The sequence below is a fragment of the Corapipo altera genome, unplaced genomic scaffold (genome assembly GCF_003945725.1).
Source record: "Corapipo altera isolate COAL_440 unplaced genomic scaffold, ASM394572v1 62, whole genome shotgun sequence".
In the NCBI taxonomy this organism is placed as follows: Eukaryota; Metazoa; Chordata; class Aves; order Passeriformes; family Pipridae; genus Corapipo; species Corapipo altera.
In genome coordinates, this window is record NW_020884894.1 from 6,353,417 (window position 1) to 6,411,859 (window position 58,443).

Consider the following 58,443-nt stretch of genomic DNA (forward strand, 5'->3'; position numbering starts at 1 on the left):
TTAAGATTAGAGAGATGAAATAAGTTTTTTACGCGGAGGGTGGTAAAACACTGGCACTGGTTGCCCAGACAGAGGTGGTGATGCCCCATCCCTGCAAACATTCAAGGCTGGGTTGGATGCGGCTCTGAGCAACCTGCTCTAGTCGAAGATGCCTGTGGCAGGGGGGAGTTGGACTAGGTGACCTTTAAAAGGACCCTTCCAGCTCAAACTACTCTGATTCTGTGATTTCTGATCTTGTTTTATTGGGCTCTCAGTGTAAGTGGATGCTTCACTCCCTCCCACTGATGGCTCCTGCCAACAGGCAGGGAAAAGACTCAGCAGCCCATTTCATCTAAGGCACCAAAAAAAACGCCCCTACCCACAGCAGGCATCCCTTCAGTGACTCTTGTAGGTATCATTTCTAGAAGCTATATTTTGGCTGACTGCACAAGAGTTGTTCGTATTCCTTTTGCATCTACCAAGCATTTAGTCTCATTTCCCTATACTAAAACAAACCCACCCTCTCAGGAGAATTTGAAGTGCAGCTGATCTCACTGTAGAGAAAGCTGGCGCTCTCAGAACCCACACTTTCTTTGTCTCCTGAGTGTTTTGACTCCCTGTTAGCTCCACAGACTTCTCAGCAGACTCCCTGTTGCTTGAAAAAGCATTTGTTGTACATTTTTATGCCTTGTTTCAATTGTCCCTCAGTTTGGTTTTATAACAACCTCTGCTGTGGTTTGTGTTTAACGGATCAGTGCTTATGGTTCTTTCAATTTTCTTCTCTGAATGTAACTTGTTTTTAACAACTACCTGAGCTCTGCTGCTCCTTTTTGCCCTTTTTCTAGTCTTTCTTGATACTGATGTGAACTTGGGCTGCCTTGGTGATCATGTTTACATTGTTTCTTCAAAAGCTTTTAGCATCTTAGGAATTCCTTTTACCTTCTTAAAAGGTTTCCTCAGTTTTACACAGTTCCCCTTTTCTGAGACCAAGCACAGCTGTTCTATATTTCTTTATTGCTGCCCATGGACCACAGCAATTCAAAAGGAGAAGGGTAGAAGGAACAAGAGATTCAGACAATGAGATTCAGAAATTAATTTTTGTAAATCACCATTGCTTCAGTTAATATCAAAGGGGTACATCTTAAGTTTAACCACATAGGGTAGGCAGAGAGCCAGAGAGATAATAAGGTTATTTTCTTACTTCAGACTGTGTTGTGGAGGGATTGAAAATGGTCTAAAAATAGGAGATGTGTCACAATGTTATCACCCTGCACCTGCAGCCCTGCAGATGTGGTTCAGTCCAGAGAAAGGCTGCAAAGGGAATGGATTATGAAAAACAGCTTTTCTTTTTAGCTAGAATTAGTTAGAATTTAAACACAAAGCAGGATTCAATGGGGAAATATCTACACAAATGACAAACCTTTGGGACTTTACAAACATGCACATAATTAAACCCTCAGCATCTACAGTCTGCCTGAGATGGAAAGGGCTACAACAAATGACAGATTCCTTTAAACTCATCCTTTTTTTTCCCAGTGCAGCCCCTGAGCAGCTTTGCTGCCTTTTGCCAAACTGTTGGGAGTCCTCACACAAATCATTTGAATTTCAGTATTTGCATTTCTGAGGGGAGGATAAATGGGGCGTGAATATTTCATATGTTCCTCTGATATGTGAAGCATTCCAAAACTCCCAGAGTCTGTCCAACTCACGTGAAGGCATTGTGTGTGTCTCTATGGAATCTGGAACAGAGATAAGCTCCGTTCCTTCCTAAGAGGACAGGAAGCATGAAAACAATTTGTTTTGTGCAGCAGTTATGTTTCACCATTTCTTAGGTAATTTGTTTGAGGACCTGAAGTTATCTCTGGCAAACAATTTATCTTGGCAATACTGTTTGTGGTGGGAATGGGTTCCAAACCACCAGGACTTGCAGAAGAACCAAAGTCCTGAATGTTTGGGAATGTTTTTAGCATGGCAATACCGATGCTGTGTGTCTTAGAACAAGTCTAAGAGCTGCTGCACAGCTTAGTAAAAGCATGAGGAGGAAAATACTCAACTGGTTTGTTTGGTTTTGAGATCAGGAGGAAATGAGGAACCTGTGACTGATGCACAGTACTAAAACACAAAGAAAAAGCAAACTGAATGTAACAATTTCTGGTTAGCATAAATTTGCTGCCTTGCTCCTGAGCATCTGCAATATCGACCATCAAACTTCTCATTGCACAGTGAACACTTTAAACAGCACTGCTTCTTTTAAATCCAGCAGCCTGGCACAGGAAATGGTTATGTTAGAACTATATTCCAGGAGAAAAAAACCACCTTGTCACCCTCAGAAATCAAGGGCCTCCAAAATCAGATTAGCTCCGAGGTCCAAACTGCTTCTCAAGGTCTTTGCAGTGTGGTGAGCACTGACTGTATTTGCTGTGCAAAGCTGTCACAGCTCTCAAGAGGTGTTTGAGCAGAAATTAGAGCCAAGAGAAAAAAAAAATGCATCTGGCCTGGATTTTCATCCAGGACATCCAGAAATAACAGCTGGACTCACATCTGTAGCATGAGCCCCAGTTGTGCCTGTACTTCAGGAAAGCTCAGGTCTGGGAGAGAATTTCCTTGTTTCAGTTTGTATCTAAGTTATATGTCATTATACTGATGTTTCTTTAAAAAAATGCCAAATAACCACCTTGTCTATACACCATATCTCCCTGCATGGGCATCTGGAGGTCCTGTTTGCCAGTGTCACACGGTGAGCATGACAAACACTCTTTAGGCTGCCCCGGGGCTGCAGAAACAAGCGATGCACCACACAGTGGCCGAAGGCAGAACTTAAACTGAGGAGAGGAGTTCTTAAACATCAGTTCCACCGAAATCGATTGCAAAACTTCCGCTGAATTAGCAGCTCTCACTGATGGAGCAGGCGTGGGAACTGCTGACAACAGGCACAGTCCTGCCATGGAGTCATAGAATTTTTGGGGTTGGAAAAGCCCTCTGAGAGCATCAAGTCCAGCCGTTCTCCCAGCACTGCCACGTCCCCCAGTGCCACATCCACACGGTTTTTAAATCCCTCCACCAGTGCCCCAGGCAGCCTGTGCCAGGGCTTGGCAACCCCTCAGTGAAGAAATTTTCCCAATGTCCAACCTAAACCTTCCCGGGTGCAACTGGAGGCTGTTTCTTCTTGTCCTATCACTTGTTACTGAGGAGAAAAGACCAATCCCCACCCGGCTCCACCCTCCTGTCAGAGAATTGCAGAGAGTGAGAAGGTCCCCCCGGAGCCTCCTTTTCTCCAGGCTGAGCCCCCCCAGCTCCCTCAGCTGCTCCTGGTGCTCCAGACCCTTCCCCAGCTCCGTTCCCTTCCCTGGACACACTCCAGAACCTCAACAGTTTTGCTGATACTGCAAAAAAAAAAAAAAAAGACAGCACAGTACCTAACTTTTTTGGTAACTCCTAGGTAATTGTAGTATTTCGGCCACTATAATATAATATAATGTAATATAATGCAATATAATGCAATGTAATGTAATATAATATTCACTTTTATTCCTTGATAAATGACATATTAGTTACATTAAGGAAAACACAGAGGGAAAAGGAAGTTTTAGAAAAAAAAAAGCTTTTATGATTTTGTGTCTGTAGATGTTGACATGTGTTTGAATAGCAGAGACATTGGCATTGAGTGATTTCTGTTAGCATGTGAAACCCAGTTGCTGGGAAACAGAAGGCTACACATAAACCCAAGTTTTTCTGAAGTCCTCAGTATATCAGCACAGAAGCAGAGACAAACACAGGCACGTGAGCAGCTGGATTTTGTTCCACTTACCAGCACACACAAGCCCTTATGCACTGGCTGCCCGTGTCCCACTAGATGGTGGTCATGCTACAAGCAAAAAACCTTGTAGAAATGTGCCTGAGTTGTCATCATTTCTGTTTGTCATCCTTCAGCTTTTTTATGTGTATAAAAATACCCTCAACTCACACACTGCAGGATTTGCTATTTTGCACCTAATTTTTAAAGCTACTGGGTATATATTTTTCCTAATATGCAGTGGAAGATTCTGAATCAGTGTCATGTAGTATTATTTCTGTATACAACTATTTAACTACTGATGGTGAAGCCTGGATTGACCAAAATTAGTGAACAACCGCTGAACATGTTCTTCAATTAGGTGCCAAATCACCTTCCTAAGACTCCTTAAAGTAGAATTGTAGAACCACAGAATGGTTTTGCTTGGAAGGGACCTTAAAGCTCGTCTTATTCCAAACCCCTGCCATGGGCAGGGACACCTTCCACTAGACCAGGTTGCTCCAAGCCCTGCCCAACCTGTCCAGGGATGAGGTTTCCATCTCTGTAACGAGGTAAGGAGGGACTGTAATGAAATATGACCACGAAAACATGTGTAGACATAAAGCAAAACCCCTTCAAAGAGGAACTGAAGTAAAACCCACTGCATCCATGTTCAGTTATGGCAGGGGCACATAGAGGCATTGCTGCTGGGGATGGAGACTCCAAAGGGATGCAGGCAGGGCTGTGACCAGCACCTGCTCCCACAGGGAAGCAGTAAAACCATGAGGAGTCACTCAGCAGCCTACAAATCCAATTTTACTCTCAAACTGTGAGTGTGCCCGTGGGAATCTCATGTGGTTTAACGAGACCAAGTGCTGGTGCTGCACCAGGGTCAGGGCATCCCCGGGATCAATCCAGGCTGGGGATGAACAGATGGAGAGCAGCCCTTGGGGGGGAAGGACCTGGAGGATGGGTGAGAGGCTGGACATGACCTAGCCCAGAAACCCCAAATCCTGGGCTGATCCCACAGTGTGGGCAGCAGGGGAGGGGGGATTCTGCCCTGCTCGGGTGAGATCCCCCTGCAGAGCTGCCTCCAGCCCTGGGGAACATCAGGAGGACATGGAGCTGTTGGAGCGAGTCCAGAGGAGGCACCAAGATGATCAGAAGCATGGAGCAGCTCTGCTATGAGGAAAGGCTGAGTGAATTGGGATTGTTCAACTTGGAAAAGAGAAGCTGTGGGGGGACCGACCTATTTGTGGCCTTCCAGCACCTAAAGGGAGATGGAGACAAGAGAGGGACTTTGGACAAGGGCATGGAGAGACAGGAGAATAGCTTCAAAGTGGCAGAGAGTAAGTTTAGATAAGATATGCAGGAGGAAGTTCTCCCCTGTGAGGGTGTTGATGCCCTGGCACAGGTGGCCCAGAGAAGCTGTGGCCGCCCCATCCCTGGGAAGTGTCCAAGGCCAGGTTGGACGGGGCTTGGGAGCAACCTGCTCTGATGGAAGGCGTCCCTTCCCATGGCAGGGGGTGAAACTGGATGAGCGCTAAGGTCCCCTCCGACCCAACGCATTCTGTGACTCTGCGATTTCACACACGGAGCTGTAAGGCTCCCATCGCTCCCGCCGCTGCCCTCAGGGCGGACGCCACAAGGGCGCGCCCGCCCCTCCCCTCCTCCCCCCTCCTTCCTCTCTCCCCTCCCCTCCGCGCCTGCGCGGGGGCCGCGCGCTCCCCTTCCGCCTCCCGCGGAAGCGCCGCCTCTCCCCTCCCGCTTCCGGGCTCCGAGGGCTCCGCGGGCGCGGTGGCGGCGGGCGCGGGGCTCCAGCGGCGGGGGCGCGGCCCCAGCGCCCCTCCGCGCCCAGGGAGCGGGGCCAGCGCCGCGGCTCCTCATGCTGCTGTTGCTGCCGCTGCTGAGGTAAATCCGCTCCCCTCCGTTCCCCGCGGGAGGCAGCGCGGTGGCCCCGCGAAGGGCGAGCGCGGAAGGTTACTGGGGATGAGCCGCCTTGCGCCGGGCTGAGGGCTGGGCACCCCCCCCTTCCTCCCCGCCCTGCTGCTGTTTTGCTGTTTGGGGTCAGTTAATGGGGTGGTTTGGGGTGTCCTGCTGCTTTTTATTTATTTATTTATTAAAATAATCTATAACCAGCCCAGCGCCCGGACGTGTCCCTGAGCCCCAGCGCGGAGTCTCGGGGAAGCGGGAAGGGGAGGGAGCAGCTCCTCATTCCCCTCCCCACCTTCCCGGCCGTGCCCCGGCTCTCGCTCCGGGGAGTTTCGCTGATTTACGCGGTGCTGGTTTTCCTGATTTCCAGGAGGGAAGGACGGCGCTTGCAGGAAGTGGGGATGCAAATAGCTCCTAAATGAGAGGGTAGGTTGGTGCAGCGCGGCGTGTGTGTGATCTGTGCCGTGAAAAAGAGAACATTGGCTGCTTTCTATACGGAATTTCTGTACTGAATATACACTTATGTGGTGGTATCAGGATGCAGAATTGCAGTGATGTAACTGTTTGCTTTGCTGGAGACATAATTAGGTTGAAGTCGCCGTGACTGTTCACATTAACAGACTTAAATTAGACCTTTTGAAGTGGATGCTCTCCAACTTTGAACATTTACAGATAAAAAGGAGCTGCGCTGATTCATTAGGAGATGAAACTGATGTGAAATTTTAGCGGTTTGAGATTAGAGTTAAATAGCTGAAAGCTCTTTGTGGCTAAAAAGAATTGACAATACTTTTCATCTGTCCGAAACTTCCTTGGTTTCTCTTTAACAGTATATTTTGTATCGTAAGGATCTGATGGATTTCTTTGTTATGCCTTTTATGAGGACAGAGAATTCATAAGGAAAGTGAATTGATAGAATTCTGCAGCAGGTGAAAGGCTGAAGATGAGGAACATCGAGGAAATGTGAGACTTTATATGTGTTTGATATGAGAAACGACTGGAACAAAGGCTTTAACATTCCTTTAATCAATATGGAAAGTTGCTAGTGAAAAGAATTCAGCTTTGACCTCTAACAGTATTTTTTGGAACCTGGAAGGAAGAATCATGTGTGGATATAATAGCTGACATAAAAATGTGTTTGCCAGCTTGATATCCCAGTGCAGTCAGTATATGTGATACCTGAGCTGCCTTCAGTTGAGTGTGAGGGTAGAGCAGATACTGGTGAAGGCAGAAATTGGAATTAAAAAATTATACTCTGAAGTAGAATGTGATTCATCCCATTGCTGTTGGCAAAGGAGTCAAACTTCCAGCTTTCACATAACAATGCTGATATTGCTACAAGCATGTAGCTTTGTGGAGTCTAATCTGAATTTGAGCCTGTGGCCCTGTTCCAAAGGAGGTCGGATTCAAAGCCCAGCTGTAGATTGTGTTCGTGTCCTTCTCAGGTGAAGGTTGTTCAGTCCAGAAGTGTTCTGTCCTTGCTGTTGTACCTCAGTGAGCTCTTGATGTATCAGATAGTGCCTTTCTCTGCCTGGCACCAAAGTCTTGTGAAAGATGTTTTCTTTGACTTTCACGTGGGGGAAAAATGTGTTACTGAAAAAACGTCCTGCTGAACATTGTGCTTATGGAAAAGTGACTTGATATCAAGAATCTGTTGTTTTATTTCTTATAGCAAAGCTGTCTAATACTTTGTATAAATATATATTCTGAAGACATGCATAGGTTTTTTTCTTTAATTTTTCATAACTTGTTTTACCTTGACTTCTCATTGCTGTTTTTTGAGGGTGATGCTACTGGCATAAATCATAGATTGGTTTGGGTTAAAGATCATCTCATTCCAACCCCCTTGTGGGAACATCTTCAACTAGATCAGGCTGCTCAGAGCTCCATCCAACCTGGCCTTGGACACTTCCAGGGATGGGGCATCCACAACTTCTTTGGGCAACCTGTGAAACTAAATTTCCTCTCTTTCAGTTTGAAAAAAGACATGAGTAATTAGATGACCAGCTTCCCAGTAAGACATTCATATTTATGTCTCAGTACTTCTATATACCCTTTTTCTGAGGTTATTTAGAAGCAGCACATCCCTTTCAAAGCTGAAAAGAAACAATTCCATTGTTTCCCCATGGGCTGGCACTGACTGTGTAATAAGAGACTGGCATAAGGAGAAACTCGACTATGTTAAACATGTACTTGCTAAAGATTCTGTTGAATGTGTTGCATGTAAACAGCATCACATTAATTCCATGTTCCCACTGTCAAGTGTCCCTGTGTAGAGCAGATATGGACCAGTACAAGGAAAGAACTACAAGGCATAAATGGGAAATTGAAGAGATAAATTCAGTACAAAATATATTAAATTAGGGCAAAAGCAACAAGAATTTAGAGAGATGATAAGCCGTGCCACTGAGGGTATGGGATAGATTTCATAGAATCAACCAGGTTGGAAAAAACGTCCGAGATCATCAAGTCCAACCCTTCATCCAACACTACCTTGTTTACCAGACCATGGCACTGATGCCACATCCAGTCTCTCCTTAAACACCTCCAGGGATGATGAATGCAACACTTCCCTGGGCAGCTCATTCCTGCTCAATGTCTGATTACACTCTCTGTAAAAAATGTCTTCCTAATATCTGGCCTAAACCTCCCCTGGCAGAGCTTTGGGAATAAACTGATAATAACACTCTGGAGGTTGTATCATGGTTCTCCATCCCAAGCTGTTTCAGCTTTTCCAAAGTCCCAGATCCCTGAAACTGGACCCATACCTTAGTAACTACAGCTAGCAGGAGTTCAGTCTGTCAGGGCTGAACTGGGATTGTTGGTGGTGGGCTGGTTCCTCTGAATACCCGCTATTCCAGCTGTTCCTCCACAGCGTGGGTGCTGGGGAAGGTGGCCCTGGCCACCAAAGCAGGGGGTCCTGGTCCAGGGGAGGCTGTTGCTGGGCTGAGCTAAAGGGCTTCCAGTGCATTTACTGGGTGATGGAGCTATTGGAGTAGTTGATTTGTTTGCTGGGAGGTGTCTGCTGGACCAGTCACTGGGAAAGAATTGAAACAAGCCGCAGTTTACTTGTTAAATGGCTTTGCAGCTTGGCTTGCCTGGATCTGTAGTAAAAAGGAGGTTATTCATCTAAATTAGGAGTGATTGTGTACAGTCATTATCTGATGGATATTTATCTGTCAGCACTGAATGGTCCAAATTGCCCATGGAATTGGATGCAGGAGAAGATTTGCCTGTTTGGTTTACTTAGAATTTCTGCAGTTACTGAAGTTAATGTTTATGCTGTAACCTTATAGTGAGTTCTGTAATTTTGATTTTTGATTTTTACCTGTGGTTTTTAGGTAGGATTTATGTATGTAAGCAGGATTATTTGTCTACTGTGCAATCAATATGTGTTAGTGTCCCTACAACTATTGACTTACTGACATAAAATCAGAAATGTTGAAATAAAGGCATTGGCACTGAAATATGAGGAATCTTAGGAACTGCCTGTTGTGTAGCTTGAAGGAAAAGGCAACCAAAAAAGATTCAGGCTTTGGCAGCTGATGGATTTTAGCCTGTATATGAATTCTTATCTTTGTATCTGTTGAAAAAAATACAGATAAATTAGGATTTTTTTTCATGCAACAGTGCTTTTCCTTTCTTCCTTAGAAAATAGCAGGGGAAAGGACTGTGCTTAACCCTGAAGTGACTTTTTAAAAATTTAATTGTCAGCACAGGGGCCTCATGATACAATTAGTTATGTTGTGCCATTTGTCTCCCTAATGCCCTTGGTTAGCTTTGAGCAAACACATTCTAGGCACAGTCATTTTACAAGACCATGTTCCCAGTGATCATGAGTTTATAATGCCACTTCTTCAAAAGTGGGTTTTTTTTCCAATAATGTGTCTGCATTTCAGGCTTATGTTTCATTTACAGTGAGGTGTGGGTCAGATGAGACATTCTCAACCTGAGAATTTTGGGAAACCCTTGAGAGTGGAACTGGATGGGATCAGGTTTAATATAACCATCTGTGCAAACAGATGACATTGTGCATGAGGCACTGAATAATTTAGTGTTATCTTCAAGTGCTAGATAAAGATTTTTAAAAGGTCCAATTAAAAACTATTGCTTGGAGTATTAGGTTGAAGAGTAATGCTTTGTCCTTTTGTACTGTAAGTACACAACAAAGGCTCGGTGTAAATTTGGTTAGGACAGGCATTGAAGCAAATAAATAACAAAATAGCAAATAAATTAACAGTGGAGCAGAGCTGGGAGCATCTCAGTGGGGATGCTGAGCTCTTGGTCGAGTCTGAGTGCTTTCAAACATTGATCCTCCACCCTTGGAGGGACCAGGGTGGGGGGTTCTAGGCAGCTGGGGAGGAGAAGGAGAGGGGAAAATCACATGAGAATGACTAAATCTATTATTCTTGCGAAAGCTGAACTGGGGTGGCACTTCCACATAAGCAGTGAGTGGCGAGGCTGTGATAAACCCAGCTCTTGCACAGGATTGCAGTTGGGATTAGGGAACTGACTGCACAAATCACGTCCCGTTCTTGTCAATAAATTCTCTGTTTGCAATTCCAGCTGATCACTGTGACTGGAATATTTCACCTGCAGAGGCTGAGCAGTGGCATCTTCTATTCCCTGCCTGTCGTCTCCAGCTCAGAAGGGGTGGGTGACACTGCAAATTAAGGTGATCCTCTCACCCTGGCTGCTGCCGTGCTTCTACTCAGCTGCCACAAAATGCCATGTCACTGACAACTTAATGGTGGGGGATTTCACAATATTGTGAAGTTTAACAAAGATATAAAAGCTTCTTTGTAAAGCAAACCGGAAAGCAATCAGTAGCTTCACGCAGTCCTAGATAATATAGGTATTTTTAAACTAAAAGAAGGTCAGTTTAGATTAGATATAAGGAAGAAGGTTTTTTTTTAATGAGGGTGGTGAGGCCCTGGCACAGGTTGCCCAGAGAGGCTGTGGATGCCCCATCCCTGGAAATGGTCAAGACCAGCTTTCCTTGGGGCTTGGAGCAACCTGGTCTAGTGGAACAGGATGTCCCTGCTCATTGCAGGGGGTTGGACTAGATGGCATTTAAAGGTCCCTTTCAACCCAAACTATTCTGTAATTCTGATATGTGCATATGTGCACTTGCATTACCTTTTAGTTTTGCAATGGAATATATGAGTTTGTTTAAATAAGGCAAGAGGCTTCTCCTTTTCAGGGGAAATTTGCATTTGTATAATTCCCCTTGAATTGGGAAAATTTGAAAATGAATAGTGAGGAACTCCATCAGGAATGCTGTATTTGGAGTATCTTTTTCAAACAAGCTGGTTTCAGAAGCTTTACTTTGCAAAAAGGGACTTTGTATTTTCCATAGTTCTTAAATGTCAGAATCCTTATGTTACCCTCCAAATATATTAATTTAAATTAACTTCCAACTGAGAGCGATTTCCATGTCACAAAAATTTACTTTAAATACTGGAAAATAAAACAACTGAGGAAACAAACCTGAGTGCTTCTTTAGCCAGCTTTAGTCAGACAGAAATTCAGGCCCACACCTCTTCTGTTCTCTTCCCCAAATAGAAATGTAACACAAGGTTTTGTGCTGCACTCCTGCTCCAAATGCCATGTGGTGATTTCCAAAAGTTAACAGCTAAAAATTTCAAGCTTTCAAGTGCCTGGTCTTTTAAATAAAATACAAACTTTTTCATTGGAGGTACATGCAGAGTATTTTAAAGTCCTGCTATTGATGTCTCTTATTTGTATTTAACGCTGTTTTCCCGAGGAAGCTTTACTGATCAGTTTGGTGTGATGTCTTTTCAGATTACATCAGATATGACTGCATGTATGAATAGCCTGGGATAGCCCAAAGGAGGGACAGGATGTCACAATAACATACAAAACATTTGGGAGGTATGTGGGGTCTGCTTTCTGTTGTGCTAAAAAATTTCTTGGTTAAACAAAATGAATACAGTTTATTTTGTACTGTTCCATTCTTAAAACATTTCTCAAAAGTTGTATAAACCCATTTTTGATGAAATAATAACTGATTTGCCTCATTGTCTTCATATCCAGGTGCCAATTATGTATGATTGTGAAACTTGGATTTTTTTTTGACCACAAAGGGTGGTGGATATCCCAAAGTGCCATTGAATTTAATTGGCATAGATTGTAATTTTGAACTACAAACACTTAAAAAGATTGGGATAATTTGAAGTGGCTGACAAGAGGACCTTATCTAGGTTAAGTCAACTTGACTTGCTTTCAAGTGAGGTGTAGTTTGTTAGTTTTTAAGGTATTTTTCTAGTATGTGACTACCTTCATCCATGGCTTAGTAGCTACACTGTGGCAAGAAGGGGGATTTTTGTCCATGAAAAACCCAATGTGTGGACAGAAAACACAGTTTAACTATAGAAATTGTACTAGATCCAAGCACCAGAGCTGTGCTTCAGTTATGCTGTTTCACAACCAGGGAATGTGTCCCAGGAATTTCCCAACTACTTTAGCAGTTGCTCTCAGATCTGTGCTGCAACCTGCAGATCCTTATTTTCATTTCTAGTTTCTTGGATTGTTCCTGCCTAGTTCTAGCATTAAGGTGCAAGGATCAGAAGGATTTACTGGGCAGAATATGTTTCTCTGATTCCTGTTTTTTAAAGGTTGTAGATGGACACATCTTCATCAAAAACAACCTCAGTGTGAGTCTCTTTACCTGGTAATGGTCACTCAGACCATTCTGGAGGAACAAAGTGATCCCATATTCAAGGTCTTGGGATGGAAATTGAAGTGCCATAATTCCTACCAGTCATATAATAGGCTGCCATTAATAAGGGAGAAGAACAGAGAGCTCTGCATGGCTGTCATAAATCAATATAAATGCTCTCAGGTTTCTCTCAGACGTGGCCTTTAATAGCATGAATCAATATGATTTTTAGAACACAGTATACTTTTAAAGCAGCAGGGTGTTCTTGAGGCATAATGTTTAAGCTTTAATTTGTCTCCTGTTTGTTGGTAGCACTTCAGTTCTGCCATTCTGTATCTTTGCTTCTCTGGAACATAATTCTGTTTTCATGAGAACTCTTAAGGTTTCAAGTCTTGTTTTTGTTCCACGTTGGAACGACAACAAAGCCCTAAAAGAGTTTTCACAGAATTAAATTAATTAATGTGTTCTTTGAAAATCTGATTCATGTAATCCACTGCCATGCTAATTTAACCACTACCATTTGTTTCCCTTAAGTTTGGTCTGATCTGAGACCATTTTGTAAGTTATCCAGTATATCTTTGTAACAGGCTTGTGGTTTTTCCAAAACAATAGCACTTTTGTCAACAAATTTAGCTGCTTTCTAACTTGCTGTGTTGTTTGTTGTGAGCAGTGTATTAGAACAGCTTTATTTCCATTCTGTTTTTCCTTTCTGCTCTTCTCTCAGTTGCTGGAGCTGAATGAAAAGTGAACAGTCTGGTGCCATAATTTGCTGTTTTCAGGGAGATATGAGCTGTAATTTAATGAAGACTTTGCCATTTCAGTTCGAGATAGAAGGGAGTGGCTGTGCTTTTTAACAGAAGAGGAAGAAGGGTTTATGGGCACAGCAAGGTGGAAATGAAACCATTCTAAAATCCTTTTTTCAGGCACTAAAGTTGTGTTTGTGGTGGGGTGACCCTGTCTGGACTCCCCCCAAAGCTGGTCTGTGACTCCTCTCCTCTGCTGGACAGGGGAGAGAAAATATAACAGAAGGCTTGTGGGTCAAGATAAGGGCAGGGGGAGAGAAAATTCAACAAAAGGCTCATGGATCAAGATAAAAGCAGGGAGAGCTCACTCAGCAATGACCATCCCAGGCAAAACAGGCTTGACCTGGGAAATCAGCTTAATTTATTGCCAATGAAATCAGAGTAGAGTAATGAGAAATAAAAACTAAATCTTAAAAACTAAAACCTAAAAAGCTGAAAACTAAATCCCTTCTTTCATATTTCATCCTTGTGTAGCCATAGGATTGTTCAGGTTTGGATCCAAAAACCATCTCAGTAATCTGTTTCGAACTTGGATACGTTTTACCTTCCAGAAACAACGGACAAGAGCCTCTTGGATTTCAAAAATGATGATGATGAGGATGATGATGATAATAACAATGATAGTCTGTTTGGTTCCTGCAGGGCAAGGCCAGCAAACCATGCAGTCATCAGGGCACAGGTTCCGGGATGTCGAGCACCACCCTCTCCTCGCCGACAATGAGAGCTACGACTCCTCGTCCTCGGAGGCCGACATGGCAGAGAGGGTCTGGTTCATCAGGGATGGCTGTGGGATGGTCTGTGCCATCATGACCTGGCTCCTGGTTGTCTATGCAGACTTTGTAGTGACTTTTGTCATGTTGCTGCCTTCCAAAGACTTTTGGTACTCAGTGATCAACGGGGTTCTCTTTAACTGCTTGGCAGTGCTCGCGTTGTCGTCACATCTGAGGACTATGCTGACGGATCCAGTAAGTATCCAAGAGCTCCTTGGCATTGGATTGTTCCACTTCTTTGTGAGGGGAACAGGGGGGCAGACACTAATCTCTTCTCTGTGGGGACCAGTGACAGGACCCAGAGGAATGGCCTGAAGTTGTCAGGGGAGGTTTAGGTTGGATATTAGAAAAAGTTCTTCCCCCAGAGGGTGGTTGGGCACTGAAGAGGCTCCCCAGGGCAGTGGGCACAGCACCAAAGCTGAGAGAGCTCAAGGAGCATTTGGATGATACTGTCACTCATGGTGTGACTCTTGGGGATGGTCCTGTGCAGGGCCAGGAGTTGGACTCCATGGTCCTTGTGGATCCCTTCCAACTCGGCACATTCTGTGATTCTGTGATTTGTAGAAAAGTTTGGAGAAGCCAGATCAGTCTTCTCCTACTGGGAAAAGGAGTGTCAGACTCAAAACCTTCAAGGTTGAAGTCATGATATCTGTACCTGTCCTATTGTTCTATTAATGAAACCATAAAGGATGAGTCAATTGAAAATTAATTTATGAGTAATTAGACTCATGGAAAATACAGTTGCTTTGTAAAATATTAACCCAGGCCCTGAAAAAGCTAATAAAGCTTTAGTCTTCCCTGTCCTATTCTTTTCTAGTATTTTTTCATCAGATATATTTTCAAAACTTGTATACCTTCATCCTGTTGTGCCATTTGAAATGTTTCTTCCATTTAAGGCACATGAAAGAGCTTTTAGAGGTAGACAAGCTGCAAAACCCCAGTCACACACTGGTATAAAGTAAGGACCACTGTCCTACACGATTCCTGCATTCTTGTCTGTAGGTGTTTGGAGTCAGAGAGAAGGGAGATTTAAGTTGAACACACATTGAAACAGTGTAGGTGTAAGAGCTCTTGGAAGTGCTTAATAAGACTTTTACTCTCCAAGACATTAACTAGTTCATTTTGTACTAAAATCTATTTTTTTTTTTTTTAGGGAATAAATCCAGGAAAAGTGAGCTGAGGGGAAACCCATCTATTTTCTCCAGATTTTTAAGACAGTAACAGTGTAGAGAGAAGTTATGGGAGTGTTCAAAAAGCCAGCAGGGCATTGTAGTTAATGATTTTCTAGGTCTCTGATTTACTCTGAGCCCACACCCAGTGATGAAACTTCTACAAACTGTCACAGTAAGAAAGTTAATGGTTTAAGGATGGATTGCTTAAAAATATGTCCTGGTAAGACTGGGTGTCTTTCTAGACCTGTGGATAAAACATGATAAAAATTGAGATGAGTCACTGCTTTTTACCTCTGTTCTTTTGCTGCTGACTCCCAGAATGGAAAACACAATTGTGTGATAGAAACTAAGATTGAAGGAAGAAAGGAATAAACTGCCTCAAAACATATGTGAATTAAATTTATTCTTATAAGCACAAAAATGGAGTTTTCATGGAAAGGAATTGGCGACTGACTGAGGCTGTGAAAGATGCTTTTGAAGTAGAGCATATTTTTGTCAGCAAAATGCTAAGTTATCACCCTTAGTGACAGGTGAATAGGGCAATGTGAGACATTTTATAAGCCTAAATTTACCTGGAGCAAGATAAATCTGTGCTTTTGGAGTTCTCTCTGAGATAATTCACCATGTTTACACCAAAGTATTCACCTCCATGGGAACATTCATATTGCAAAATACACTTCAGGAGTTCACCAGGAGTGTTTAAGGAACTCTCTCAGTTTGTACCCCTTCAAGGGCCGACTGGCTCAAGCTGGAAGCAGCACTTGGCCAAAGAGTTCATCTGGGGAAGGGCTTGGGCTGTGTCTCAGATCATACAAACACAGGTTTGTTATTCCAGGCCATAGGCAACAAAAAATTCCTGCCTAAGCAGAGAGGTGTTTTGGAATGGGATCTGAATGCCTGCTGGCTTCTTAATTCTGTCCCAGAACTTCCTTCAGGTGTGTGTATGGAGTGAGGATGTTCCCAGTGGGCTTTTTTTGAACAAAATGAACTGCAGAACGTTGTGGGGGATTTGAACCGACCCAGAGAAGGCTCTCCCTGGGGGAAGGAAGTGCTGACCTGGAGGGGTTGGTACAGAGAGGCCCCTGCACTTTGTCACATCCCAGTTTATTTCACAATCATTTCCTCTCCCAGATAAACCTTTAGCTCCATAAATGAGCAAGGGGACAATGGTGCTGTCCTTTCTCTTCTTACTGATCCAAAGTTAGATTTTGAACTCAGGAGGCTTTGGGTTAATATTGTTCCCAGAAGAAGCAATTCCTGACCATCCTCTTCCTGGTTGTGTTCAAACAGCAGCTCTGTGATGAACAACTCAGCTAAAAATCAATTTCTTTTCCTGATGGGTTATTTTTCTTCTGAATCAGTTCCTTCCCCTCTTTACCATGAAGCTACAAAAACTTTACCAACAGCAGAAGGTAGCAGAGGATACAAGATGTAGAATAAAGAAGCCAGTGGTGGTTCTTGCCAACAGCGTCCAAGCTAAAAGTTTAAGGAAAAAGGGATGACAGTTGGTTCTAAAAAACTTGTGTGCATGGGGGAGGTGGCTAAACCCTGGTTCAGAGACTTGAAATAACATCTTTCAAGTAGTTACTGATTTAACTTTTGTGGATGGCTTGGCCCAATAATCAAATGTCACAACAAACATTCAGAGTAACTTCTCAACAAATAATGTACCTGGAGGTCAGGATGTGTCTCCTTCATTTCTGTAAGCTGGTGACAGTATATTCTATGAGAATTATGCTAATACTTGGCCACAGATGAGTCTTGCTGAAATGAAGCTGAATTTGAGGTCAAACAGAGGTAATTTATTCATTTGGAATTGATTGGGGCTTATAGCAGACTAGCTTTGAATAAATGAACTTATTTCAGCAATTATCCTGAGGTTGCTGGGGTGAAGTCTATGGAAGGTATTTTTAAATGCTCTCATACCATTTAAGAAGCTTTCTCTCCTCTAATTGAAATGATTTCAGGGGGCTGTGCCCAAAGGAAATGCCACTAAAGAATACATGGATAATTTGCAGCTGAAACCAGGAGAAGTGATCTACAAATGTCCCAAGTGCTGTAGTATCAAACCTGAGCGTGCACACCATTGCAGGTAGGCCAGGGGGGGCTTTCAACAGGTCTGCATATTGAATTGTGGAATAAAAACTGATATTTATGTTAGTTTTTCCCCCTCACAAATTCCTTTTGGTATCCAATAAACTTCCAAGTTCATACATTGCAGAGTATTTTATAAATATAATATACTATGGCTAAAAATGAATGTGAATGAGGGGAAAGGAGCAAGAGACTCAAAGAGTTTTAACAATAATTGTGCTCTGGTGTTTTACATACTTTTTGATCTGTGAATATTTTTTCCTGTGCATCTTTTCAGTTACTGTGCTGTACTGTGGGTAATGCAGGGCAGAGAGAAGAATCTCAATTTTCTGAGAGAAGCTGATTAAAGAAATGACTCCTGCAATCCTAAATTAACAAAATACAGAGTAATTTTAAACTATCACTTTAATTTGTGTCATTTCTTCATATGCATTTGAGGTTATATGTGAATTGGCAGATTATTTTCCCAAGGTTGTATAAATAATTGGTTAAATTGAAAATTCATTTTAGTAAGGACAGAAGTGATGATAATTTGAACTAAACATGTTATGGAAGAGATAGTTAAATGCATCCATTTTTAATTAATCCTCAAATCTTTTGAGTTTTCAGGCACTGTGGATTTGCTTTTGTAGTGTTTATTGTGTGAGAGCTGAAAATAGAAGTGGCTGCATAATCAGGACTTACATAAATATGTAAATGTTTCTGGTGGCTCTCTCTAGGTGTGGGGAGTGCTGTGGACTGAATTATGAGGAGCTTTAAATTTTAGTGCCTGTCAAAAGGACAGAGTGAAGTCTTGTCAGGGCTCTCAGATTGTTCTGCAGGTTTGTGGTTTGTGAGTGCAGAGTCTGGGTGGGTGTCACTAATCCGTGTGAACGTCACACCCGAGGAGCTCTTCCCATTAGAAACACTCAGCCTTGGCACTGGGAGCTTGTTCTTCTCTCAGCTGTGAGTGGGTTTTTGTATCTGGAGTGTGAAGAGAGAAGTTTCACGGATAAATAGTCAAGTGTGGAATTACCTTCGGTAGGTTTCTCAGGGATGCAGTGACACTCCCCTGCAGTGAGTCTGGTTCTTTGGCTTTTTTAGCTCTGAAGTGTTCCCTGAGCACAGCTGTGCTCAGGGCTGGGGGGTGGAAGCAGCACAGCTGCTTTCTTGGGGCAGAATAGAAGCTGTAAATCCCTGGGGATCTAAAATAGCTGCATGCAGTCTGCTCAGATGGCCTGGCATCGTGTCCAGGGGATGTGCCAAAGGGACACCTGAGAGCTCAGCTGAGCGTGGGTTGGATCTGGGATCTTGCTAATTTTCTCATCTCCTGTTTAGGTAAGTTCCCACAGAGACTTTGCAGGTAGCTGTGTGAAGTGTTTCTCACATCTCCAGTCCTGGTAGGATTTACTAATTTGGAAGGAGCCCTAAATGAAGACATCATATGTTGAACTCTCAATATGGGAGAAAAAAAAGCTGGTGCATCAGAGAGCCTGGGGCTCAAATCCCTCATTTATAGCGACAATTTGAGCAACATTTATTGTTAGAACAAGAACCGAGAGTGTCTACAATGAAGGAAATGTCTGATACTTTCAAAGGGTTTATTTTCCCTAAGCACCTGTTTAGGGACCCAGCTTTGTGTGTCTTATGAGTTGTTCTGTTTTAATCCTTGGTAAAATATTCTGTAAGATGTTCCATGGGCAAAGGATGCATTTTGGTGCTTGCTCAGGGCAAAGCACAGAACATGTGAAAGGGAAAGCCAGAGGCTCACAGTGTATGTGGTATCCTTTTGAAAGGCTGCTCTCATGTTTTTCTCAGCAGTTGGATTTCTGGTTTAGTTGTCTTTGTTTCTCTTAATGTGATTCTTTGCCCTAGATTTATCACTGCAGAAGTTATCAAATAGAAAAAAGGTTTCTTTGATTATACTGCCAATTTTTTATTGGTTTACAAACCCATTCCAAGGACATTAAAAGGATGGTCTAGTCCCAAGTATTTCAAGTGGCAATTTGCTGATAGAAGAGACTTGAAAATGGAAATTGAAGTTGGTTCCTGTTGGGAAATACTTACACTCAAAGCCACAGTGCATGTTTTGAGTAGTAAATTATTAACAGAAGAGACTCTTATGATGTAGTTATGAAAATTGTTGTGCAACACTGCAACAGTTCTTTTAAGGAAGAAAAATAGTTTCATAATACACTTTAGTGATGGGAAAAAGGACAAGAAACTTCTATTTACAGCTAAGTATCTATGAAATGCATTAAACTGAGATTTTACTGAGCAGTTAACATTCTCACCATAAGGAAGAGTCTTGTCCTGAGTTAATGAGGTTTGGATTTCACTGAAGGAGCACAGCTGTTAATATTCCTGCCTGTTCTGAGCACCTGCATTTGTGTGGGGGGAATTGTCACTGAGAGCCAAGTCACTGAGATGTTTCCATCAGTCTTCCTGTGGATATCTGTTATCCAGACCAATTTTTAGCTGTGTCTTCCTGAATGTTATCTTTGGCATTCAGAAGTGCAGTTGCACCTGCCTGAGTTCCTGCAGCAGCAGTGCCCAGCTGGAGAAAACCTTCCTTCACCCACAGCTCCTTGTTCTCACCACCAATTCTGCTCCTGCCTCTTGTGGAGGGTGGGAGTGAAATGACCCAGACTTCCCCAAACTCCTGCTGCATAAACATCTGTCCTTGCACTATGGAAGGAATAAAATACAAGTGATGGGGTAGGAAGAAGGCAGAACCACTGTTTTAAGCCTTGCTGTGAGTTTGTTGGTGTGAGATTGGGAATGAAGGCAGGGTTCCAGACATCTGATGTCTTGGAGAGCTTTGTGTGGGCTTGTGAGAAATTCTGAATGAGCAGAAGTGAGTCCTGCCCACCTCACATCCTCCAGTGCTCGGCTTGATTGAGTCTGGATATGATTTTACTCAGCACTTCACATTAATATTGTTTTTAGAGGGGCAGCACAGGTTCTATGTTACATCAAGAGTCTTGCATGGTTGTGGTACCTGGAGTTAACTCACCTTCCCCCAGAGCTCAGGAAAATGAGAGGCTGAACTTGCAGCAGCAGGGGGTGAAATGAAAATCTTTTGAAGAGCCTTCTGAATGTCTTCCCTTGAGTGATACTTGTTTTTCTGTGCCAGAAAGTTGTTGCAGTGTTTAGTTCTGGTATTGGCATTTCAGATGTAACAGGCACTGATTTAAAAAGTCATTTGCACCAGAGGTTGCATCGTCTTTAATGTGCATAAAACAAGAGGCAATGGGAATGTGAGGTTTGCTCATTCAGTGCCACAAGTGTCTGAAGGGCCTGGATTTGCTTGATTGTGTATTTGTTTTTGGAATGATTTTCATATTAATACTGGGGGAGGGTTTGGGAAGAATATCCTATAGTTTTGTAGCAACCTAAAGCCGAGTTGTGAGCAAGCAAACAATTTCTATAAAGAAATGCAAATAAAATCACTGTTTTACAGTTTGTCAGGAAATATTTCAGCATGTCATCATATGACCACTGGATACCCTTGTTTCTGCTTTAAAATGTGAGGTGTAATTTCCCAAAAGAAACCTTTTTTTCCTTTCTTCCAGTATTTGCAAGCGCTGCATCCGAAAGATGGATCATCACTGCCCCTGGGTGAACAACTGTGTTGGGGAGAAAAACCAGAGGTTTTTTGTTCTGTTTACGGTGGGTGAAAATCAACATTCAGTCTGAATCAACATTCAGTCTTAATCTACCTTAATTATAACAATTTTGGTTGTGCTTAGTACCAACTGGCGGCTCAAGGGCACAATTGTGGTGTTGTTTTGGTTGGGTTTTTTTTTTCCTTCTGTGCCAGCTATTCTCCAAACAGGAAGATATTTCTCCTCATACTCATTTAAATCTTGTATAATGCTGTTATTTTAAGCAGTCTTTATTTTGCTGTGTTCTCTGCAGTAACAGTCAGTGAAATGGTGCTGTCTCTTGTTTCCAGATGTACATAGCCCTAATTTCAGCTCATGCTCTCGTGCTCTGTGGGTTCCAGTTCTTCTCCTGTGTCCGAGGGCAATGGACTGGTAAGCAAATCTTTAACTTTCATTATCATAATCTAGCAGATATTAAGGAAAAGCCATAGCATTCCACCTATTTCAGTCCCTATTTCAGTAGGAAATATTACAGGAGTTACATCTTTAAGTGAGGTCCTGAACATATTTTACATCTTTCTCCTGTTTTTCTTTTGTTGTTTTTTCCCCTCATTCCTTTAGGCATTCACTGTAAGAGCTGTATATATCCCATCTCACACCCTTTACACATAGAATAGTTTACTACCTCTGTAATAGGAAGGAAACAGAGCTGGTCCTCAGCCACCTTAGCACTGTATCACCTAAAGCTGCCAGCTGGGCTTTGCGTGTTCCACCACAATTCTGGGAATTACATCTGAAATTTAGACAAATTTCTCCCTCATTCTGTTGTCTGGACCCAACTGTGGGGCTCTTTTAGAAAAGGAACTTCTTAAACTGTCCCAGATTTTTTGTTTAGGCCTCTGACTTGCATGTCCTAATGTTCCAGTGTGCTCATTCTGGTCGTGTGCTTTTGACAGAAGATGGTTGATTATATGTTCTTCCTGGTATCTGAAGCAACAGGGAAATCTGTGTGACACTTTTTTTGCTGAACATTTCATTAAATGGGTGGAATCTTAGTCCATTTTTTACTTGAAACATTCAACCTCCTGTATATATCCCATCTCTTCCTTGCTGAAGTATAATTGAGTTAATCAGTTGATCAAAGGATCTCCAGAGATGTCTCTGTCAAGCGTGAGGCAGAACCTGATTACTTTGTGTGGTGAATTAAAAAAGAGAATAAAGCAGTCAGCCAAATGGAACATCTGTATTAACTGGCAAGTCAGAGCTGACAGTGGGGATGGTTTTTACAGCAGCTGTTGTGCCTAGAACTCCAAGCTGCTCTCACACGTGCAGTTCTGAGCACTTAAGTCACTTCATGTGCAAACATCTATTTGATATCCTTGAAATACCAGAAATGGTATCTCATGCCTTACAGGAAGCCAGAAGTGTTACTTCCATGAAATTCTTTATTTCCTTGCTCAGCAAATAGAGCTGCTGCAGTGCCAGAAATTAGAAGTTTGTTTTAACTGTGAAATATTGTTTCATGTGTCAGATATTTATAACATGCTCTGTAGATTTTTTTTTTTTGAGTTATTTATAACTACATGTATCATTTTCACAGAATGCAGTGACTTCTCCCCACCTGTAACTGTGATCCTGATGATCTTCTTGTGCCTTGAGGGTTTTCTGTTTCTCACTTTCACTGCAGTCATGTTTGGCACCCAAATCCACTCAATATGCAACGATGAAACGGTAAAAAACCTCTGCTTTTTTTGTATCCTATGACAGTAACTCTGGGGAGATGTGATTAGATATTGTTTTATTGCATGAGGAGGAAACTGCAAAGCTGAAATAGCTCATTTTTATTTTCTGCAGTTGCAAGGATTGAAATCCTTTCTTGGGAGTTGCTTTCTAACAGAAGTTACTGCGCTGTTTGCTTTTCTGACACACGTTTTGTAATTAGGTTTTCAATGACAAAGGTAGCACAGCTTCTGATTTCAGTTTTGACTTTCACTTCTTAACTCTCACAAACTCCTGGGATGTGTCATGGGAAGTGTCTGATTTTTCTCAGGTTTACACTTAAAGTAGCTGTTCTGTCTCAGCCCTTCAGGCTTCACTTTGATACACTTTGTTACAGGATAAGCATAGTTTGGGCCTTAGATCTGCAGTGTTACACCTTCAGAGCATGTTTTGGGATGGGCAATTAACTGGAAACACAAGGAATTTGAATCCTGTGACTGTTGAGTATTTTCTCCTGTGAGGCTGTTTAAAAGTGTATTTCTGTACTGAGGAATAACTGTGAAAAACAGTTGGTAAATATTGAGCCTTCATTAGTGGGAAGTACAAAAAAATGATCATCAGAATAATGCATTTGAGAGAGTAATTCTGACTCCAGTAATTGCAGTGCAGGAGCCTTATTGTCTGGTTTCATTAACTAAGTAAACAGCTTGTAGTGTAGGTTTATTACATGTGGACTCTACTGTAGCATCAGCTTTTCTGGTCATTTTACCTTTTAGCTAGAGGGGGAAAGAGATACAGATAGACAAACCTTCTTGTACACATTTAGTATTCTAAGTCCTCTGCCCTGTACCCACAGGGCTAAAAAAGTTTCTAATTTTTTCCTTACTAAATTAGTGAAAGAATAAGGAACTAATCAGCTCAGTAACTACAATAAAAATGCAAAACGAGTTTTGATGACAGATATTAGATTTTACTTTGGGCTCACCAGTATGTGTTTATATACAGGAGATTGAAAGACTGAAGAGTGAAAAGCCAACATGGGAGAGGAGACTCCGCTGGGAAGGGATGAAATCAGTTTTTGGGGGTCAGCCTTCACTCCTGTGGATCAATCCCTTTGCAGGATTTCGGATCAGGCGACTTCTACTGAGAGGAAAGAAAGGAGGACCTGAGTTTTCTGTTTGAGCCTAAATATGCTGGAACTTGCAAGAATTCTATATAATATTTATTTTGGGGCCAGAGAAGGCTGTCTACATATAATCTGTGACCAGGTGAAACTGATATCAGACATTTGCTTGTAGCAAGCAGAGTTTTCTACGTTTATTGTCACAGACATCTCATTAATTCAGAGACAGGAACTGGATCTGCAATGGTCTGAACAGCAAGATACCAGAGGAAAAGCACGTGGTCACACTAAAGAAGCCAAATGTTGTCATGCTACTGTAATTTATTTTATGAGATTACTTACCCATTTTTTGTTAAACCCTTTTTATTTGATAAATGTTTGGGGAAATTACCTGTGTGTTTTTATAAGAAGTATATCCTTAGGTGCAGTCGTCAATCAGAGGGAGGAGCATTAGGGTGGAAGTTGATCTCCAATGAGACTTAGCCTTCTAAATCCAGATTTCAGGGAATAGTGCTTTGTTCAGTTCTCATTTTTCAGCTTGTCCTAATAAACAGAGCTGTACTCCTGTGTCCCTCTCCAGGCACACATTCCTCATATGCAAGTGACTCCAGGGACTGGTGCCCAGCACTGCACAGCACAGGCACTGTCACCCCCTGCCCAATGTCTTCCCAGGCTCACTGAAGCACGGCTGTGGTTGGCACTGTTCATCTCCTCTGGCATTTTGGGAAATGCTAAATCTTCCCTGAACAACTCCTGGCTGTGGGCCAAACCCTGCCCAAATCCTTAAATCATTGATTCCAGGGGAACTGGATGTGGATAGTTTGTGTCTTAGGCCTGTGCAGGGATGAGTGGGACCAGTGACCGTATCCTGCTGTGTGAGATTGAAAGAGTGTACTGCAGATGGAGGGAATTCACTGAAAACAGTTGTCTTTGTATGGTCTTGCTCTGCCCCTTTTTTATTGTACAGACTTTTCTTAGAAGGAAAGGTGTTAATGATCCCTTAGACAAAGACATCAGGGGAATGAGGGAAGTTGCCTCTTTCTCAACTTCAACGAATCTTAAATGTAGAAACGTCTGCAATAGAACAAATTATTTTGAATTTAACCATTTCCAACCAAAACTACTCTGAGGAAATGAGAGCAATATAGATCTAGAACTGCTTTATGTGGGCCTGACAAACAACAGCAGTGCTAAGAAATGTTCATAAATCTGCAAGTAATGATAATACAAGCTGCAAGTAATGAAATTCAGATAAAAGTGGATTCTTTAAAAATTACATTTAGACTATTTTTTTGTATTACTGTTAATCTATAAATCACTGACAATATAAAGGATAAAGCAGGAGCCTTGATGCATAGCTTGAAATCGTGCCTAGAAAGTAAATAGCTCCCTGTTTTGGGACTTGCCTTAAAATTGTCCTGTTCTTGCTTTTGCTCAGCCAGTAGCACTGATGACCTGTCCCACCTCCAGCAGTTCCACGTGCTGAAGAATCTTGCATTACAATGTTTATGCACTGCACAAGCTGTACTTTCTTTTTTCAGTGAGCTGCTTCTCCATCTCTCTGTAACAGTTTGTGGCATCTTGATTCAGCTTCATCAGGTTTTGTACTACTGGGTGGGTGAAATTCCCGAGGGATCCATGGATTATCTACGGCCCTGTGAACAAAACTGTGCAATATTATGGAATATGTTCACTTTGCTGGGGGAGGGGGGATGGTGTGTGATGCTGGAGAATTCCTAGGTGGAAATCCACTGGAATTGCAGTCAAAAGAAGAAAAAATGTGTCTCGTGTAGCAGAGGGGAAAGCTGGAAGTGCCACAAAAATTTGTGCATATTCAGTTGCACACCTTAAAAGTTTGGGCAAAAAAAAAATGTGTCTGGCTTTATCATGAGGCTCTTAATGTGTATATTGTTTAATGATGGAAATCAGAAAATATCACTCCAAGCAGTTAAACCCTGTGACTTAGCAAGTGTGTGTGTGTGTGTGTGTGTGTGTGTGTGTGTGTGTGTGTGTGTGAAATCCAGGTTACTTGGCTTTTCAAACCCTTCTGTTGTAATTTTTTTAATGTAAAAAGAAAATAAACTAATTAATTGAAGTCTTAGTTGATTAACTTCTCTATATGTCACTTTTTTTGCACATCTGTGTTCATATTCACATGTATTTAGGCTGAACAACTTCAGGGTAATTGTCTTGCATCTTTTGGCTTGTAGTTTGTATTTCTTTATATCAAGTGACAGGTGATATTCCTCCAAATTAAAGATGCTCCTCTGCTTATTAAGGGGATTAAGCTGCACTTAGCTCTTGGGCATTTCCTTTCCTGCATCCTTGTTTTATAGAACCATGGAAGGTTTGGGTTGGAAGGGACCTTAAAGATTGTCTTGTTCCATCCCTGTTTGTCCGAGGAGAGTGGGAAAACATGGGAAAACTTAGAGTGGTATTTCAGGCTTTGCACTTCCAAGGTATTTGTGTGAAATACAGATTTGGATTCCCCTGTTTGTCTGTGCAAATGTTGGCTTTTTCCACTGGTTCTGCAGCTTCAGGTGCAGGTTAGAGAGGAGCAGCTCACAAGTGTCCACCCCAGAAGGGTGAGAGGAACAAGGTTTCCAACAGTGAAGGATGGAGAGACTGGAAACAGTTTATTTCCCATTTGCTATAATTCTAAAAAACACTGGGATATGTTTTCTGGGTCTGATATCACACTTTTCTACACTGCTGTTTCTATGGAGAAAATAGCTCCAGAGACACACACACTTTGTGCCACTGCTGCTTGTGTTTATAAGCAGGTTAATGATTCGATGATGTTTGTGTGCCACAACAGTCGGGCTGGGCTGTGTTTACTTATATTTTAGGGAAGAGCTTGTTTACTCTCCAGAGGGAACAGACGTCTCTGCAGATGGATCCTGCCAATTTATCTCCTTTTTATTTTCTTGTTTAATTTCCAGTAGTAACGTCAATATTGTTTCGTGAACCCTGGGCAAGCAGCAATTCATTTATGGGCTATTTTATGCCCTCCTGTGTGCAAATGTTGTGTTTCTACAATTGTTCTTACTTCTTTTAGTTGGTACCATGGTCATATGTGAATGTATTTAATGCTACTGGAGAAGGAAAGTGGCTTAAGGGGTTTCGAAATACAGAAACTGGACTGTAAAATGATGATGGAATATGTTAATAACACTAAAACAAAGTGCACCAGCACTGGTTCTGTATATTTTTTTAAGTGTTACTCTTCTGAACAGTTACAGGTCAGTTCGTGTGATGTACTTTGTGGTTTAATGTGAGTTGGTGCTTCTTCATTGATGAAATTAATTTTTTATTTTGCTTCTTTCACTCTTTTTTTTGTGTGAGTGTGTGTTCTGAATGTCTTAATTTATTTTAGCCTTTCCTCTGTGTTCTAGTAGCACATGTGCTACTGTAAAGCACATCACTCTTGTCATACCCAATTAGAGCTCTGGGAAACAGCCAAGAGGCATCAAAGCAATCACAGGCTTAGTGTCTTAATAACATAAGTGAAACTTTGCACCTCCAAAATATTGCTGCAATTTCTCTTTCAATACTGTAGTGCAAGATAAAGTTAATGTAAGATCTAAATTCAATGTTAATGAAGCCCAATATTATAACTGGCAAGGAAACAGATAACTTAGAAATAGGTAAGACTTTACTACCTGACATGCACCATTCTCATAAGCAGTGGCATCTTGCCCAGCCACTGGAATATTCTTAAATAATGGCTTGGAACCTCTTTTGTGAACAAAATCATGATTCTAATAAATCTAATGAAATAGTCACTTCCAAGGTATGTTTGCATAAGAACATTGGTTTGATTTACAGTGGGGTTTGACATAGGGAAGCCAGAAAGGGGTTTTTGCTGTGAATCTATTTTGGGCCTTAATGGAGTAAATTATTCTTGCTGCAACCAGCTGAACAGTGGGGGCTGAATCTGATATCCACTGGTTCCTGGACAACTTTATTCTATAATATCTTAGATTGTTAACTCCATCAGTCTCAGTGAAAGCTGGGCTTTGCAGCCATAGATGATTCTTTTTTATGAAAAATAAATCCCAAAGCTATTTGCATTGGAGAAATCAGTGGAGAACCTCGGGAAGGGTTTTGAATGAAAGACAAAAGGCAAACTGTCCATATGAAATATGAGAATATGGAATTTATTTCCCCCCTAGATTTATTTTCTTGCCATTAACGAGTATAAATGTACATTTAATGTCTTGAAAAGGAATGTAATCGACCCGCTGGAGGAACTGGGAGCAATGTTGGCTCGGTGCAGTTGCATCTGTCATGCAGTAGGAATGCTTCCAGGGGAACCTGCTTTCCAGACAGGGCTGTTTCAAATGGAAGTTATCAGCATATAATGTCAGATCAAATTCATCACAGGCAGGAGAAAAATAAAACATTGTGATCCAGGTGAAATTCAACCCAGTCTTTGATGGTTTTCAGATCTCTCTGGTGCTGTAGAATGGCAACACTAAATATCTCCCCAAGGAATGAATACTGAGTGTTCCACTTCTAGTGGAAGTTCAGCTGCTCCTCCCAACTTCTCTTTCAATTGATAAGGTCCCATTTCCATGGTGTTCTCCCCCAAGGAGCTCCAAGTGCTTCAAAAAGCCACCACTGGGCACCATCATCTCAGTTTTGCCGTGAACAAGGCCATGCGTGGGTTGGGATTTTATCCAGTGGGACAGCACCAAGAGTTTTCCATCATGTCCTGATGTTCAGTGTGGCCACTCCTGCTCCCTCCAGAGCTGTCTGACAGAGGTCATTGTACAAATGAGCGTAAGTTTTGTAGAACTCTGATACTCTGCTTTCCAATGACGTCCCATTCATTAAAATCCACTCCACAACACAAATACCAGGCTTTAGGAACACTTGAGGCTGTACAGTCATGGTTGGCCTTATTTAACCAGTTGTAACATGGTTAATGGTTGGCCACCTACCACTGATTAAGTTTTACATTAAGTGCATAAACACCTAATGTTTTAAATACAAACAGTTTCTTCGAAGTGGTTCATGGAAGATCTGCCTCTTCCTTTTTTGGCTAATTTTGAGCTCTGAAGTTTAGGTTGCAGATACTACAAAGAAACAGGAAACTACAGCAAAATCATACCTGTGTCCGGGGAAAACGTGTTTTGGGGCATTTTTTGTTATGTGTGTTGCACAAGGCAGGGATTGGGTAAGTCAACAGTTCCCTGAGCTGAGGGTTTCCCAGACCAGCAGCCACAGAGTGGGGCGGAGATCATTGCTGCCCTCTTGGAGCTGTGTTAGAAGTGCTCACAAAGTAGAAGGTCCATCAAAAGACTTACAACTGGGCTCCACATATACTGGGAATGATGGAAAATGACGAAATGTTGGCATTCCTGATCATAAATAATAACTAACCAGCATTAAATGTTGGCTGGCCTGTGTGGAACAAGGCACCTCTGTGTGGAATAAGAAACATTTGGCCTGGTAAAGGTTATGAAGATGTTCCTAAAGCTTAACGTGCAGCAGGAGAAGGGAGTGTAATTAAATTTTTGATGGGAATAGACCTTTCCATAGCAATTCTGGACATGCTGTACATGTTAGTGATTACCAGGAGCTGTGCAAGGCACTTGTTTGGATGAAGAAAGTGGCTTTAAAAGGGTCGTGACCACACCAAGCAAGGCGATAACAAACGCAATCAGAAGCCCTGCTCCAAAGAGCTTTCAGTCTTGGTCCTGCTGGGAAGAGCATGAACCCCAATCCCTTGTGCAAAGGTGGTGGGAATTCTCAAGGTGAGGATGCTGCTGCAGGCTGGGACCTGGTGCTTGAGTCACAACTGGGACAGGGGGTGAGCGACGGGTCCGGCTGCGGGCAGGGGGGTGCTGTGCTTTGCCTCTGCAAAGAGAAAGGGCCCGTTTCACTGTCAGCGTGGTTTCCACATTGCTCCCAGCTTCTCCTTCCACCTCTCCCTATAAAATCTCCTGCTTGGGCATCACTGTCTGAGGCAAGAGCTGTGCTACAGCGCTGGGTCCTGCGCTAGGGCCTAGTTTATAGTCTTCACTGCCTGTGCTTGTAGAAGGAGATGGAAGGGATGTTTCAGGAGATGCTGTGGGAGAGAAAAGAAACAGAATTAATGAGGACTTGGACGCTGTTTAATAGAGCAGAGCCCAAACGAAGTCAGCAAACCATACTATGAACCAAGGAGCAGGAGTTTGGGGGATGGGGCAGGGGGATCCATCCCAAATTCAGGCATGTTCTGGCATATTCTTCCTTTCTGGTTTGTGAGGAGGCACAGGGTGGGCTGATAAGCACGTGCCAACTCTTCTCAGTATTTTGAACCTGGGAGATGCCTGCAACTGCTTTTAAATCCTTCCTCTCCTCATCAGAGGAGAGCTCAACCTGCAGGCCACTGTGCAGCATTTCCAAAACACAGCATCTCCCTAACCTGTGCTGTAAGGTGGCTTAAAAAAACTAAATAAACACAACCTAAAATACATGATGTCAACATTTATATGGCAGAGAAACAAAATACATTACAAGAAACAAGAAACAAAAATACCCTACAAGAAACAAAAATACCCTACAAGAAACAAAAATACCCTACAAGAGGTATATGACTGTAACTGGCAGAAGGAGACTGTGTGTGCAAGACATTGTGATTATATGGCAGCAGTTGTTGAATTACAACTCCTGTTCTACTTTCTTTTTTTAACAGCATGGTCCTACAGTGGACAAATGCCTTAACCAACAGCCATGGCCTGGCAGCAGTGCCCAGGGTGGTTGAAGATAGTCTTGTATTCAGTTTGACAACAACCAGCTTTACACAGGGAACTCCTGCCACTAATAACTACATGTCCTGTTTTGTGGCATTTCCCAGTGCTGCCCACAACCATAGAAACACACAGTCCCCAATCTTGATTTCTTTTTTTTTTTTCCTACCTTGTGATGTTTTAGTAACATCTCAAAATCTCTCTGGATCGTGCTACCATGTGAAAATCCCAGTTTCTCTTTGGAAGCACGGAAAGGAGTCAGCCAGAGGGGCTGTGAACTTTTTCCCATATAAATAAACTTAAATATCTTTTCCTTAACTGTTTCTCCTGCCCAGCCCCTTCGTTATGCTGACACCAACAATGTGAAGATGGACACCTACGGTCTGGAGCTGTGTGAATCACAGAGTTCATGTTGCTTGGGAGGACGTGTCCTGGCAGTGGTTCCAGGTTGAGGTTGGGAGGTCCTGACTGGTACTGGACATCAACCGTGGTTCCTGCAGAGGAAGTGGGAAAAGACATCATTCTTTGCATAGTTACTGAGAAACCAGATGCTCTGGGCTAAATCTTCTTTATTGAGAGGATGTGGAAGACCTCTGTGGGTGAAGGTTAATGGCTCATCTTTGCTTCCTTCCTGCTCTGCTGCCCTCTTTGCTCTCAGCCTCTCACTGTCTAGGAACAACCTCCTGGGATGTCTGGGTTTTCAACTAATATCCAGCCACATTGTTCTTCTGTCTGTGTGTGTGTGTCCCAATTGCTGCTCTTATCAGGGTTCCCCATATAGTTATAACTTCTGCATGGTGCTAACAAAGAGTGTTGTCTTCTTGCAAACTACCTCAGTTTGGTAGTGGGCTTAAAAGTCAAGTGCCCCACTGGTGACACACCACAGACAAAACTTGTCAGATTTTTAGAGCTAGACTGGAAAGAACGGGCTCTGGGATTGAACTGGAGTAAGAGAGGCCCATGTTCAAGCCACAGTTCATGAAGTCATAGAATGGTTTGGGTTGGAAAGGCCTTAAAGATCATCTAGTTTCAACCCCCTGCCGTGGGCAGGGATGCCACCCAGTAGATCAGGTTGCTCAGGACCCAACCCAGCCTGGGCTTGGACACTTCCAGGGATGGGGCAGCCACAGCTTCTCTGGGCAACCTGTTCCAATGCCTCACCACTCTCACAGTAATTTATTCTTAATTTCAAATCTAAGCCTACTCTTAGTTTAAAACTATTCCTGTTCTCCCTACCACACATCCTGCAGAAGACACAAACCCAGGCACGAAGCCCTGTAAACAAAAGCTTTGAGATAATCCAGCTTTGGTGTCCTTCCTCAGCAGTGTTCGTACCTCCCAGCAGCATCTCCTGCAGCAGACTGTCGATCCTGGCCACTCCAAAGAGCTTCATGAACTGGACCTGCTCTATCATCTGCCAGGTGATGCTCTGCAGGGGGGGCAGCAGGAGGAGGATGTCGCTGAAGCGGCCCCGGGAGTCGTACTGGCGGTCGTTGATATAATCCTCGAGGTTCACCTGCACCTGGAAGCGCATGTTCTTCACCTTCCCGGGCTCACTCAGGCCTTTGCAGTCTGGGGAGGGGGAAAAGGAAGTTAATTGCTGGCCTGTGTAACCAGAGAAGCGTTGCCCTGTCAGTCAGGCTCTGCAGAGGGAAAAGGATGAGATGCAAGTGATCCTCTGACAGAGTCCAAGATAAGGTGATAGATTAGCATTGGGATATCTCACGTGGAATAGGAAGCAGTAAGGGGAATTTCAGGGGAAACAGTAATTTGAGGGGAAACAATAATTTGAGGAGACTTTGAAGGGAAATGGTAAGAAAATAGAAGCTTGGTTGAAGTGGACATGTCTGCCTACTGCCATTAGTAAAGAGGAAAGATTCAGAAGTTAAACCAAACAACTGACAAGAGGGAAAAATGATACGAAGTTAAATTTTTTGGGGGCCCCAAATTTTCCCCTGAAAACTTTGAGTTCCAACTACTACCACTAAATCCATGCAGTTTTAGAGCCTGTATATGTTGTAATTACACCTTGTGCAACAACAAATTCTTGTCTCGCTCTCCTGTCTTTGACCTGTGGTCAATTCTATTTTTCATGGGTCACTGGTCCAGCTTTGCTCAAGCAAGTAAATGTGACTTTGAGTAGGGTGAAGTGCTGGGATTTACAGCTTTCCACTGCTGTCTCTGCTGGTATCTAAAACTGAAATTTCTGGATCACTGCACCATTTTCTTCACTGTCTACAAAGAAACCACAGGCACCATGTTTTAGGGATCACAGTGCCAAGAGATGAGATAAAGTGCTTAACAAACGACTGTATGTCAGCATGCAGCTCTGAGGATGTGCCTGCTCATTAGCATGAATGAACTTCACTTCTGTAGAGCTTCACAGTATTTCCTTTCAGCTGAAACCTCAGCTCCTCACTGTCACATTGATCTTAAGCTGCACAGAGACACTGATCAGCTGAGAAGGTGATTTGTCAAACTCAATTTGCTAATACCACCCTCACTCTGTTCACTCTTTGGAGAGCTGAAGTTTGTGGTGTTTCTAAACCTCCTGGACCTTGGTTTTGAATCAGCAAACGCAGCAGAAAACAATAATTACTGGAAGATACTCTAATTTCTCCATATTAATAGATGCCAAGGATAAAAGGGCATTGTTCTGGGCTTGGGGTTGTTCCCCTATCTCTTCTCTGAGCTCCAGGGCAATGCATACTGAAGGGACCCCGGTGCTGTAGCAAGAAGAGGTTGTTTGTGTGCTGTAGAAGCAGCAGTGCCTGGGGAGAGCCCAGGCTGAGACAGAACCCCCAGGTCTCTGGAATAAGGATACAGCAAAGCTTCAAAACAAGCTGTTGTTTGCCTCCGTGTGTCCCTGTTCTCTGTCCTGTGTGGATCAGCCCTGCCCTGGGCCAGTGCTGGCTGCCAGCAACATCCATTAGCAGATTCCTGATATTTCTGGGTGCCCTGACCAGCCCAGCTCTCTGTGGTTTTTAATGGTGCTTTCTGGACCCTGACAGAGCTCCACTGCTGCTCTGCTGACTCACTTTGCTTATACATAATTCACTACAGGCATATATGTCCTTAATAGTCATCTCCTGCATTTCAGGCTGATGGGCTTTCCCAAAGCCAAGCTAATGAAGCAGCCAAACTGCTCCAGGGCCTGCAGTCTTGCACATTAGCCTGGCTGGAGTTCTAACTTGCTAAACAGCAAAACACTCAGGAATAGGTCACTTCTGACTGCACTGCTGAGCACTGGCTGTTACAGCACAGACAGGGTGAAATGCAGAGCTGCTGCCAAGGGGTTTTCCTGGTTATTGGAGGGCCCTCAACTCCTCTCCAAGCCCATCTTGGCAGTCAGGAGGAAGCTCACCTGGATCAAAGAAAATGATGGCTTTCAGGCAGGCGTACTCGTTGTCATCGATCTGGATGTCCCGCAAGGGCTTCACCAACTCATCCAGGATTCTGGTGGCCACACGAGCGATTTCCAGTTCTGGGCAGTGCATTGGGATGATGAAATCATTCCCTGGGGAGACAAGAAAAAATCACCATTAGATGTTGGCTCTAGCTCTGCAGACACGGTCTCAGCCAGCAGTTACCCCAAGGTCTGTTTGCCAGCCAGTCCTGGTGCCCCTTTGCAGCAGATTTCCAGTCTGCAGCTTCCTAATCTGATCCCCAGTTGAGAAGCAAGCCATGGATCTCATTCTTTGGTCTTTAATTATCTCATTTGCACATGTCAGTGCATCCACACTGTACACAAAGCCCGCTCCATGTTCTGCTCTGCTTTACCCTCCCTTATATCAAGCACCTGTTTGTGAGCAGTGTTGCGTCTTTATTTTTGGTGTGGGGTTTTTTTTAAACAAATATATCCCTCCCTCTTTTCTTTAGTGTGTGGCTTTCAAGGTCACATTCTCATTTTTCCAAGAGCAACTCCACCCGTGGTTTTGGTGACAAGGCAATACCTATGTGCACTATAATTTTTAATAGACCTTTCTGCTAAGTCTTTAAGGACTGATATCCAAATACCTCGTTGCTTGTGTCTTAGCAATTTCAGTTACAAAAATAAGGCAACACAGTCTGAGATGCCAGTTAAATACTGAGGGGGTTCTCATCCACAATTTCAAAGCAGTAAGGGAAGATTTATAAAAATCCCATTGAATTTTCTTGGTGTTTTTACACTTCTCCAGGCACTTCCCAAGCACTGAGTCTCATCTTGGGTGTGCAGACCATGCCCAGGAGAGGGGATTTCAGGTAGGTAGAATACTTGGCAATGACTTGGGGGAGTGAATTACAAAAGCAGGAGTGGATTTCACTACCTTACCTAACAACAGAAAATCAGTGTATGGTATGGACCTCTTGGCCACCCCAAGGAGCAAGTGCTCCCCTGCATGGGCTCTGAGCAAGGCAACCTGGAGAGGGCACAGAAGAAAGACATAATTAAGTCAAATTTGGTGTTTGCTTAGATATGTCAGATCTACAGATAAAGTACTATTAAGAGCTAGAAAATATCAGAATATGTTCACTTTGAGAAGTGCTACATTCACAGCAAACTAAATAAGAAGTTGTTTTCAGCTAAAAGAGCAAAGAGGGGCTTGAGTTAGTTGAGTCCTTAGGAAATAAACAGCTTTTACATTCAGCTGCCAGGTACCAGCAAAGGGAAAATCAGTCTTTTTTGACTGGGTCCTTTTGCAGACTGGACTGACCAACCCTATTATATTTAGGGGACTTTGCTACTCAAGTTATTTTTAATTGATCCTTTGGCCTTTATTACTCTTTCTCTCCTGTTAGTTTATCGCTCTGCATAGAGTAATCTGTATATTAATGTCAGATTCTCCTGTTGAAAGGTATGGCTGGGAATTCCTATCCAAGGCTGGGAATTCCTATCAAAGGCAGTGGGGTTTTCAGGGAAAAGGCTTTTGCATTTTACCTGGTCATCAAGTGGGAGCTCACAGAATGCTGGGATGTATTTTGCCCATTCCACCAGCACCAGAAGCTGCTGTTTCATGGATTCACACACATCATTGATGGTTGCAACCTTCTTCATGGCAATGTCCGTGCTGTGCACCGGGCTCAGGGATAAATACTGGAAGAGGAACAACCCAGCTGCATTGGGACCAGATCAAAGCTGCTTTCCCACCCTCCAGAGCAGCAATTCATCCTCATGAGGCCCTTGACGAGTCGTTTCCCGCTGTGGTTTCACACCCATCTGCTCAGCAGCGTGTCCTGTCCAAGCACAGCCCCTGGTGCAGCCTCCACGAGGTGGTGCTCGGTCCCAACACACTCCCCTCCCTCCTCTGCCTCCTTCCCTGCTCTCCAGACTGGCTCAGGACAAAAATCTGATTAATATTCCCATTCCTAGCAGCATCAGGGCTCAGCTTCCTATCAATCACTTAACCCAGCCAAATGTATGAAATGCATCCAGCCTTTCTCCTCCAAGTTACTGTCTGGGACACAAAACAGCCTTTTTGATTTCTGAAGGGCTGCTTTGGAGGGGGAGAGGGTTAAAACATCCTTTTTGAGAAGGAAGTGGACTCATTGCTGCATGTAATACTCAACATCTGGACCATATGTTTCAGTGGAAAAAGGGTATTTGCATAAGAATTTAAAGGACACTCAGGGTGAAATTCATGGTGGAACATGAAATGAAAAAGCAATTAGCATTAGCTGAAGCCCAGTGATTTTATTCACATTGTTTTTCCACCCTAAAATTATGACCCTGATAAAGAAGCTATAAGAGAAAATACAATCAACCATCAGGGAAACATTATGTTTGGAGCAGGACAGAGTGTGCAGCAAGGAGGGATAAACTTCCATGTGAATGCCAGGAGTTTTTAGGGGTGCAGCAAAAATTTTAGGATGAGGGAATAGGGGACCCAGGGTCTGCAACGTCCCTAAGCCCTGGAATTTCAGCTTTGTACCTCACACCTCAAAGGCAACAGGGTATCTTATCCTGATAACTCACCAAAGACTTTTCCTGTCTGTTTTGGGGTATCTCTAATGCATTTTCTTCCCTGTGGGTTTGTGCAAGAGCCACAAGGACAGAAAGAAGATCCAAACCCAGTTTTGGCTCATTTTTACCTTGCTTCCTCAATCTCAGGATTATCTTTACCTCAATCATAGGATATGAGTAATTGTAAAAATTGCAACATTAGCTGTTTTGTCTTTCCTTAGACTTTTTCCTCCTTTTCTGTTTCCCAAAGAACTTGATAAGGATTTTTGATTGTTTTCTTTCCTTTTTAATTTAGAATCATTCGACTATGAAGAGGATTCTTTTTTTCTCTGCAGCTGTTCAACTTCCACTTCCCTTTTTGAATTGTAAAACTTAAAAAAAAGAAAAGAGAGATCCTTTCCTTCAACAACTTAAAATACAAGTTCCTTTGTTCTTTGACTGCCCTTCTCTTACAATGAATGCCTAATGATAAAGAACATACTGCCAAACCATGGCAAAGGCTGAACACACACGGCAAAACAAAAAATTGAATTAGAAATTCCACCTCAAAAGGTGGAAAACCCGGATGGTTTAGTGGGTTGGAATAGCTGAAGGCCACGTTTGGAGGGCTGTCCCCACATGTCATACCTGCTGTGCCATGGCCTCAGCCTGGGTGAGCACGTGGATGGAGAGGGAGCCGTTGTCCTCGTAGCTGCTCCTGCGGATGCTGATCCTGTCGCGCTCGTTCTGCACGGCTGGGAAGAGAGTGAATGGTGGTTGTGAGAAAATTCCCCCCACAGCCCATGGCTGCTGCTCCTTGTGGTGCATAAACAGGAGTGGACAAGGCTTTAGCACCTGCAAGACACTCCACTCTTGTTGGATGCTGGAATAAGACTGAACAGGCTCTGAGGGAGGGAGGAGACCAAGCCCGAGAGGGAGATGAGGCCATTTGGGGGTCAGAGCAACACCTGTGGGATATCAGCTGCTCCCACTGGGTTTGATTTAGTGTGAACCCTTTTCACTTGGCAGTGCATCCACAGTGCTGGAGCCCTGGTCTTTGATACCCTTTCTGCCATGTCTGCACTGAGGACTCCTCCCCTGAGCTCCCAGTACAGCAGGATGCTCCTGAGGCTGCAACTCCTCTTACGGCAGCACCGGAAAACTCACCCTCTAATCCCACCTCAAAGCAGCCTTGAAATGTCCCCTGCCCCTAAGGCATCACAGGTGGTGGTCCCAGGGGACATCTCCACCACTCATGGGCAGCAGGAAAAGTGACTCATTAAGGAAGGTCCAAAGAAAGGAAACAAAATTGACTGATTCCCCCTCAAAACCATTCCTTCAGCCTTGCCCTTCATGCTGCTGATTCCAGTGAGCCTGAAACACTGACAGCAATGCTGGGGAACAGACCAAGCCAGGGTTTGTCCCCAGCCCAGCTGCCACCCTCTGCAAATCCCTGGAAAATGAGCTGGAAATCAGCTCAGAGTGTCCCAAACTATTAATAAGAGTGGTACCACAGACCCTGGGCACATTATAGGGACCACAGCAGAGTGAACATCAGCCCAAGCTCTTTGCAGACACAAAGTTATGACCATGCCACAGTGAATTTGAAAATAACCCATTCCACCCTTTAAACCTTCGCTGTCCCTGAAGCACAAAGCCCATCCAGCCCCTTCTCCATCAGCCCTGCACACTGAACATAAGGCATGGATTGCACTTCAGCAGCTTATTTTTGCAACATGGGCTCCAAGAGCTGACTCGCCTCCACTGCAACCATCAAATAACACAGCAGCAGAGAAAAAAGGAGAATTTAGGCACAGTCCAATCTGTTTTCAGCATTGGTTTCTCCCCTAAGCCCGGTTGCCTCTGTCCAGCAGCACACAGGGCTGGGGAAAGGAGCTTGAACACAGACTTGGTGTTTTCCTGACAGCTCAGACATCTTGCTACAGCTCAGAAAGGCAGTTGTCAGGTCCTTAAAGCAGAGGGAGCGAGAAGATTTAGCATGTGGTGATAGAGCAACACATCCCTCCTCCTTCATCCAGCAATTCCAGACTCCTTTGGTTTTATTTAGGAGGAGTGACTCAGATGAGGCTGTCAAAGCACGACTCGCTCTGTGTTTTAACCCCTTGAGTGTAAAACGCTGTGGTTTTGTCTCAAAAGTGGCCACTGGAGAAGATTTTTCCAGGAATGATTTTTTTTTTTTTTTTTTTTGCAGAGTCAACAAAATCATGTTGCCATCATTCTTTTGGGACTTTGCCTCGCTGCTGGGTCTTGTTTTAGAGCATCACTCTGCACAGGACTCATTCCTGGGAATTCTTGCAAAGGAGGACGTGGGCACCCTTTTGCCCAAGGAGGGGGAAGGTGGGTTTTTGTCAGCTCATGTCCAACTGCTGCTCTGTTTTCCTAACCAGCCTCTGATGAAAGGCCAACAAAGTGAAAGGGCAGAACAAGCAGCAGTGACAGAAATCAATATCTCCCCTTATCAGCAGGAGTATTTATTTTCCAAGATTTGGGGCTCAGCCTTGCTGTCAGTCAGGACCTGGCTGTGCCTGGGGGGAGTCTGCTGGGCTCCAGCCACCAAAACCACTCTGTACCTCAGAATCAACCTTGCCCACAAGGGGCTGGATGGTTACATTGATCTGTGACAGAGACAACACACAGACATATTCCTGGAGCCTTTACAAACAATTAGTCATCAATTTAGGGAAAAAACAACTGCAGCCCTCGGGAAGCTCAACTAACCCACCTTAGCACCTCCCTGTGCATGGGGGGTGTTCAGCCAAGGACCCTCACTAGCCTGAAGGTGAGGGTGGTTATAGGAATCACAAGCTATGATTAATCTTTGGAATGGATTAACCCTTCATGGCTTCTATTGGGACACCAGGATGATGGGTAGCAGCACCCAGTGCTCAGCCTGACCAAGTCTGTGTCATCACTGACTTTTTGGAAGCTTCTACACCTGGTTTCATATCAGATGCTCCCCCATGTAGCTCCCAGGGGCTAATGGGGCTCTTTTTGCCCACTTTCAAGAAAAGGTACAAATTTTGCCTTTCCAACTGAGTTACACATGTTATTTTACATAAGCCCTACAGACCCAGGCAGACCCGGTCCCCAGTGAGAGACTCCTTTAAGAAGCCTCAGCCTGTTTTTCTCCCAGATCTTTTTATGGCACATATTTCAGTGCTTCCCTCATGCTCTGATAAGCTCAATCTTCAAGTGTAAGTGGATGGTACAGACCAACTTTCTCAAGGTGATTTGGGTGTTATCTCTGAAAGTACCCAAGACGTGATGGAATTAGATACAAACGGGAGTTAATGTTTTACCTGCCACAAAAATTAATCTATTACTGCATGGTAATTATATTGCTATATTTATTGTATTTGTAAAAAGGAAGGGATAGGTCACTTGTGGTGAGGCAGTGGGAGGGATCAAGGGACGTGCTGGCCCTGGGGGTGCTGGGCTCAGGTGTGATCTTGGCTTTGCATCAATAAAACTCGCAGGAAAGACTAAAACTCTAGCTCTGACTGACTCCCAGGGGCTGCTGTTTCCAGTATGTTTCTGGCAAAAGCTTTGCTCCTCGTTTTTTGTTTCCCCCTAATCTTGTCCTCTGCACATTCCCAAAGCAAATAAACACCGTGAGGGGCCACTGCAGCCCCACAAAAGGGGACGTCAGTGGTTGTGAGTCCCCACGATGATCTGGGCAGGGACAGTGTGTCCCCAAGCCGGGCTTTCCCCTTGGGAATGGAAGAGAGGGTGAGATGATGCCCATGTCTCCCTCCAGGGAATTGTCGTTGCTACAGCACGTCCTGACTGTGGGAAGCAGATAGGAAAACAAACATATTCTCCCTGTGACGTAGAGGAGCCCTCAGAGGGGGTTTGTTGTTCAGAGCAAGGCTGGACCCTCCTGCCAGGAGCACATGAAGGATTCCGGACAAGCTGCGGGACACGCGGGCGGCTCTGAGCAAACAGCGGCGTGTTTGTGGCATTGCAACAAACCCCTGTGCCCCAAACAATGTGTCCTTGCTGCTTTGCCACCCCAGAGCCTGGGATGAGGAACCTCCAGGGAGTCCAATAAATATGGGCACAGGCACTGGCTGGAAGGGGAGAGCAGCAAACCAGTAACTTTCCACGGCAAGTGTGGAGGTCAAAGCCCTGCCTATATGGGAATTAGTGTTTCCATTATTATTCCACTAAAAACATCCTCGTTTAATGCTGGGGGAGTTGGGAATGTATTAATAAATGGCATAGGGAGAGAGTAGGAGGAGGGAGGTGCAATGCCCTGTGCCCTTCATTGGTGCTCACAGTGTTTCTGTCTCCACCAACAGATTTACTGCTCCTGCTGCCTGATTAATTTATATCCACAAATAATCTTTTTTCCCCAAGCTGCCTCAGATTTCGTAGGTGTGGTATGTTTTATTTGCAAATAAATCCCAGTGGTACACACACATTTAATCCTTTCATGGGCTTTTGGGGTGATTTATGACTAATGCAGGTGAAGAAGATCCTTTATCTTTTCCATCCTTCTTTGCAATAAACTGCAGTCCAAGTTTCTGAAAGCTGGCAGAATAGATGTGTAAACAAAAGGTATGAAACAAGCCAGAAGTCTTTCAAAACACTAATAAAACTGTCCTATAAACCTGTCCAATTTCACAAAAATAAATAAAAAATAGCCCCATACCCTCCCACTGTGTTGTGGCAGTAAGTGATACGATAATTCTTTTTACTTCTACATGAAACTAAAGGAATTCATGTACATTCATAAACTACTTTGAAGGGGATGAGGGGTTAAATATTAACCCCTCTTTTTTTTTTTTCCACCAGCAAACTGAATCCTGACAGTGCAGTGCTGGTATTTCAAATGTCTTCCAGGTTTTTACTCAGCTCCATGTGAGGAGATGACCTGGCTCACTTGAGAAATCACATCCTGCTAATTTATTCAAGGTCAAACATGATCTCAATGAGATGCTAAAAATAGTATCCTGCTGTTTCCTTTGTGTGTTTAAGTACCTGGTGTTCCCCTCAGACACTGGTGTTGCAGTGACCACAAACCTGTCCCGTAGCATTGAGCAAGACAATGGAAATCGAACCTTCCGTGCAAAGAGAGAAAACCAGGGAGACCAGCCAGAAAATCCCCCAAGCACCCAGACCTCCCTGTGGCACAGTCATGGCCCTAACCACAAAACAAGGATAAAGGAGGGAATCTGTGTAAAAATCTTAAATCCTCATCTTAGAGGTGTTTCAGGAGACCAGAAGGGGTTTGTGTTCAGGCAAGCTTTTTGCTCTCCCTTTGTCCCAATTCTGATGATTGATATTAAAGTGAATTCCTGGCACCAAAAAACTAATTGGGATAGGAGTGTTCCTGAATGAGCTAATTTCTAAGAAGTCTGGGGACTGGACTTTCCACAAGACTCAAGTTTAGGCCCTATCTTGATCTTGCTGGCACTAATGGAACCTGGGTCCCATCTCAATGCACAAGCTTGAAGGTGTGTCTCATATGTGGGGCAGTCTTGGTCCTTTCCTAAGGTAGGATCAAATTCAAAGTATACAAACTAGGTAATCTAAAGATCCTATTGATAATTTTCTTAACAACATCTGTCCAGCTGCCCCAAATGGCAAACCTCTCCTGACACAGTTTAAAGCTAACTCAGGTATTTACATCACGGGGATTTTTCTTTAGGCAGAAATTTCCCTTCTACCAGGCTACACAGCACCCTGAAAAATCTTATCCACTAGAATTGTTTCCAAAATGGAAATAAAAAAAAACCAGAAAAAAAAGGACGATCCAAAAGTGTCACATCAAGTCTTACAACACAGGAAGACTGGAAAAAAAGATCACTCTGGATCCGAAATTGCAGTTTATCAGTTAGTTTTGCTGGGGAACAGCAAGTTCTCTAACACTGCACACACAGACACTGAGCAGTGGGTCAGTGGGGCACCCTCAGTGTGAGGGTGACACAGCCCTGGCTCACTCCATCCCAGGTGTATTTTCCCTGGGAAAAGGATCATTTCCAGCTTCTTCCCCTCTGCCGTGGGTAAACAATGCTATTACCACACCCTGGAAAATCTGATTGCTGTTACAGGGGCTGGCTCGGAAGGGATGTGCCAGGGACAGAGTGTCAAGCTCTTGGTTCACAGAGCACGGCGAGTGTGGATGTCACCACTGCCACCTCCCAGCACAGATCTGTGCACACTGCCAAAAGGTTTTGTACAAATATTTGTATCCTCCTAGTAGAACTCCATCCAAGGCGTGGCTCCTCTTTTTCCCTCAAGCTTCGCAATTCTGTTTAATATTAATCTAGAACCACCCCAAGGCAAACAGCTGTGTTCTTTTTGCGCACACAATTGTGCAAGAAAATTTCTTTCCCACTCCTGCACACGTGCTTGGGATATAGCTCTGGTCAGCTAAGCTGATTTCTGCAAAGCACTTGCTCAAGGTGCTTTAAAATCCTCCTTCCCAAACACATGAGCAGTCTGTGAGCACACAACCTGACTGTGCACTCATAAAAGAGTTTCAAAGAATGTGACCATGTGGAACTTGAAATGAGTCATCTTCCATCAAGCTGCAATCAGTGATGAAGGCCTGAGCCAAGGTTTTATAACTTTTACCATAAAACCCAATAAAAATCATGCTTCAGCTCAAAGAATGGAGCTGATAACCAGATTTCAGCCTTTCCAAGTGCTGGAGCTGCATCAGCAATTGGCTTTATCCCCATCTAGAATTGACCAGATCAGCTTTGGTTTGGCTTTAATTAATTTAAACTCTAATTACTTTTTCATCTGCTGTATTTACTCCATTTCTCCTGAAATAAACTAGTAGGCATTTTTGCTACATCCATGACTTATACCAAATTTCGAGACACTCTTCTCCAGGAAAACATATGGTCAGAACATTGGAAAGATTGTCTCATCACCAGTGAAATCTTATGAATTACCAGAAAAGAGTGGCAAATTTCCCCTTGGTTTCAGTGGGGCCACAATTTCAACCCTTGAGCGAACTCGGTGGCATGGAAAGAAACGCTCAAGCTCCTTTCTACCTCCTTCATCCTTCAGCTGTCAGTGGGTTGGAAAACAGCACAAATACAGGGTGGAGAGTGTTGAAACCACCACCCAATGACCAACACGTCATGGGGCTGTACCACCCTTTGTGGGTTGGGTCCCCACTTTGCTGAGCACTCAGTGGACAAGCACGAAAAGCTTGGAATCAGTAAAACAGTATCATCCACGCTATCCCACTATGAAGACACTGGATGAGCAGGGACCAGAAATGCTGGGATAGGTCCCAGACTTTCCCAGAGAAGACGGATATAGGCACAGGTTAACAGAGTGGGTTTTCTCATGCTCAGCATTAGTCCCTGTGACACTCAGTGTTTCCTCCAGTGTTTTGAAAGGGCACTTGATGGTCACTGGTACCCAAACCTACAAAGCTCCACCTCCTTCCTAAATACAGCCAGTGGGAAGTGCAGCAAAAGGCCAAGCCTGGATTGGCCCTTCAGTACTGGTGCTACTGGTGGCTCATGGCCTGCTGTAACCACCATGAGGACAGAACAACTGAAGGGCTTGGCTGTGACGCACATCCCTGCTCGGGGGACACCTGAGTCATCTCCTCCAGGAGTGCTGCCTGCGTGCCCTGTGCCACCAAGGAGCAGCTCTGCCACTGAAAGGATCATGCCCTGGCTGTACCTTGCCCTGAGAGTTGCAGGAAGCTATATGAGCATCAGCCAAGTCGACCACACTATCTGAGGTAGTCAACTAATGGCATTTATGAGAATGGCAGATCCTCACTGAGATTGGCACAGCTGGGATTAGGAGTAGCACTGGTAGGTATGGAGAGAGGAAATTACTACTCTAAAGCACTTAGAGACCAAACAAACCCTGAGGAAGCTCATCCCTTTCCCAGTACTACTTTCCAGCCTCCCAGGAGAGGTGAATAATGTCACCAGGATCTCATTGAAATTCAGATAAAATGGGAAAGGGGGCTTTCAGCCACAACAAAAAAGTCTCTCACTGCAACCAAAAAAGCATTATCTCTCCAGCCAGGGCTGCTGCTGTTCTCCATAATACTCTGCACTGGGAGCAGGGTCTGAGACAGAAACAGGCAGTTTGTAAATGTCTCTTTGCACCTACCTTCTTTCTTCATGCCAGCTCTGAAGCACTTCTTCAGCCTACAGTACCTGCACTGGTTCCTCTTGTCTTTGTCTATCACACACTGTCGACTGAACCTGGGAGGAGATGGGAAAGAAAACATGGAGCAACCAGCCTGGCATCTGCAACCCCCTCACAATGAGCACCCCCAAATACAGCCCCAGACCTCCCTGATCTTCTTCATGGACCTAGAGAAAAGCCAAAGATTTGCAAGAAATGGGTTGGATCAACATTGGCTTGGCCCAGCTCCTCATCTTCCCCGGCACTGCTCCTGCCAGATGGGAGCGTAGCGACTTCAGACCACCCACCCTGCAGAGACTGGGATGGTTTTGGCTGTGAAAGCATGACTGTGACTGGAGCTGTACTGCTGTAGGAGCTCCATCTCCCACTTTCAGACGATTTTTGGGTATTTGGTGTTGGGGTTTGTCTGACTTCCTTGTTATCTGTCCCATTTCATGTACAATAACTGCATTATGGACCACAAGTCTTTTGTGTCTGTGGCCTTGTTTTGAGGCACGTGGCCACCTAATTCATCCTCATTTCTGTGGGGATTTAGGAACGTCTGTGCTGTTCAAGGGGTGGCCCAGGCAGACTTGGCAGCTCTTGCCATGTTGGGTGAAGCGATGGAAGAGGAATCTGCTGTGCAGAGAGGAGATGACAGGGGTTGCTCCGGGACCATCACCAGGTTGTAAATGCAGGGGCAGTTTCCCAGACTAGTTAAAAGCCAAAGGTACAAAGGCCCAAAGACTTTTCAGTTACTTCATGTACCAGAGCTCTGAGCTGGGTTGAATGCAGCAGAGCTCACCAAATAAGGACTTGCAGACAAGCTTGGCCATTTCCTTGGCTTCGACGCTGTGGATCTTTCCTGAGCTGCCAAATATCACAGACATTCATGGATTCCTGGGAAGGGGCGGCAACTCCACTCCCAGGAGACTGATAGCTGAAATTCCAAAGAAACCAGTAGTAGTTGTAGTCTCCTCCCTCAGGAATCCCATGGTGCATGGGATGGGCACCATGTGGGTGGACACTGCTGTCACCCCAAGTGTCTTTCATGGTTGGTGTGCCCTGGAGTGATAAGGACACCAGGAACATTTTGAACAGTTAGGATGACTCACATTAGAAAAATTTAAAATGCCCTTAGAGGAGGAAGAGCTTTGGAACAGAAAGAAAACTTCCAGGTTTTAATCAGAGATGAAGAATTTGAGTGTATTCAGGTTTGGGGTTTTTTTCCCTTTTCTCCTGTGCTAAAATAAACACCATTTTCCTAAGGTCAACCAAGATAGCAGATTTATAATTTATAGCCTTCTCCTGGTCAAAAAATCCTCTCAAATGCATACCTGTGCCAAAGTGGATGTGAATCATCTCTGGTCCACGCTCATTTCTCAGAATGATCATACAATCACCAGTGATATGTCAGTACACATCATTTATTTTATTTCAAAACAGAAATGGAGATGCTGTGAGGGGAGGGATGTGTGGAGGCTTTGGAGGTGACAGGCTCTTGGATGCTTGTTCTTTTTTACAGAGAAAATCAAGAAAAACTGGTTTTGAGATGAAATCTCTGGAGCTTTGTTCCTTTGCCACTTTGGCTTCCCCTTACTGGGCTGTGACAAGTTCATGGTGTCACTCCACACTCAGGGCCTGTATTTATGTATTTTACACACCAGTCAGGTCTATGATTTTCCATTGATTTGCACCACGGGGAAAGTAGTGATGCTGAATTCTTTAAAGGGATTTCTCAGTGCCACAGAAGGCCTCAGGGTCCAAGACGAGATAGGACTGAGTTTACTCCTCATCTCCCTGTCCTCCAGCCATAAACCAAACTACATCCCTACTGCTGGCACCCATGGCGCAGCAATTTGGCATTTGACACGGTGGCCTCTTCATTCAACCTGATCTCTCCAGCCCAAATCATTCACAGCGCCCAGAAATTGCATTTTAATCGCACCGGGGGCAGGTACCTGCAGGAGTAGACGTGGTTCTTGCGGACGCTCCTCCTGAAGAAGCCCTTGCAGCCGTCACAGCTGGAGGCCCCGTAGTGTTTGCCGGTGGCCCGGTCCCCGCAGATGGAGCACAGGGAGCTGACGCCATTGGGGAGCAGGTTGGTGTTTGCTGATTCAGCTGCGATGGCCTCTGTGGGCAGAGAACAGGGACCATTAGACTCCCCCTGTGATGGACACCAGAGCCAGCCAAGGGGCTTTGTGCAAGCAAACAGCACCAAGCCAGCCCCACACGTGCTAGAAAAGCCTCCAAACTGGTGGTCGTGCTCTTCCCAACCTCCCCTGAGAGTAGTTCAGTTGCTTTGCTTCCGCCATCAACATTTTCCTTTGCTTCGGTGAACAGAGGGATTTCAAGCTGCCTAACCCTTCAACTGCTTGTGAGGATTTATCAATCATCACTACTTTTTTTTTTTTTTAGAGATTTAGAGAAACCTCACCTGAATGTGAGATACATGTTTTTGAGGGATGGAGAGCCACCTCCTCAATTAGTCACCTGGAGAACATGGTTTAAAGCTGGTGTCTGCAGAGGACAATGGACAAAAACTCCTTAACTTGAATAAACAGAAAGCAGAGAAGAGGTGGCAGAGGCACAAAGGATGAACTGCTTCATGCAATGACAGAGGTGTTGGAGATAAAAGGCTGCTCTTGAGAGCTCCTCTACAGCTGAAAGGCAGAGACAGCAGCTCCCACAGGGATCACTTTAGTTCTAAGTCTGGTTCCTGCTCTGAAATTCCCTCTGAAGAGCTCATTGCTTTCCACTGGAAAGCAACAGAGGTGTGCAAGAAGATCAGCCTTCTAAATTGGGGACCTAAAATTAGGTCATATGAATGCCCTCTGTCATGTCTTCCATTTGCACCCCCTCATTTGGGGCAGGAATAGCTCTACCCCTGCCTGCCCTGGGCTGTGTGTACACACTGCTGAAGACTCCCCTTGGAACCTCTCCCTTGGCTTTAACCACCAGACTCTCTGCCCTCTTAATCCTCCTAATTTGAGGCACAGCCCGGGGATGGAAAAATAAGGAGACACTTGCGAAGACGCAGATGAGTGTTTACATCTCACCAAGAGGAGGAATATTTGTGGAGTCTGCCCTGACCTGGGCACCCACTGCAGGATGGTTTTATGAATTTATCACACCTCTGGGAGCAGGTTCTGGACTCCAGGGGATCTGATCTTGTGCTACAGTGACCTTGGAAAAGTCTCGGGGACAAAGACACATCCTGACATGTCTCTGGGATGACACAGAAAAGATGGGCAGGGATGAGGAAAGCTCAGCTGATGTTGTATTGAGCAATGAGAAATCTTTGAGAAAATTACTCAAAGGGGAGGAATTGTCATCTGGTCTGGACAGCCCAGAGGGAATCTTCTAATCCAGAAGGCGTAAAAATAGCCCTGGGTAATCCACACATGACATGTGTATATACAGAGAGTGAGAGAAGGCTATTTTTGTGTATGAATACACATCAAAAATTTATAGTGAAAATATTTGCTGTGCAGTGAAAGTTGTAATCAAAAGCCCCTCAAAAATAATACAGCCAATAAAGCTTTAGTTTTTCAAAAACTGGAAAGTTTTTTAGCTAAGGCTGAGACTAAGACATTTTTAGCTAAGACTTCACAAATGCAAAGGTCAGAATTCCCCTCAGTCCCTAAAAAAACCCCTTTTGGTCTTTATTCACCTTCTGATGTATGGATGAATAAATAAGTAGGTTGCAGCATTATGGGAGCAACATGACAAGAAAGAATGACAGTATTAAAATCATTCTTAGGTCATAATGACAGAAATTGAGATTTACTTGTTCCCAAAATCTGTGTAAGATGGTCCCAGCTCTGACATTTGTCAGTAAGTGACACTTGGGTCCTTTGGGAACATTGCCTACATCAGAGCTGTTTAATGGTAATTTACATTGATTTTTAGGGGTTTTTTTTGCCATGATTCTTCATTTTATTTTACTTAATAACTCAGTATTAAATGAGCTGTACTACAATATTCCCTTGAGGATAATTTTGCTGCTAAACATATGTGCATCTGTTGTTCCATCTATTTTTTTGAAGGAGCACATGACCATAAACAAACGTGCTGAGTGTGCTGGATTCCATTTAAAAAATTGCACAACAAAAATAAAGATAAGAAGGCCAATTTCCTCTTAGCTCCACTTGTGCTTTCTCTAGTGACTTCAGGGGAATCAAGCCAAGGTCATCCAGTTTGGGTCTCAAATGGACCTCCAGTTCCTGATGCTGCAAAGTATTTACTCACCAGAAAAGATTTTTTTTCCTTTATGTGAGTAAGATATTTGAGGAGCTGCTGGCTGATAAAAGGAAGAAATTAAAAATCTGGCCTTAAACCAAGTATTACTGGAGGAAGGACCATCAGCACTATGTGTGTGAGGGCCCATGGAAATTGGTAAACTAAATTTTGCCCTCACTTGTACCCGTGGAAACACAGACAAACTGCAAGTGAGTTGGGTGTTACACAGCTGAAAGGTCAGTCCCTGCTCAGGAGCCATGTGTCCTTTTCAGCTTGGCTGAACGTGAACAGCAATAATAAAAAAGAAAAAAACAACACATTAAAGAAAAGGAAAGCCCTAAGTCAGAATGCACATGTTAATTATGACAATAAATTTTAATTACAAAATCCTGTCACCAATCAACTATGACTTCCAAGTGAGAATTAGCTCAGAGAAGAGCAAAGGCATAACTGGTATCCCACACACCAGAAGAATATTTTGACGCAGCTTTCAAACCTGTCTGGTATTTGGGGAATTCTGGATTTTCCCTGGGTTGACCACTGTGAGAAAAGGCAGAGAAAGGCCAGGATCCGTGCCAGCACAGCCCCCTGCCTGTGAAATCTGCTTCCTTCACTCCATCCCTGCCTGACACCAGGTGATCACCTGCTCAGGGCTTCATTTCCCACGCTGTGCCTCTTTGCTACCTGGAGCTCAGCATTACCCAGAGCTGAGCTTGAGGGCTACTAGGATGGATCTGACCAGGACCCACCTGGCTCACAACAACTGTGCCAAGCTCACTGTCCTCACCACCTTAGAAAGGGATGTTGAGAGTTATATATTGGTTATAGATGCTCATCACCATGGTAAACAGAACAGCTCCTAAACCACGCCACGATGCCTCTGGAATTTCCACTGGAGAGATGCAAGTGATTGTGTTCTCCACAAAGAGGCCATAACTCCTCCTGACCTTGTGTGGGCCCCAAGCTGAGCTGAGGACTGGTGGTTATGTCCAGGCTTCTCCCTAGGACTGGTCCCAAGGGTCACTGGCAGAAAAATCTGAATTTCAAACATTTTTTGTGAGTTATATATGATCAGTGTGCAGGTTGGGAGTTACATTCCCAATGCTGATGAGAGTATCCCAGTGGCTTCACCAGTTTTGGGATCAGCCAAGCTCACAAATGAAATATATCCCAATTTTTGGTATCTGCTGCCTCTGTTTGTAAGTCATTACCTAACCAGGGCTGAAATGGTGATGCCAGTTTTGCAGTGATAGGAAATGATAGTGAGGATGTTCTCGTGATATGTGGCCAATTCCTGCTTTTCCTTTCAGCTGTATTACTGGTTACATCTCTTCTAGATGCACATTGTATAAAAGAGAATGGTCTTGCAATGCTTTCCAAAATGGCTTTTCCTTTAATCTACCCAGGAGTCCAAGCCAGTCTCGGTGCACGTAATTTGCAGCTAAGAAATTCCTGAATTCCACGTGCTGGGCTAGAACGTGAAGAGATCCCCAGTGTGGGTTTGCACACACAGTCAAAGTTGGTGGCCAAAGCCAGCATTGCAAAATCTGTGCACACAGACGTAGGGCAGGATGGGGGTTAGCACTGAAACCCAGGCAGGTCAGTGGCTTTCTACAGCAGCTTTTAGCAAATACAAGGGGTTTTGAGATCTAAAACATAGCTTTGATTTAGTGTTCCCGAATCCTACAGGAACAATGATGAAGAGGCCAGCCAGAAAGGCCAGAGTTCCTCCCAGGCAAAATCTGCAGCTTGAGGGACGGCCAAGCACTGCCAAAACAGCTCTGGTGGCTTTTTTGTGGTCTGAATTGGGTCAGCAGTGGGGCTGGGAAAGGTGTTTCACCAACCCTGTGCCAAAGTCCCAAGGATCAGTGTGGTGGTTGAGTGCTGAAACAGGAAAACGAGCCCCACCGTGGGAGAAAACACTGCCTCAACTAAAGAATGAGTGCAGAGTTGCAATAATGCTTCATATTTTAAGCAAAATGAGACAACTCTGACAAGAGCATGAGGAAAGGGGTATTAACAGCACATAAAAACTAAGTGAGAATATGGCTTGTAACACCAGCCAAGGTAAAGGAAAGAAGTTTGTACAGAATGGGAAAATTTCTGCTGGTACAACACATATTTTATAAAGGAAAGAAGGAATTAGCGTTGATTTTTGTTTGTTTCCTTTTGCCATTCTTTCTATTTAAACCAGACAATTTGTTATATTTCTCCCATAATGGATTCTATTCTTTATTTTGAATTAGTCTCAAAACATCTGGTAAAATATGGGCTACTTAAAGGTGGAAAATCCAAAACACCTCTCTAGGCAAATCTCAGACCAACAGCAGCTTCCTGAAGAAGAAAGCTCAGAACCCAAGATGCTCCACAGCACTAATCAACCCAAATTTTTGATAATGTTCCACACAAGGAAAGAGTTGGTTTCAAGAAAATATTCTAATTTTCACATTTGAAATTGTTAAGAGTGTAAGAATCCATTACAATAAATATTGCATCCCTTCCTGTGTTAATGAGGGCAAAGCTGCCATTAGATTCAATAGGGGAAAAAATACACACAAGTCTTGGGAAAAATACGCCTTAAAACAATCCAGTATAATTGTAAAAGTACCTAAAATGAGATTAATTCCTAACAAATTTTAAATTATTTCTGAAGCTACAGAGGGAAGTGTGATTTGGAGTTACCCCTGGGAACTGAATTCAACTGGTAGGCAATATATTTCCATGCATGGACATTTCAGGTCTTTTTTGAAGTTATTTTTACAAACTGTAGAAGAGGACACTTACCCAAGACAAACAAGCTAATTTCAAAACAGCTCGTTCCCGAGAGAACCAGTTACTCATTAACAGCTCAACAAATAACACAATCCCGATCTCGATAAAGTTCAGAAAAGACTCAACCTGTCAGTTCCACTGCATGAATCACCAGAGAGCCCCAAACAGGCTTTCGTGGTTCATTTGCAAAACAATTTTGAATTTTGAGGAAATCTGTACCACTTCAAAAAGTGAAAAGCATCTTGTTGTTCAGCAGCAAGCGACAAAGAGAAACATCTGTGTTAAATATCATTTCTGGAGTAGGATAGGAGGAAAGGAAAACCTTTCTGCAAGGATAAGAAATAAGAGCCAGTCTATCTGCAGTTGGCAAAAATATACATTTAGTTGGGGACAGCCAGAGCTTTATTGAAGTCAAACTTAAATTCAAATTTCTATGGACCTTTTAACTTTACTATCCCTCTGTGTCCCACAATAATAAGTTTAATCATTTTATATTGTGGACAATAGCCCTAATGAAACTCTGATTGCTTTTGATGAGCCAGCTAATGAGCAAACATGAAAATCCCATCTTAATTTCGCTAAGCTCCTTAACAAATTTAATGAAATGCAGCCAAAACTCTCCAAAGGCTTTGCTAACGTTGGGATCTCATTCAGTTACACGGTGGTTTCATGCAATATGACCAAAATGCCCTTTATTTTTACACAGTGAGCAGTTAGTTTCACAGAATAGCATTCACTTTATGTCAGAGTAGTTTTGACTGCTCGAAAACTAAATAACAAAAACTAAATACCACAAAATGAGCTTTATTTCTGTGAACAAAGCGGAAGTCTCTGCCTATAAACACTCCCGCCTCGCAGCCAAGTTCTTTTGTGCCATAAAAACTGTTGGACCATCTTAAAAATACAAGTAAAGTAATGATTTGGATGTTGTTTCTCAGACTAAGTCCTTAGGAACAACTTGAACGGGACACACGATCATAGACAAATGTCATTTGAGACGACTTGTTTTCCCGAGGATTAAATATCGACCTAAGTCATAGACGGGAACGAAACACGCATTTGAAGGAAGAAATATTGGTATTAACTCGTCTCATAAGCCATACAGGGGGACAGATCTAAGAAGTGCCATGAAAAACTCTACCAGCACTTGCCAAACTCTTTGGGACATGGCGCTCAGCCCACCAAGGAAAAGAACAACTCAGAATGGCACCGGCAAGCGAAAGGGTCGCATTTCAGCCCAAACACAACCACGGATGCCACAGGTTGACAGATCAGCTGCTTAAATATTACCCTTCCACCCTTTGCCCCACACCTCCCACCTGTCTTTCCCAGGATCTCAACTTTGCAACAGAGGTAGTGGAGGTTATTCAAGAGGAAACGAACAAAAATCTCACCAGTGTTATTGGGGAGCACCCGGAGGTTGTCGAATTCCAGCATGGTGTAAGAGGAGTCCAAGGAGTCCACATAATCTGGCATATCCATGTCCATGATGGACTGACAAAGCTTCATTATTACTTGACAACAGCGAGGGAAGTGGCAAAAAACAGCCCAGCTGTCAATCACGGCCAAGGTTTCCTCTGCAGAGAGACACCCCGGCCCTTGCGATGACAAATCATTACCCAGCTCTGCCCACAGTCCCCTCCCCGTGCCAGGGGAGAAGGGACGAGGCCGTTCCCTGTGGTGTGCACAGTCCCCTCCCTTCCCGGGGTGCATCGGTGCTCCCTCCTCCTGATAAGGTGATGTAGATAAGGCCTAGACTCAAACACTTGGATTGCATCTTGGGGTCAACACAACCCCATTTATGGCTCTTCCTGCACAAACATTTGGAGAAGGGCTGTGCAGAGGTGTTCACACACATGTGTCGCTCTCCCAGGGCACAGCAGTGGTCACGTCAAATCACATCCCTGCCAGTGGCACCTTGCTGGGCTCCCAGCCCCTGGGGAAACGGCAAGTGATGTCACTTGAGGCTTGTGAGGACAATAAGTCAGTGTCACCAGTGGCTGAAGGCCATCAAGACAGGCCAGCACTGAGAACCTGAGGCATTGCCCAACAGTGCTGCACATGGATCACACCTTGAGTTGCTGCTGGAAGGGAAAAATGAGGCTTCATTCCAGCTGTAAACATTGTTTCACAGAGGGGAGGTGGAGGAGGTGACTTCTCCTGCTCATCACCCACTGCCCCTACCACCTGTGTCTTCTCCCTCCCAATTCCAGGCAGCCCCAGTGTCCCAGAGCTCCCACTGAGTAGGAGCTGGGTCGTGGTGTGAGTTGTCACAGTGGAAGATTTCAAGAGATGGTAAATGATGAAAATGGAAAAGGTTGGGAGGAACTGGGCACACTTCCTTGCAGATGTGTGGTGTTGAACTGGGCACGCTCCCTTGCAGATGTGTGGTGTTGCATTTCACGCTGACCCGTGCCTTTCTGGGAAAGGTCCATATTATGGAAATACAATTCCAGTTTTCCCCCACAGAACTGTGGTGGTGGTTTTCTTTGTTTTTAGTTTGTTTTGTTGTTTTTTTTTTAATTTACTGTATTCTACACAGAAGTTCTTCCCCTATTAAGACTCATCAGTTATATTGAAAATGACTGGAAATAAAACTCAGCCACTCAAAGTGATGTAGCTTGGAGTGATCGGTTTATTCCCGGATTCGTCTTCCAGATGCCTTCCCCGACACTACAGTTCCCTCTCCAGTGACGTTGTGTTGTGTCAGAGGGTCTTTCCTTTCCATGAGCTGTTGTGTGAGATCCAGGTCAAGGTCCTGTTGAATCTGGAGGAAAAGAAGAGTCTTGAGAAACAAGGGAATGTGTTGCCAGAAGAGGAGCCTTGGCCAAAAGAAGATCACTGCCAGACTGCCTGAACTCTCACTGAACCAAGGAGCAGCCCAGCCCCATGTATCCTATAAAGCTCCAAACAGCAAGAAATATGCCTAAACTGAGTTTTTAAGAGTCTTATTTATATTAATTTTGATTTAATCCCCAATTCATTTTTATTTTTAATGTATTTTTCCACACCCTGGGGATTTACAGTGGACATTGCAATGGGTTAACTGGAGATAGGCTTTTCCTCTATAAAGCTTGGGTGCAGAAGCACTTAGCTTTGCTTTCTTATCATTTCTGGGGCATAAAATAATTTCATGTGCCACAGATATTTTCTTTCTCCTCCTTTCCTTTTTTAAGGACATGCTGTAACTGGCGGTGCACAAATGACTCCTTGGTTAGATAAGATGTTATGTTTTTATCCTTGGACTGTGCCCCCAGGCCCTCAGTAATGCCAGCATCAGCTAAGTTTGCATCTGATTAGTTGTTCTTGTCTCTTACTCAATGTCAGCCTTGATTATGCCCATTAATCTGGCACTTTCCTTTTTTTTTTTAAACTGATCTATGGGTACAATCCTGCCTGATCCCCAGCACTCTGCTACTATTGCAGCTGAGTTTTCACATTCCTACAATTCCAGGGGTTTTTTTGTTGATTTCTCACCATTAAAATTGCCATGTATTGGTATTTACCAGGTTTTTGGGCAGTTGTGGCCCAGAGGGAAGAAATGTGGGCTCCTGCCCTGATATTGCTGGCTTGGGAGATCCCTCAATGTTTTCGATCTCTCAGTACAATCAGAGGGTCAAGGCTCATTTCTAAGGAAATCTGGGCAATGAGGCTGTTCTGGGACAATTTTCATTCTGGGAATGAGAAAAGGTTATAGAGCAAATTTCACAGCTCAGGACCAGATTTCAGCACCACATCCACACTGCTAATCAGGACTGGTTTTCTATGAAAGGTGGTGTTGGAGTGATCAACATGGCATTTGTGCTTCAAACAGGTGCCAGTGCCCTGTTCCAAATCACTCCAGCACAAAGTCATCCCTGAGGAGTGACAGAGCTTTGCCAAGGGTTGAACAGTTTCTTCCTTTTCCTCTCCTTGCTTTCTTACATCACTTTCTGAGCCACAGCTGCAGCTTGATAAGGCTGGGGTTGAGTTTTATGAACATCAGGAGAAATCCAGCTCCCTTGGAGATGCCCTCACATCTACTCCCACTGTTCATTGTCACAGGGAAGGGACACCCGTCCCAGCCAAGAGCCAGGAATCTCTAGGGGCCTTCTTCATTACCTTATGAAGATTGAGCCTGACAGAGCACACTATGGAGACATATCTCTCTGGTTGACCTCAAGCAAGTGTTAGGTATAAAAATCTACCCTTGCAAATCTCTCTTTGATGTGGGAAACAGGCTGGTGACAGGTGAGAGAGGGCTTGGGTTTGTCTTTAGCATCACCCTGAAGGACAGAAAGTACCTGCAGTCCCTTGGATCTTCTCATCAGCAGCAGGACATGGATCTGTTGGTCTGTGGTGGAAACATGACAAGCATAGGAGGCGCTTTGGGGACAGAGGGAATCTCAAGTCCTTCACACTCTAAGGACAGATTTAAAGGTAAGGATCTGTGAGGTTGACCAACAGCCCTCTGCTGAAACACTTTCCCCAGGATTTGAGCTCTCCATGGGGCACAGACGCAGCAGTCCTTGAGGACCTACTTCAGCTCCATCTGTGTGCAGAACTTCTGGCCATCCCTGCAATGTGCCAGTGCTGAGAAGAGCCAACCAGGTCAAACAAGGACTTCTAAATTAAATGTAGGAGGCTCTGGGAGAACCTCCTGGCTTCTGGGTTGAGAGCAGACCTGGTGGGCCCAAAGTCAGGACCTGATCTTTCTCCATCACCCATCTCTAACCTTCTCTAAATGCAGAAAAGAGATGGGACCACTCAGGTCCTTTCATAAGCCAAGCACAGGCAAAGGTAATTTCAACAGGATTCAGAGATATTAACCCCAGTATGGGTTTCCAGAGCTTTCACCAGAATTAATCAGGAAAGCAAAAAATCCTCTTCCTGTCTCATATTTCTCCATTTTCTCACCCAGAGGAGGAGCAGGGGGAGAGGGGGGTGGCATGTGCTCAGCATAGATGTTGAAGCTGCTACTGGAGCTGCAAGGGGGGGAGCTCAGCAGATGAGCAACCCCACTGGTAACAGCAGCAAACATTCCCCCACAGGCTTCTACACCCCAATCTTACCAAGCAGCCTTACAAGAGGGGATGAACTAGTATGGAAGAGCTCCCTCTGGGCTGCAGAACTGATGCTTTTGGAGGTGAGTTGAGCACAATTCATTGCAAAGAGACAGAACTGCATATTTTTTGCAAAACACCTTGTTGGTTTTCCAGTGAGGGGACAGGACTGAGGGTGTCTCTCCCTCCCTTGGGTGTTCAGTCATTGACTCACCTGCACAGGCATCTGAGGTGTGTGGATGACCAAAGGCAAAACTGGATGGTGTAACACAGTCTTCTTAGTGTGGAAATGGATGTCAATCCTCCTCCATATGGACATAATCCTCTTTTTAATGTGTTTTCCATTTATTCCTGTTTTGACTCAGCGAGGCTGGATATTGCTGGAGGGTGCAGGGGAAAGGGGAGAAAGGAGAGAAAAAGCAGAGTTATGTTTAATAAAAATAGTATGAATGTTCAAAGTTTGTGCTCTGGGAATGAATCAATATGGTTTCTCAGATGTGCTGCAGAGAGGACACAGGGCAGGCTCTGACCAACACATGGTCCCAATAAGACAACACACTTATTCCTAGAAATAAAATTCGGATGCTTTGGGGAATGCCTGTCGGACAAGATGAAGTGCAGATAAGATAAGAACACTTTGATTAATTAAGAGAGAACACAAAGTACTGTGGGCAAGGCATCAGAAACAACATTTTTTTGGCGAGGTAAGTGGTGGGAGAAGATGTTTGCAAGCCATGGAAGCTGCACACCCATCTCTGGAGGATGGAAAGGTTTTTAAAGGACATATGGGGAGAGGTGTCTGAGACACTAAAACTTAACAAAGACTTGTTGCTATGCAAAATGAAGAGGCAGACTTAAGCTTCTGTATTTTTGGCACAGAAGTTTTCTTCTTTTATTCATAGGAGCACATTTAAAAGCCCTACCACTGTTCTGAAGGTTTTGTCTGACTGTAATGCAGCAATAATTATACTTTTTCCTGAACTTGCAGGGTCCAGAAAATGGATTTTTATGCAATTAGCATAAATCCATCAATGTTCAGGTGGTTCTCAGATACCAGAAGCAACAGTAGCCACAGAATTACCTACTTGGAGAGATGGTGTCTGGATAAAACCAGTAATTTAAAGACAGAAGGCAGCAAGGCCCTGTTTCTGGGTAATGTATAATTAGAAACAGTTTGCTTCTGAGATTATAAGCAGTGTGAAATCATATCATTAGCATGTAATTACAGTGGCAGATATTTCAAAGTTATCAAGACCAGATGCTACTAAATCAGTTCCCTCCTTTCCTGGGTGCAGTTTGATATTTGTGTCATACCAACAAAACCCCTCTTTACATTTTCAGGTATTTCTTATTGCAGTGAACATTTCCACATGTTGTGACTTTCACAGCACAGTGAGGGGCTCCTTGTTCTTCTTCTTCTTCTGTTATCTCCACTAAACGTTTTGTCTGTGTGGTGATTATTCATAAAATAAAAACAGTTTAAGAAATTTCTCAAGTCCCCATTGAGATGGACAACGAAGTGATGGACATGGGAGGACATCACCCATCATACAGGGGGATGGAGAGGAGAAAAACAAAAGATCAAACTTTCACCTCCTTTCTCTCCAAGCTTATTTTGCTTTACTACTGCCAAACATGTTCATTTATCATTTCCTCATTTGGCTTTAGAGCAATCAGGTTCAATCTTCCCTAACAACCCTTTGGAGTAAATAGAAAGTTAAACAAGCTCCAGTCACCATGCTGAAAAAGAAAATGTCTTTAAGTTGATTTAAAAAAAGTGACAACCAAAAAAAAAAAAAAAGGTAGAAAACCCCCAAACAAACCAACCAATCAAAAAATGAATTAAAAAAAAAAAAAAAGACACCAAAAAACTTTTTCCACCAGGTTGAAATGATGGATTCTGGTCTTTACAAATTGTCAAGTACAGATCACATAGAGACCCTTCTGAAAATAGTGAC

General features: G+C 43.8%; 2 protein-coding genes across 4 annotated transcripts; one reads left to right on the forward strand and one right to left on the reverse strand.

The window, feature by feature from the left end:
- The first annotated feature begins 5,584 nt into the window (after positions 1-5,584).
- Positions 5,585-25,490, forward strand: ZDHHC7 (zinc finger DHHC-type containing 7). Of its 3 annotated transcripts, none has more exons than XM_027646752.1 (8): positions 5,585-5,662; positions 11,486-11,575; positions 13,808-14,130; positions 17,075-17,199; positions 20,756-20,852; positions 21,139-21,220; positions 22,389-22,519; positions 23,513-25,490. In XM_027646752.1, exons 3-8 carry the CDS (start codon positions 13,825-13,827, stop codon positions 23,687-23,689), a joined length of 918 nt encoding a protein of 305 aa, XP_027502553.1. In that variant the 5' UTR covers positions 5,585-5,662; positions 11,486-11,575; positions 13,808-13,824; the 3' UTR covers positions 23,690-25,490. The 3 variants fall into 3 exon arrangements, with proteins under 3 accessions (XP_027502553.1, XP_027502552.1, XP_027502554.1); XM_027646751.1 differs by lacking the exon at positions 5,585-5,662 and adding an exon at positions 5,959-6,109; XM_027646753.1 differs by lacking the exon at positions 5,585-5,662 and adding an exon at positions 6,587-6,643.
- Positions 25,491-27,769: 2,279 nt separating this feature from the next.
- Positions 27,770-53,137, reverse strand: LOC113948819 (hepatocyte nuclear factor 4-beta-like). Its single transcript, XM_027646750.1, has 10 exons — positions 52,838-53,137; positions 46,391-46,562; positions 44,412-44,506; positions 36,939-37,045; positions 35,289-35,444; positions 34,683-34,770; positions 33,735-33,887; positions 31,706-31,942; positions 30,751-30,864; positions 27,770-29,706 (listed from the first exon to the last, which is right to left on the reverse strand). The coding sequence occupies exons 1-10, from the start codon at positions 52,950-52,952 to the stop codon at positions 29,570-29,572; spliced, it is 1,374 nt and encodes a 457-aa protein (XP_027502551.1). The 5' UTR covers positions 52,953-53,137; the 3' UTR covers positions 27,770-29,569.
- Between the last annotated feature and the right edge of the window lie 5,306 nt (positions 53,138-58,443).

Coding starts and splice junctions, on each gene's coding strand:
- ZDHHC7 (XM_027646752.1), top strand. CDS start 13,825: ATGCAGTCATCAGGGCACAGGTTCCGGGATGTCGAGCACCACCCTCTC. Junction 17,200..20,755: donor GAGCGTGCACACCATTGCAG/GTAGGCCAGGGG, acceptor CCTTTCTTCCAG/TATTTGCAAGCGCTGCATCC. Junction 22,520..23,512: donor CAATATGCAACGATGAAACG/GTAAAAAACCTC, acceptor GTTTATATACAG/GAGATTGAAAGACTGAAGAG.
- LOC113948819 (XM_027646750.1), bottom strand. CDS start 52,952: ATGAAGCTTTGTCAGTCCATCATGGACATGGATATGCCAGATTATGTG. Junction 46,563..52,837: donor GGTGCTCCCCAATAACACTG/GTGAGATTTTTG, acceptor CTCTGCCCACAG/AGGCCATCGCAGCTGAATCA. Junction 44,507..46,390: donor AACCACGTCTACTCCTGCAG/GTACCTGCCCCC, acceptor ATCTCCTCCCAG/GTTCAGTCGACAGTGTGTGA.